Source organism: Terrapene carolina, unplaced genomic scaffold (genome assembly GCF_002925995.2).
Source record: "Terrapene carolina triunguis isolate 2854851 unplaced genomic scaffold, T_m_triunguis-2.0 Scaffold210, whole genome shotgun sequence".
Lineage (NCBI taxonomy): Eukaryota > Metazoa > Chordata > Testudines > Emydidae > Terrapene > Terrapene triunguis.
Window position 1 is genome coordinate 49,702,858 of NW_020664561.1, and position 72,089 is coordinate 49,774,946.

Sequence of the window (72,089 nt, forward strand, 5' to 3'; positions counted from 1 at the left end):
TGTGAATCTCAGGTGAGCTGCATTTAGTGGAAATCAGGTTTCCCCTGCAGCATGGAGTAGCTTAGGTACCTTTGAAGCAGATCTGGAGTATAGAATGCTAAAGTAGGAGAAAGAAGTCTAGTAATTTTAATTTGGTCAAGTTTAGGTAAAAGATGGGTGGGATAGAAAATAAGAAAGTAAGTTTGCAAGCTCACACACTGCTGTACATTTTCAAAGAGCAGTACACACATTTATTAGTGTTCTTATTGAATTAGGATGTGTTTCTATTGAACCATGGGGTGGTTTACATAGAATTTCACCCTAAATTTGGAATAGCAATTTGTAATCTGTTCAAATAGCATGTAGACACTTTCCATTAGTAAAATATGCAGAATGCCAACAGAAGGGACGTCCTTAGCCAAATGAGGACAAATAGGTAGAAGGTAACTCAGGCATTGGACAGTAAAGTTAACTGTGGATGTTAGTTTACATAAGCTTCATGGAACAGATTGGAAGGGAAATCCATTGGGAGGCTGCCCCCACCACCTGAGACAGCATAGAAAGTAGCATGGAAACTGGGAATTATGCAAAGAAGATAAGAGGTGGTTGGTCAAACAGGCTTGAGTGGGAGCATAAGATAACTGGATGAAAATGGAAATGATGTGGGTAAGTGGGGACTGATGTGTTCTCACGTAAATAGGGCTTCTGTTTGTACAGAGCTATATATATCTTGGAGTTTACACTGAACTCATTTACGTTCGATTTATTTTAAATGTTTGTTCTGGAAGCATGATCATACACTTCAACATTATTTTCCTTAATGTTCTTTAAACTATCAAATTAACAAGGGGTAAATAATTTTAATGAGATAGGTTTATAGAAAGCTCTCTGAGATTTTTAAAACTTTAGAATGAGGTATTTGGTAAACTTCTTGTTGGAAATGGAGACTAGGGAGGCAAAACTAAACAAATCCAAACTAATTTGCTGCTAATGTATTATTTTGTTTATTCCTTTGGTTGTAAGTAAAGACCTTTGAATTCAATTTTCTCCTTCTGATTGATCTCATATTGAAGCCACTATGGCCGTATGATATGCCACAACTGATTATTTCAGTGTAGCATGAACTAACAGGAGAGGAATATACTTGAATTGAGAAAATTCTGTCTTGAGCGCTAATAACTTCTAAAGTCCCTCTTTAGGCATAAGAACGGCCGTACCGGGTCAGACCAAAGGTCCATGTAGCCCAGTATATTGTCTACTGACAGTGGCCAAAGCCAGGTGCCCCAGAGGGAGTGAACCTAACAGGCAATGATCAGGTGATCTCTCTTCTGCCATCCATCTCCATCCTCTGACAAACAGAGGCTAGGGACACCATTCCTTACCCATCCTGGCTAATAGCCATTAATGGACTTAACCACCATGAATTTATCCAGTTCTCTTTTAAACGCTGTTATAGTCCTAGCCTTCACAACGTCCTCAGGTAAGGCGTTCCACAAGTTGACTGTGCGCTGCGTGAAGAAGAACTTCCTTGTATTTGTTTTAAACCTGTTTAATACCAGTAGGCACATCATGACCTACTGGTATTTGTTAGAAAAGGCCAGTGCAGTGACTTACTGTAGCTTTTTGTATTGCTAGAGAATTTTCCAGTGCTGGAGGAAGAGACTAGTCTCTTGTTGTGTATTTTATTTATGAGGTGCAAAGCTGTCTGATTCAATGGCAGTATGTATTACATTCAAAAAACCTACACTAAAAGAACATTAAGGTTGCAAAATCAAGCGCTCAAAATTAGAAAATGCCAGAATTAAGGCTGCCTGTGGAACCTTAATTTGGTGCTCTTGTGAGTATGCATTATGAAACAGTCCTTAATTACAAGAGCACACGACCTTTGCTTCATGCACAGGACAGACTGTGCTCTGGGGGATGAATCAGGGGGTTGTAGTTGTCTGTAAGGACCCCTACCTTGTTTGTAGTGGAAGTTGGAAGATGTACAGTGAATGAGGCATGGAACTGCAGGTAGAGAAAGGATGTGGTTAATACAGTTGAAAGCCACCCTGCAAAGATAGGTTCTATCCCTGCCTATGCCAGAGAGGAATTATATGATTCTGGGCAAATCGTGTAAACAAAAATTTTCATAAGCAGTTCTAGGTTTCTCATTTTCTGGTTACCCCATGAGACACCCAGTGTCTGAGTTGCAGCAATTGTGAGCACTTACAACTGCAACTGTTGTAAATGGGGGCTCTCCTTTGAATGTATAAAGTGCTATAAAAAACTAAGTAATATGAAAAAACAGGCCTAAAATGTAAATGAGGTAATACATTAAAATAAAAAATTAAATTAAAATTTGATGCCCAAAATTAGTTTACATTTCTGACAATTTTGGCTTTAATCTCTTTCTCAATGGATATAATGCTTACCTCACTTCACATGAGTGTTGTGAAGATAAAATTATTCATGTTTGTAAAGCAATATATTATCATAAGCACTATAGAAAGGGCCCAGAAGAAATTAATGATACTGTTTTCAGTACCGGGTTTGGATGAAGATAAAAAAGAAATATTGAATAGCTTCCTTATCAGTGAGTGCTGTTCATCCTGTGTTGAATGAGGTTGGGTCATATGGGGGAAAATATGTGATCATGTAATTAAAGACAGTATCATAATGCATATGCACGAGAGGGGCTAATGCTGTACAAGCAAACTTAATTTTGGAATTTCCTAACTTTTGAGTGCTTGACTTTGTGACATTAATGTTCTTTTAACATGATTTCTGGATGCAGTTTCCTAAGTGGTTTTTTTTTTTTTTTTTTTTTTTTTTTAAATTTTAAAGAAAAAAATCATGTGGAACTATATTGATAACCCTGCCTGTGGGTCATCAGCAGGTTGGGATCTTTAAATTCACAGTAGTCCTCTACTGCTTGAGCTAATAGAGTAACTGTGGTAATGGAAGAAGGTTGTGTACCTGCCATTAGAAGGAGATGGGGAGACACTTCGCTAGTTGGTTTCAGAAAGTTCACTCAGGAATAATTAAATCAATTCTAGGTTCTCTAAAGGCACATCTACACTACAAAGTTAAGTCAACCCTACGTTAGGTCGACTTACAGCACTGCAGTAATTACTGCAGTTTTTCATGTCCACGCTGCTGTCCTTCTGTGTGTGGTGTGTGTCCTCATTAGGAGTGCTTGCACTGACTGAAGAGGGGCAGTGTGGGGGGGCTGAGAGCCTGGGCTCTCGGCTCGGTGCCAAGCTCCAAGCTGGAAGCTTGGCTGCTAACCAGGTTCTCAACTCCCCATGGAGCTCCCAGTTGGAGGCCAGCTACTGCCAGGGCTCTCAGCTCCCCACTCCCTGCGGCAGACAGTTACAGATGCTGCATCACCCAAACTACATCAACCTAAGCTGTATGCCTCTTGTCGAGGTGGATTTACTAGGTTGGTGTAGCAGGCAAGTTACGGTGGCAGGAGGAACACTGTGGTGTGTACGCTTACATAGTTAAGTTGATGTAAGCATGCCCTAAGAGAGTGTGCTTTAGTGGTTACAGACCCTTTTGCCCTTGATCCCCCCCAGCGTCTACCTGCCACTTCTGCTCCTGTCCCCTTCCCTGCTACTCCTTGTTGCCTCTAGTCATCTTCCCTATGCTTTTTTCCTATCTGCCCAGCATCACTTCCCTTATCATCCTCTTCTGCATTTGAGCTTCTTCCTTTTCCATCCATGCTGCGTGGGCACCAGGAGGGGGTAGTATTGAGGGTGCAAGGCAGACATTCCTGTTTTTTAGTTCCAGTGCCCCTAGAGGCAGCATGCTTAGTTGCTCTTTGGGGATGGCACATGCAGTCTGGTCTCAGGAGCTGTGTCTTTGCTGAACATGTGCAAACTGAGATATTTTTGGAGGCTTATATCTTTCCACATCGGTGCAAATTTTCAGAGATGGCAAAAGGCATCCTGAAACCTGGGTAATCCTCCTTGCCAAATTTCAGATCCTTCCTCCAAAGCATGGAATAGTAGAGCTTCTTAGCAAAGTAGCTGAAAACAATTTTTTAAACATGGCCAAACATATTTTCCATAACCTTGTTCTTTGAAACAGCTGAACTGTTTCAGCTGAGTACTTAAGTCTGAGTCTTTGTTTAACATTAAAAAAAATACCTTTCCATTATCACACCACAAATTAAGGTTACTAAATAACAAGAAACTTTCTCATTTAGTTGATGCTTTTATAGTATTTTACATATGCCTATGCACACTGTTCTCCCAAGAAGTCCAATGAAATGTAAATACTGAATGTTAGTGGTATCATTTGCCCTATATAAACATACTAGGTGAAATAGGTACAGCATTGTGTTCTCAGTATGGGTAATTAGAGCACAATCTGTTACTGAACACAGTGACCGAGTATTTAAAAGATACAAAATAGGGGTTTTTTTTGGCAGAGATCAGAGACACTTAGTGAGTGAAACTGCAATACTTAGGAATCAGATCTTAAGTTGTTTACAATTATTGTTTCAAGGTAGGTGAGACTATAACTGTGATCTGGTGGAGGTGTAAACCATTTTGTGCATTTTAAGATTAGAAATTGAATGAAGAAACAATTATTAAAATACGTATTTGAAAAATTGCCAAGACTGAGAACAGTATATGATAGTGTGCCTCACTTAATTTGCTTGCCATCCCAGTCTTATTTTCATCATCTGCTAGGGGACATCTGAAAAACTGATTCCATGGCAAAAGGTAAAAATCTCATTTGCTGTGAAAAATAGCATTAATGGGTATAGGAGTACATTGGGCCTTACTAACTTGAAACTGTTTACTGTGCTATACTCCCATTTTGTTGTTCAGAGGCACTTTGCTCTGCTGTTGCTGAGTTTTTATTTGTTGGTTAGGGTGGACATCCCATCTTACTTTTGAAAAGCAACACACCCTTTCTGTAGGGCAGAGTTCTGAAGATTTTCTACTCTGTATCCTAATAACTACTACTAAATCTTTGACACAATGAATTCCCCTATATTCTGATACTGATGCACTGTTTTTGGATTTGCTATGCATAGTTATTTAAAATATTAATGAATAGAAATTAAGTAATCATAATAAAAATGAATTTCATTCAGAGAGAATGAGGTGGAAGAGGTTAAGGAAGAAGGCCCAAAAGAAATGACCCTGGATGAATGGAAAGCTATTCAGAATAAGGATCGTGCAAAAGTTGAATTCAACATCCGTAAACCAAATGAGGGTGCTGATGGGCAATGGAAAAAAGGATTTGTTCTCCATAAGTCAAAGAGTGAGGAGGTAAAGTAAAACTTAATGGTATTCCAAAGTGCCTAGATCTCATGCTGTTAAAATATATTTACTGTTTGACGTGCAGATTTTATTTCTTGACGTGAAGATTATGGCAATAAAATTGCTGTTTAAAAGCAGGAATAGGGTGCTTTGCTACTAAAATTTTTAAGCAGCATAAATAAAACCGTTTAGTGCAGTCAGTTTCGGCTACTGGGCTGTCTCTTTTTAGCTTAGTGGGTATTATTTTTTTATCTACAAAAGTAGTGTGTTAAAACTCTGGAGAGGTACTGCAGTTTTGATAGGTTCATAAGGAAGTTCTTTTTGAGCATTTAAAATAAAACCTTACCTTATCAACATGCAAGTGCATTTAAACAAATTATAGCTTAAACTTTGAAAGGCATTTGATCAAGTATCAAATAATACATTCAGTAATTTTTTATTGTTACTGTCATGCCCAAAGGTCTCAGTCAGGATACGAGCTCATTGTAGTAGGCCCTGTACAAACGTGTCTGAACATATAGGCCCTCTCTGTAACATCTAATTTCATAATGTCAGTATCCTGATGTTTTGCAGTGCTACCTAGAGCGCCTGTAAAGAATATTAAATTAAAGAAACCACGGAGTACTTGCTATTTTTCTGTAATGTTCATTCTAGTAACTGTTTTATGAACCAGAAACAGGGCAATCCAGTGTTGTGAAGAATCACAGTATCCAATCCCCACAATATCTAGCAGATTATCGGACCTCGCACACTGGTGTTAGAAGCTTCACAGATGCAAATTCCTTTGAATTTGCTTCCTCTCCTGAAACTTAAACGGCATCGTTTTGTAATGCGGACTAGCCAGTGGTTTAAAACAGCTTTGCAAACAGTCATTAAGGGGCTTTTTAGTTGTCTTTGTTTTAAATATTAGCTTCAAAAAAGGATGAGTGACGTGGTCTGTGACAAGCCAAGGATCTAGAACTTTGTTCCGTAGTTTGCACTGACTCCCACTAAGCCAGTAAATTGTAATTACTCTCCTTAGTTTTTCTAATTGGATAAATTGATGCTCTCAACTTTTTACATCTGTCACTCTTGTTAAGTATACATACCCAATTTATTTTTCATAGAATTTAAACTACATGTATGGATAGATGAGCACTCTAGCCGCAGTTCGTCGTCTATAAAATGAGGGTACTAATACTAGCCTCTTGTTGAAGAGTACATTCTGAGACTAGGCAGTACTTGGATAATACTGTGATTGTGGCTATATAAGTGCTTAGATCTGTGTGCTGTTACAGACTCAGTACTTGCCATTTTACTTAAACTAAAGAATATTTAAAATTTGTCAATAAAAACACTTGAATGTGCATGGCATCAGTAGAAAAGACAGGTTTTTATTTTTTAGTTTAAATTTTGCCTCGCAGTATAGAAATAAACGGCTTTTCAGAAGAGTGAATTCTTTTGGAATGACATCATTGGGAGTCCGTATTTTATGGGGGAAGTAAGTTGTAAGCTGGGGCAGTGACTGTCTCTTTTTGTTCTGTGTTTATATACTGCCCAGCACAGCGAGGTTCTGATCCATCACTTGGGCTCCTAGATGCTACAGTAACAAAAATAAAAAAAATAATTTCCTGGGTTAATTTGTTTCTATAAGACCCAGCTCTTGCTAGAAAGGCGAAGTGGAGAATGATGAGATTATACTAGGAAAAACTGACTTCCAAGGGATATAGACCATATAATTCTTTGAGAGAGAGAATTTTCTAATTGCCGTTAGATAATTGATTTTTTATTTACCTATATGTTTGTGTGTTAAGACAATCTAATATTTTTTTGGAAGTTTAGCGGCTCTTGAAGTCATGCAGACAGTCTGGAACCTTTTTCTCTAAACCAGATCAGTTTGGTATCTGGCCAAGGAGACTTGAATTTTATTGTCTCCTCTAAAAATAAAATAAGGATAAAATACTGCGGCAATACTGTTGAGCACATGCAAAGGTATATACATACCATATCTTTTATCTTAATTAGTAACTTTCTTATTTTCTGGAGTTGCAATTTTTAATTTTTAAAAATTTATATAAAGACTCTCAGTATTTCAGCTCAACAAACGCCTCTCCCCATCCGTATTGATTTGTCACGGATTCAAAGAAGGGAGGTACATTTTTATTAGCTGAATATGGAAAGGGAGCTTTTCATAACATAGAAGTCCAGAATAGCAGTTGCATGAGCTCTCTACCAACGGATTGAGGAGTACAATAATCCAAAAGTTGTCAAACAGAATCCAGAAATCGATATTTGCGGCTATTTCCATTCCTCCTTCTTTCATACCACCTGATCAACCATGAAAGCATGAAATCTGATGATGTGATATGGAATAATTCACATTTAGGCCACTGGTGCAAACCTTGCTCTGATCGATAGCAATCAAAAGTTGCCATGCAATAGTGGTTTGGCTTGTGTGTATATATATATATATATGTTTGAGGTTTCAGTCCAGGTCCTTCTGGACTGTTGTGGACAATACAGATGATCACAGTGTGCCTCAATTGATAGTCTCAACAGAGTAATCAGGCATTGAATGGGCTTGGTGATGGAACAATTTTCAACCCTTCAAATACGTTTTGAGATAATTGGTGGGCAAGTGCCACCCTGAGTCTCTAAGGATAGAGGACTTAAGTGTCCAGTGCTCGCCATCTGCCTTAAAGTCATGAAAGAATTGCCCCCCATACCAACCTCAATTTTCTTGTTTGCTGTTTCAAGGAGTTACAGCCAAGCATTTATCTAGCTGTTTTATCCTTTTCAGATTTTCCATGAAACAGTAAAAAAAAACGGTGGTTGTCTAGTAAAATTCACTCAAAAGTAACTCTCATTGTTAGATTTAAGATGAGATCTGTTGAATTTTGGGAATCTTGATCCAAATTCAATAAAACCCTTTCCACGTACACATTAAATTGGATTGTGTGACATAAAACAAATCTCAAATGTTGCCCTTCAGATTTGTTTTACTGAGTCATACACAAATTCTGTTGACATAGCTGAAAAATCAAAATGTAAATGGCATTGTAAAAAGGATTTAAAGTTTCAGGTTTAAATAATTTTAGTGGCGAAAGACTTGCTGGCTAATCAGTCCATATCATACATGTTTGCTATACAGATTGTTTGCTATGCTTCCAAGCTTTCTTGCCTGTCCTAATTTTCATAGTGAGAGATATAGTGTGGTGGGAGGTACCTGTAAAAGCTTTAAATTGTTTGTTGGAAAATACCTGAGATCTTTGAAAATTCAGAAAACTGTAAGTCCTCTTTGTAAACTTTTTCTGGTTCTTTTTTTTTTTATGACCCTTTGTGAAAAACACAAGATTTCTTATATCAGCCTTACAGTTGGAACAGTGACCCACAAATCCAGACTATGTGTAGATATTTTTTTACCGGATGAGCAATACTTTAATATACCAGCTTAGGTTCTTATACTGCACAACTCAGTGTGGTGGCTGAGAACCTGAGATGTGAATTTGCATCTTTGTTTCCTCACTGGGTTTGCAGTTGTGGTATTTTAAATTTGACCACTGTTGAATCAAGATACGTCACTCCATGAATCTGCAATTGTACGCAGTCTTTTTCTCTTTGTGGGTACTTGTGTAGCCTTTTGTTGTTTCATGTACTCAGTGGCGTATGTATTCAGCGGGTTCACTTAACCTTAGTGTCTGGTATTTCTGTATGTAATGGAGTCTCATTTCTTCCTTTTGTTTTTATACCTTTGGTGTGGACACACAACTTGCATCAGACAAAGGGGATGACAGAAATGCCGGGGAGTCCGCTGGAGTCTAATGAGGTACCAATCCTTTATAGCTGTAATTAGTGATATTTATCGTATATACTCATTCATTAGCCCGTTCGTTTATAAGCCTACCCCCCAAGATGGTTACGTAAAAATAGCAAAAACTGTATGTCCCTTTCATAAGCCATCCCTATATTTCAGGGGTTGGCACCCTAATGGGCCAGGAGCCAAAGTTTAAGCCGCTAGCGGGCCTGGACGTTTTGTTTACCTGGAGCATTCACAGGCACGGAGCCCTTCAGCTCCCAGTGTCCGCGGTTTGCCGTTCCCAGCCAATGGGAGCTGAGGGGCTCCATCCCTGCAGATGCTTCCAGTAAAAAAAAAAAAAAAAAAAAAAAGACAATGTATTAGATACTCAATTCATGATTTCATAGAGTTTAAAATCATCAAATTTTGGTGTCGACCTGTTTATAAGCCGATCCCCGCTCTTTGATGCGTCACATTTTACCAAAAATATTCGGCTTATGAATGAGTATATACGGTATGTTTTGATGTGACCTCCTTAATCAGCTAATCATTATATGAAAACATATGCAAGGAAATTAATAACAATAGAGCATATAATATATGGTATATAACTCTTCTGTCCATGCCTGGTGCCTTGCTGTGTATCATGAAACGGTCATACATAACTAGAATGTTTGCTCCCCACAAAATTACAACCCTTTGCTTCCTAAGTGTCTGCTTCTTTCATAAGTCCCTCTTACTTTTTTCATACCACGCCTTATACACAGAAGCCACCATCCTGAGAGAGTCCATAAAGTTATTTTTCACAACCCACCTCAAGACCCACTTCTGCCGTGATGCCTACAGGAAATCATCAGCTGATAATGGCGAGATAGTGCCAGAGAGAATTGCTGTTTGTTCGTTCATACTTAGAATAGCTTTCAAAATGAGGTGGAAACATCAAGCCATGCATAAAATGTGCCGGTGTAATCATATGTTCTTATTACTATTGCCCTCATTTCCCTCCTGTTTTTTTACTCTTTTGTTAGTTTGTCTTAAATTAGATCGTAAGTTCTTTTGAGCAGGGACAGTATCTTCATATATGTTTGTATAGAGCCTATCACAGTGAGGCCTTCCATGATCCTCATGGTGGGGCTTTTATGTGCTACCCAGTTTACTAAAAATAGATTCATTTTCTGATGTGTTATGCAGCCTCTGGTTGTTCAAGCCATAATGTGTATTTATTGCAATAGTTGAATCATCTCCTACCCCCCTCCCCCCCCAATCATAGTAGAAAATAATCGGTCTGAAGTCAACAAACATTTATTTTAACTTCAGCGAAAAAGGAGGGGATTATGTTCTCTTTGAAATTAAATTAAATCATTTAATGTTAACTGACAATTGCTATTTATGGCTCTTTATTCTGATAAAATCTGGTTTTGAATAAGCTAACTCTTTTGGTAAAACTAATACTGTAACTGAAAACTTAATAGCCTACCAGAAGTAAGTACATTTTAGGAAGCCAGCTCAAAAAAGATGCATGTAAATGGCTTTGTAATGTTGATATAGTTTTCTAGACTTCCCACTGGTTTTGTTTTTTGTTTTTTAATGATTAATTGTATTATGCATGTGTTTGTTAATAACACCCCCAGCCTTACTGACTTGCCAATATACATTTTGGTACTGGTCCTTAGGATTCCTCAACACAATAAATGCTGAATACCTTGGGGGCCAACTAGCTCCAGAAGATTTTTTTTTTAAGTATGCACTAATATGGCACAAGGTTAGGGCTCTTGTGTAATTTTCACTATAGCTCATGATACCAATTTGTTCTTTTTTAAGCATGGTATGTTCGCTGCCATCATGGTTGCAGTATATCGTGCGTACATCTAATCCATTGGCCATTTGGGGCAATGGTATGGTGGGTGAAGTACTATGAAACTTTTTTTCTTGGGTTTAGATAGTGCAGAGGGATATGCAAATAGAGAAAGTTAAAAAGCAATCATGTTAAATATGCAAAGGTTATCGACACTCAATGAATAACAATTGAAATATAGAACTAGCAGGAGTCCTGGAAGAGGAAAGAGAGAACAATAGAAAATGAGATTCAGTATTGCCTTTTTATTGTTCTTAGTGAGAAAGATATGGATGCTAAGTAAATTCTTTCAGTTCTGTTTTCAGAAAAGCTAAATCAGCTCTTGTTCCTGTAATGGAATACAAGAAAGATCTAGGAATAGCCCAGTGTGTTCCATTTAAAGTTCTTTTGGCAAATGTTTCCTTTGCTGTATGCTAGCTTGTATGTTAGTGGAATTTCTGTATTATTCAAACAAAGTTGATCTATTTCTCATAAGGAGAAGAACCTGCTGGTTTCTTGATCTTAGACTCTGAACCTAGCATACTTATGTACTTGCGTAAAGCTAAGCTCATAGCTAAGTGATTGTAAGAGCAGGGCCTTAAATCGGAATTTTTTTAAGTGGTGTGGTGCATGCTTTCGTTTTAATTTTAGGCTCATGCTGAAGACTCTGTAATGGATCATCACTTCCGTAAACCAGCAAATGATATTACGTCCCAGCTGGAGATCAATTTTGGAGACCTTGGTCGCCCCGGACGTGGTGGCAGAGGCGGTAGAGGTGGCCGGGGGCGTGGTGGAAGGCCCGGGCGTGGAAGCAGAACTGACAAGGTAAGTAATCTGCTTAGATCCACAAATTATTTTCTTTTTAACAGTCTCTTTCCCAGCAAATTGGGTTAATAGATCATAAAGCTTTTCCAGAAATCTCTGCCATTTTTAGATAAGCCATTATTTTTAACATGAGTAGTTAACCACTGCAACAGTTTACCAAGGGGTGTGGTGAATTTTCCATCACTGACAATTTTTAAATCAAGATTGGGTGTTTTTCTAAAAGATATTTTCTAGGAATTATTTTTGGGAAGTTCTGTGGCCTGTGTTGTACGGGAGGCCAGACTAGATGATCAGTGGTCCATTCTGGCCTAGGAATCTGTGATATGTGTATTCTTTTTATAGAGATCATTGTTTTAGTAGTCCATCCTTCCTCCTGTTGGAGCGGAGAAAGAGCCTGTCACAGCTAGGAAACACATAATCAGCACTCTTGAGGTACTTAAACTGCACAATTAGCATGTATCCCTGTAAGTTTCAGGTAAACTAGTTTTTCTACTAGAACTTAAGGATGTAACTTGGCAATGTTTTCATTATTGGCAAAATTGACTCTCAAATGTTAGCTCTGGTCAAGTGTAGGTAGTCTCTTGGTCTGTCCAAGGCCGTGGTCAAGTGTCTTGATGTTTTTGGTCTTTTGGCCTCGAGATGAAAACCTTGTCTTTGCTTCTGGGACCTTGAAGTGAAAAAATTCTTTCAGGTGTCATTATAGGTTACACGGTGCCTAGGAATGCTTTGTCATCTCTAATTGTCTATATTATCCCTGACACACAACTCACAGTTTATGGTTGCATTTTTTCCATTGACTCAGACATGTTCCAGAAGATGTAAATTTTCCTCTAGAAAAGTATGCAAAGGTAGCAGACTGTAGAAACCAGGTCTTCATGTTTTCACTTAAAATACTTCTTAATTCCCTCTACCTTTTCTTGTCCTCGGTAGACTTCCGTCATTACTGCTTTAGTAGTTTCTATTTTCCTGGTTTCTGCAACAATTCTCTCTCTCACTAGAAAGCGAAAGCACCTAGGGCTTGTCTGTATTAGAAGAACTGTACCAGTGTAACCCTAAAGCAAATCATCCCTGCTATAGATACAGTATGAGCAAGTTTAGTTGGTCATTTAACCAATTTAAGTGCATCTATGCTAGAGGTTTGCACCTTTTAAATTTATTTAGTTGCAGCACTGGTGTAATTTTTCAAATGTAGGCCAGCTTGTAATCACTCCTTATTCAAAATACCTTGCTCACTTGCAACACTCACAGAAATCTGGTTTTCTTTTCTCTTCTGCATTAGCTCACTTGGATGTTTAGATTTAGTAGTTGGGAAATGATGCTACAAATGCTGTTGAATTGGGTTTTCTTTCCTTAGAATCATGCCCAAAATCCAGGTATTTCTTGTTCTAACTTGGTACTCCAGTATGACACCTAATTTCTTTGACTGTTTTTGTGATGGCATTCTTGAAGGCTTTCAGATCTTGCAGCTATTTTGTGTTGACTTTGTGTGTTTCCTTCCAGTTGGTGAAGGAGTTTGACGTGATCCACACACCCAATCAGGTTGGTGATTTACAATGATAGCGTTTTGTTTATTTTACCTTTGAGTTAGGCTAGTCTATTGTGGAGACAATTGGTTTCTGCATGGATTGGCTTTTATGGCTTATCTTTTTAGTTTTGATGGAATGGAAAAACGGGAGGGCTAGAGACCTGGCATAGCAGATCCTTGCCCCACTGATGTCCATACTCCCAGCGATGGAGGGGTGTGTGTGTGTGGGGGGGGGGGTGTATATTTGGATTTTGGCATTTCTGCCCTTTCTGTTTGTTTGAAATTCCTTCTTTCTTGCAATTGCAGTTTGGATTTTTGGAACATTGGGTTGAGGTTGAAGCCTCTTCATTCCTAATTTAATCATTGCATCCTTATTCAGATGCAGCATAGCAACCTTCATAAAAGATGGTTGAAGATATGCTTAAGGGACTCTTTAGTTCAGCTTTAGCTTGCCAATTGTTGCTTGGTGTATTTCAACTCTAGTATATGTTAGCACAGGTTTCCACTTGAACTCAGACTTGGGTTTAACAGAACTCTATTCCTGAAAAACTAGTCTTATTTAAATTCTGTGAATTCCCAAGAAACTTATTTTTCCCCAGTTCTATTGTATATCTCTGTGTTGGCATAAACAGTTACAGATTTTAAAGTGACAAAATATTTACATTTTCATCTATGAATAAAAACTATACAGTCAACAACACTGTTGTGACCCATCCCTTCATGCCATGACAAGACTTAGAATTTGTGTCAATATATGGCCACATCACAGGTTGTCACTTGGTTCATGTCTAAGGCTGTACTTCTAATAGAATGGGATCAGCCATATGTGCGCATACATATATATATATAATATATATATATATATATATATACACACACACACACACACACACACACTTGTTTTATACCTTTTGAAAAACACATGGCACTATGAGATAGATGTACTATAACTATAGTGATGCCCAAAATGGATAACTGAATAGTGGAGTAGCAGCAGTAAAATGTTAGTGTGAGAGATCTGACAGTGTGATTTACTGTGGAAAAAATCATAGGAAATTTCAGTAAATTTATTTTGACTGTTTTATATACTACTTTGAAAACCCGTTGTTTGGCATTTTAGCCATTTTCTTAACTTTAAGCTTCCAACTTGCTAGACACAAGTGTATCATTATGCATAACATTAAAAAAGACGAAAAGTGTAAAGATTAAAAACTTTGTGGTTCTCCAGTTAATTTCTATAATATGTTTTTCTTTCAGTCAAGTGCTTCTGCTCCTGATGTAGATGACCCAGAGGCTTTCCCAGCTCTGTCCTAAACTGGATGTCATAAGCCACCTCTGCCCCCTCGGTGGGCCCTCCTCTACGAGGCTTGCATGCTTAAGGATCCTAAACAACTAAGAAATTTAAAAATGAGACTGTCATTCATACCATTCACACCTAAAGACTGAATTTTATCTGTTTTGAAAATGAACTTCTCTCGCTACACAGAAGCAACAATATGGTAGTCAGTTTTGTATTTAGAAATGTAATGGTAGCAGGGATGTTTTCATAATTTTTTCAGAGATTATGCATTCTTCATGGATACTTTTTTGTATTGCTGCTTGAAAATATGCGTTTCCAAACTTGAAATATAGGTGTGAACAGTGTGTACCAGTTAAAGCTTTCACTTCATTTGTGTTTTTTAATTCGGGATTTTAGACGTTTTCTCCAAACTACAAACTGGTTTTTAAATATTGCACACTATTTCTGTTTCCTTTAATACCTACTTAGCAGATTTTTATCAACCCATGGTCAGTTGGGATACGTAGAATTTAATTTGGCAAATTGTTAGTACCATGTTAGTACCATGTGGAATACTATTCTGGAATACTTTAATTTAGTTTTTAATACTTAATTTCAGACTTGGAAAAACAGTCATTTTTCATCTATCTTTGGTAGTTTGTTGTGTATGCAGAATCTTTATACAAAGTTGATATCAAATACTTGAAAAATAGTCAAAGCACATTGGTTTTTGGTCAAGTACCTGCATATTGATCCAGCAGTGATGTGCAGATGATTGGTCTAAAAAGTTTTTTAAAATTATATTACACCTTTCACTCACTCTTTTTACCTTTATTCCTTTCTCCTTTCAACAAAACTAGATACTTTATTGGTAAACATTGTTTATCCTACTTAATATTATTCTTTGGGAAAGTATCCTCTAGACTGGGGCAATTCTAATTCTTTCTGTTCTACAGGACTGGGAGGTGGCAAAGGGAGCATCATCTATTTCTAATACAGTCTATTTAAATTTCATTTGGACTATGGAATTTTGGCAGTGCAGTATGTTTATATAAATACATCACCATCTGATGTATTTACACACTGTTCCATTAGCTGCAATTCTTGTTCTGAAGAGGAAAACAAAGGACACCATCTAGGTCTGGGAGGAGAATATTTGACTCATTTAAGTCAGAGAACAAATCTCTTCAATAGGAGACATCTGTGGTCTGCATGGGATACAAACCAAAAAAACCTTACCTTTTGCTCTAAATTTTGTTCTGAATTTTTGCTCCATTTCTTCACCCTTTGGTCTCTGATTACTCGCTGACAAATAAATGTTTTTCAGAGGGTGATTGTAAGAAGACCCGCTACGCCCTGTAGAAATTCCTTCTAGGTTAATTTAATCCCTGTGAACAGGAACATTACCACTTTCCAAATATGAAAGGACTTGAGAGAATGACTAATAAAAAAAGATTTCTTAGGTTTTTTCTTTTGTCTGCAGCATTTGTTAGGAGACTAGAAACAGGTTGCTCATTTTATTTAATGTTTTATTCTTAGAGCAGCTTTAAAATATTTGTAGTTTCTTAACCAGGTAGATAGAAAACAAATGGTAATGCCCTATTTTTTTAAAAGCTGTATAGGACAGGCAAAAAATATTGGAAACCTTTGGATATGAAACTTTTGCTGTTTAGCTGGCTTGCTTTATCTAAACTATTTTCTACCCAAAAAACCCCAATACACACTTGTGCTGATTTAAACAAATGTTAATACCATTGGATTAGACTCTTGTAGTGCACTCACTTATCAATTTAAAATAGTTGGCTCTGTGAAGGAGTACATTTTTCCAAACAGTGGATAGTAACATTTTTTGTTCCTGGATCAGACACTAAACATGTTTTACACAGGTGCTTAGCATTGGGGTATTCCAGTTCCTGGCACCAAGAGGTAAATCTTCATTAATTACTTGTGTTCCCTTTGTAATTGCACATTCCACACCATGGAATGTGTTGAAGGTTATAATGGCATCTGTCAATTAGGAATACAACTGTGCAAATAGCTTGATTTCCAGAATCACCTTAATTGAAAAGCTTTTGCTGTAATAGAACCCCTTCCACCCAAACTATATATTTGTGCTCTCCACCATGAATCTTAACTCTTTATCCAGACTACTCCTGTGCCAGTCGAGCATTTTGAGCCTTGCTACCCCGACATTGTCACAGAAGTTGTCTGCCTCTTTGCATATCAGAGTATAGAGCAATACCTTGAATAACATGTCAGGTATAATACACCTTTTAAAGACAGCCTGTACATAAAGTTGGTCCATCTGCTGTTCTGATAGATGTAAATTTGCCTCTTTTAGTCCATTTATGTCAAGAACTAAAACTGTGAAGTTATCTCTCTCTAATATTAGTGGGTGTTAACTGACATAAAGGTTTATTTTCATGCTCTTTTTAAAAATGTCCTGAAAACAGACATAAGAATCCATTTAGGTTCAGGCGTCTCTTCTAGTTTCTGTCCCAAGTGTTCTAAATCTTATGGTGGTAGTGCCCTGGCATATCCATTGCCAGCAATGGACTTTGCTTTGGGTAAATTTCTCCCTCCATTGAGTAGTTCCAATATTTGCTGTTGATGAGCTTCTCTTCAGTAACTTGTCTTGTCCTCTTGCTTGCTCATCATGCTGCCATGCTATGACCAGAGCTTGTTCATATTTAAAAAAGCTGGGTCAGAACAGAAAAGTTCACTCAATGTTTATGGAGGGAAATGGACAGAATCACAATACAGATTGGCTTATGATTGTACTAATTCAAAGGATTGAGCATGAAAGTTCATCTTATAACCTGAATACCATTGATCCTGATAGAAAATATTAAGATTGATAGATAAATACAAGTGTTGGCCTCATGGAAAAGGGCATAAACTATTTTAAGGAAAATTAAACAAGGATGATAAGCCTTTTTTTGTGGATATGGTGTCTGCACCTGTTACTTTCAAAGAGAAGAGATTACTGTCATTTGACCCAATACCTTTTGCCCAATGACATTGATTTGTATATCCATGTCCCTTAATAAATGCAGTACATATGCTTAGGACTGACCCTTCCAAGCATTTTCTAACCTATTTTATTATTGATTATAGGGATAGCTTCAACCTCATTTAGCCTCAGTATCCCTCCCACATCTACATTTATTTACGCTTGGAAAAATTGCTAGTTGTAAAGTTAAAAGCTACCACTTTTGTGTGATATGATAACACACAATGCAGCCTGCATAATGCTCTACAAGAGCACTAATGGATGCACAGATTCCTGCTGATGTCTTATGATCCTGGTACACTGATCCGTACGCCAAGGCAGCTATGTTGGCTTCTGCAATAAAAACAGCAAAGTAACAGTCTTGATAGTGAAATAAAGAAAAGTTGGGGAAAGAAATGTTTTATTCTCACGAGCATTTATACAGACTATGGAGTTTAAGTACTTTACCTCTGGGTCTGAATCTGGATTTTATGATTGATGCCAATCAATTTTTCAAGCTTGAAACGAGGCTTTTAAGCAAGTTTCACATTGAAACTGATTACTGGGTCAACAGACTTCATAGAGCTTAAATTCTATAATAGCAAAGAATATATTAACTGCTTAATTACAGTTATTGATGCTGGACTTCTAGAATCAGCTAACTGTACATGAAGTGGTGTGCAGCATTATGTGGATGAGTGCTGGGAGAATGTCAAATAAAATAGCTGTTTTTAGACTCCCATTCTCAAATGATTTATAATACAGGCATCTAATTTGGTTGTGAGAAGATGCCATAAGGTACTTACCCGTGGGTACTACTTTTTCTCTGACATGCCCTACCAGAATCTTCTACCAAAGTTATTAACAGATGAAATATGCAGCTCTTGAAAAGGGAGAGATCTTCTTGGATGCCATAGCCAAATATGTTGTTTTCCCTGACTGTTAAGTCTAATGATAAACCATTGGACCCACAGGACTGAAGACCTTTGCATGTACTCCTGGCTGTGTTGCTGATAGTAGTTGTCGAGCAATAAGCTTCTGGGACCTGAAAATGAAGCAGATAGGGTAAAAAGCCGGTAGTATTTCCTTAGGGAGAAAAAATGTTGTTTCTGTTTTGCAGACCACTTTCATTAGAATGACTAATAAGAAAGTGGCCCTGTATAAAGCTAGGACAAAATTCAAATGTTGTATTGGCCATCTGCAAGGCTGCCTGAAGCCCATATGGCATGATGATTTAATTCTACTTTGTTCACAGGTGAACTTTCAGTTCCATTGTAAAGATTGCTGTTCCTTCAGAACAAATCTTTGTCATGGCTTAAAGCTATTTTCATTTTGCCTTCAGCAAGCTTTAAATTTTATATAGAATAAGAATAAAAGAGCAGTGATTTCTGTTCTTGTCACTAGTGAAGTAGTTGCAGTGCACACTGCTCTTATAAACAACTGGCCATCTGCTCAGAGTCCTGGGGACTATTAGAGCGCTTCCAGGGTAAGATGCATTGGCACTCAGAAGAGGCTTGCAGAATACCACACATCTGCACTACTTGGTTTAGCCTAAGGACACAAAAAAGCAGCGGTCGCACTTTGACTTGCTGTAGCCTCATAGGCCACGCTTCCACATGAGAAGTCAGTGCTCTCTATCAACATTCCCACTTGCTGCTGGCTGGAAATTCAGTGGAACCTGCAGGTGTTCAGCATCTATGACATGCATTTTAGACACTGAAGAATGAGAATTCTAGCTAAATTTGAGGTTTATAGTCTACCAGGGTTTCAGGCAGCAAGGTCATTATATGACAGCTTCTATTCAAAGATCAAAGTATTGTTTGCTGGCCGCTGTGCTTTTGAGCTGAAAAGAAACTAATGTGCTATGTGGCCCCACATGTACTTGTCTTTTAAATGTATTTAGCAGTGACTATAAATACTAAAGGTTTTTCATTTTTTTCAGCTCTGCTGCAAAACAGTGCTGGACATATACCTGTTACGCATGTGTGAACAGTTTAAAATGAAATAAGGCCATTCTTTATTGGATATAATGACATAAAACTACTTCTGTTTCTGAGAAAATTTGTCTGTGCACCAAATTGTGTAAACATTTGAAATAAGTTTGGCTGTTAGTGTTAGACAGGGCCACCATGCTGCTTAATAGTGCCAAGTGTGGGTGGCTTTACTCTTGCCAATGTTGGCACTCTCACTTTCATAAACACTGAATTTTCCCAGTGTTTAATGGTGGAGAGAGAATACAAGTGACATGGGATTGGTCATAGTCTATTGCAGTTGAGCTAAATTAACATGTGATCAGTATATTAAGCAGCCTTTAAGATGTGCACTTCAGAGAGTTCACATTGCCTGTTGTAATTTACTCTTTATACAGAACACAGAATAAAAATAAAGACTTGTCTGTTCTCGCTCTGATCACAAGGCAACAGTTGCCCGGTTTTTAAAGTCAAATTGATTAAATCCAAAATGAAATACTGGAATTACAAGATAAAATGGCAATGAGAAACTTGCATTGCTACATAGAAGATTAACTTTCTAACCATAGATATTTAAGACCGTTAAGGAGAAAAGAGGCTGAATTGTCCATTGCTGGTGGTGATATAAGAGAAACATGCAGTTTTTTTCTTTTTTTTTAATTTCCCCTTCAAGGTCCTTCCTCGTAATATCACCACAAGTCACCATCTTTTTGTTCTGTGTTTGTATATTAGAATGGGGTCCTGGTCCATGACCTGGTTTCCTAGGTGATAATACAAATCTGTTCCAGAGTTCAAATAGCTTTATGTTGTACTCAAGAAAAAATATGCTTCATCAGTAGCAGCACAAATGTGATGGTGATCTTCTCCCTTGTTGCAAATTTGTGTGAAACTTCACTGAGCAAGCAAGTTCTTTGGGAATGAAGCGACCAATTTATTGCTGCATTCGTTTTCAATTGCTATGACTGTCTCCATCTTTAGCTATGGTTTGGCCATCCTAACTGCAACAATAAAATGAATATTGAAAGTGATCCTAGTGATCTTAAAACACTTGCTTATCATGACTCCCAGGATCAAATGGGGGGGGAGAGAGGGGGAGATCCAGGTTCCTTCCACTGATATCTGTGGGGATTAGAGGGAATATTCTGATCAGTGCTAATGGGTTTTGGGCATAAATACCTTGCATGTCAGTGGGAGTATACACCCCCAAACACAAGTGGTGGGCTAGTAGTAATTATGTAGATACATTGGCATAGGTGGGGTGGGGAAGCTTGCTTTCTGCCTTTCCTTCGTCTGTATATTGTGGATAATTTCTGCACCATGTTTTATGACAATTAGAGTGAAGTGTTTTGACAATAAGGGTAAGTAGCATCTGTCATCAAGGGAGCACAATACACTTTACAGTATCATAAATAGCCTTAGAAGAGTAGAAATAACATTCCAATTGTACCATGCAGACATGCTAAGGGGCTTGGCCGGAGTGACACAGTGAGTTGGGGTTAGAACTTGTCTCCTAACTCCCGGTACTGGGCTTTATATTAAGTTATAGTCATAACAAAGAGAAACTTTGTGAAGCCCTTGACACAGAGAATTAATGTCAAGCTGTGTAGTTCCTCTGCTAAGGCTTGTGATTGCCTGATCTTTTGTATTGGAGTGCTGGTGATGGAGCCATTACAAAGCTTTGTGAAGATTTCCCCAGCAATAAAGCACATCACTTTAATTTCCAAATTAAAAAGCAGACTGGAAGAGTTGTTTAGAACTGCCCTGTCCCCATTTTTTTCATTGCAAAGAAGCCTAAAATATGCATAGGAAAGACTTTTAACCCTTGTATGATCTGAGTGGCTTTGAACTTTTTGCTGATGGCCATTATCTGTTAAGTGATATAAAATGAGGCTCCTTTTTGTGTGTGTACTCTATGCTATTCCAATGTGCCTTTTTGTGGTACAGTTATTTTGCTGAAACGTTTCTGGAGCTTCTAATTGTGTGTAATCCATTTTCCTGTTCCCAGATTTCCTTCCAGCTCTGAAAAATTGCCTCTCCAAATGACGTAGAACCCTACCTCTTAAAGGCCAGCAGACTCCAGATCTCCCTAACGTTAGTTCAAGCCCGAATTAGGTGCGGAAAGGAGACAATGAGGACAAGGTTACTTATTTTTGCTTCAGTGGCAATTGGCAGATGTTCAAAAATAGACTTTAGAGCTGCCAGACAAGCTTTGTGGTATATTGGATTGAGTTGTCATTCATTGATCAGATATTAAAACCTTAGGTCAAATGTCTTTAAAAGTGGTTGTACACTTTTCTACCTTATAAAGGACCTTTCATCATTGGGGGAAGAATAAATTACCAATTCTAATTTTGAAGTTCAGTGATTTACTGCAGAGTAGCAGAAACGTGTAGCACTGAAATAGTAATGTTTGAGAAGAGACTGGTTACTTGTGATCAGACTATTGTACAATTTAGAGATGGGAAAACATCAGCTGGAATTTTTCAGGCCACCCACTGTAAAGGTAGGTTATAGATAGGATAAAATATTAAATGGATACTATGCCTGATGTTAACCAAAAGACCAAGGAGGAGCAATTGTTGAGGTAGTCGGTTTGGTCACATTAAGTCTTGTCTACACAAGAGAATTACTGATTTAGTTAAATTGGAGCAACTCCCTTGTGTAGACACTCTTCCTTCAGTTAGAGTACAGACCTTAGGCCTAACGCTGCAGCTTCTATTATTATTATGCCATTCATCTGGAACAATATGTACTATAGCAGTTTGTGTACATTTTTGTCAGTTTTATTCCTCCCTCAGGCTTACTTGTTATAGACTTGTTGATTTATACCAAAGCACTTTTTTTAATATATCAGTTTTGCTACCCAAATTTAGAACTAGGTGTTCTAAAAAAAGACTAATAAATATGATGGAAATAGACTTTATTCAATAATGTAGTTGTATCTATGACAACTGGCTAGATTTACTTTATTTGTATGTAACCTATTTTCATGAGCCTAAGTTATATTCATGTTCATTAAGATGCCATGATTGGTTGTATGACGGTAACATATGCACATTTCTAATCGTATGACAGAGAAGGAATTTGATGCAAGACTCTTAACTGAGTCTTCTTCTCAGCCCAGGAATAAAGAGGAACAAGATGACAGTTTTTCAGAAAGGATTGTAGTTTAAAGCCAAATTTATTTGAAACCCTGCAGGAACCATTTCAGAGGTGATCATCATTTGGCTATTTTAATTCTAAGACTAAAATTTGCTTTAAAATGGTTTAGAATAAATATTTGTACAAAACTTAGCTCAGCCTTTTTGATAATTTGGACATGGAAAACAAAATAGTGTCTGAAACTAGGCCCTATATATATTATATTTTAATATATAAAAATAAAAAATCATGTATGCATGCACACACACCTCACAATATAATAAGTATATAGGTATAGACAGACAATGTCCTGCTTGAATACAATAAATGACTTAAATCTTGCAGGCATTGGAGCCTAATTCTGCTGCTAATCTGTACAGCAACCGGAAGGGTGCTCCACCTAAGAAGTGGCTGCAGGCTCAGTACCATGGACCTTAGTTTGAACTTCACTTCTCTCTTTTCCAATTTAAAAAAAAAGCTAAATAACTTACATATTGAAAATTAGCTATTTCACATGCACAGCCACTAATTTCATAAAATGAATTCCTAGTTACAAGCAATATCAAAATATTAGACTGATGTATAAGACCATAAGATAGTATTTTGTTGCTAATTATTTTCTATTGTTTTGATGCTTGACTACAGACCAAGTGTAATGACTATAGGGAAATGTGTGTGATTGTGTTTCATGCAAAATCCACAGGAATGTCATGACAGATCTTTTGATGTTGAAAACAGATGTGATAGAAACTTGCCATTATGGACCCTATGTTGACAAAGAGGCAATAGTTGGAATAAAAAGTCTTTTGAAAATCTGCAGACAAATAAAGGGCTTCCTCCCTGACCTGCAAGAGTTACTTGAGTTTAGGTCCTTCACTTCTGAGTACGGATGCTATGTTGGTCTCAGTGGAAAAAGCTATGGTCCAAATGCAGCAGTCTTTTGCAATAATGGTGCATTTCTACTACGGGGTGGGGGGGGGGGGTGAATTCTCCTTTATCATTGCTTTGGGCGATGTTGGTCTCAGTGGAAAAAGCTATGAGGATTGTTTCATCAGTAAATTAGAAAATAGCATTTCAACAGAGACAGTTTGGGATAGTATTGAAATAGTTGCAATGCAACAAGCTATAATCTTAATCCATTTGTTGAAGCACTTGCTTTACCTGCCTTGAAAGGGGAACTGCTGTTATAAATGGTGAGTAAAGAAGGTCAAAGGAATGCATTAAAGGTAAGTCAAAAATCTGAACTACTTAGATCTGTTTGAAATGTCTACATTTAAAAAAAACAAAAAACAAAAAAACCTCGTATTAAAAACTCAATCTGTGGCTGTAGCCCAGAACGTGTGATCAGTCATACGGTAGCTAACAAGTCAGTATCGAATGGAAAAGAAGATTATGTGAACAAAGCAACGTAGTTTTCAAATTTCCAAGATTTTTAAGTGAATAAAATCATAGAATGTATAGAAAATATTTTAAAATCTGTATCTAGACTATTTTAATAAACAGTCAAACATTTTGCTGTTGGCAGATTCTTGTTGCCTGTTTCTTCATTCCTGGAAACTATTCCTCCTACCTGCCATTGGTTCACCCAAAAAGTCAATCTGACTTTTGCTTAGTGATTCATATAACCTGCTGCAAAAATGTAGTAGGAAGCCCTTTCTCCAGTTACCCATGTACACATCTGTAACACAGTGGGCAATAGCACCACTATAGTTAAAGTTGAGACTAGTGTACTGCTTAACTGGGGCAAAAGAAAAAATCAGCGAAGTGCTAAAATCGTGCCTAATTCGATTGCCTTGAAGTGAACTGTGCTTCAGCAAGGCTCAGGGTGTGGTGTAAAGCTGGAGTTTGAGCGTGGCATTTTAGTGTCCCTTAAAAATATAAAGACCATGTGACCTTAATTTTACAGTGGTTTTTTTGCTCATACTTGGGACTCAAAATGGTGATTCTGATTCACCCGTGGCCCTGAGGATGTCACATTGGCCACAGCTGTGTGCTGATTGGGCTGTGGGTAGAGAACCACTGGTTTAGAGACCAAGAGGGCAGTTGAGAAATGGATTTCTTTGTATCTCTGTCCATGTACAGGTGCAAGTAGACAAGTGCCCAGAGCCATCTAGAAGCCAGGGCTGGTAGTTTCTGAGCAGATCAGTGTTTTCCCATGGGCTGGAGAGTAAGTTTCCATGGTAGATGGAGTCATAATTGGAGAACTGAGCCAATCAGCACTCAGGGAGAGAAGCTATAAAATAGGAGTATGAGACCACCCAGTGGGCTCCCTGTATGATCCTGATGAGATGATACATAATGGTGTCTCCTGGAGTCAGAAGCCAGGTCCCAATGCCTGTGATGACTTTGCCAGGGTCTTGCACCCAGTAGCACAGCACCTGGGGTCCTCCATAGGATCAAGCCCTTAATACCGTACATGATCTATTTGTGCCATATTTATGAAGCTTGACCTCAAAAGTTAGAATCGGGGGAAAATATCCTCCTTGATATAGCAAAACAGCCTTTAACTCAAAGTTTTAGGTAGAGGGTCCACCATGGATTCAGCATAGTTATTTAAAATGTTTTAAGAGATTATCATAAATTTAGGCTTTAACATAATTAGCATTCAATTCAGATTTCATTTTAAATAGGTTTATTTTTTAATCTAAAATTTAAATAAAAAATCCAATTGAAAAAATTTTTTTTCAAAAATCTTTTTTTTTTTTTTTTAACATCACCCTGGTCAGGGTGGTTCCTCCTTCTCTCCTTATGGTTCTGCTCCATCAGAGAAGTAGCCCCTTCGGTGGTGATCCCTTATGCAAATAAGGGACAGTCCTCAAAACGGAGAAGAGTGCTAAGGGGCAGGGAGGGAGCCCCTTCCCCTGACACTCCCTCCGTCACATTCTGGGGTGCAATCCAGGCCAGTGAGGGGTTGTCACCACCTCCCTGTAGGCCTGGCTGCCTCAAAATGTCTTGCCGCTGCCACACCCAACCTGGGCCACTAGCAGCATGTAGGTCACACCTTGAGTATCTGGGCATGGCTGTAGCTGGTCCAACAGCTCTGACCCCAGCAACCTGTCAGCAACACTCCAGTCGCACTCTGGCTTCCACCAGACTTAGTTACAACCTGCAGGTGACCCCAATGCACTCCCAGTCTTGGATTTCCCCAAAAATGTGTTCTGCAATGTCCAGCCCTCTCCTGGACAGCAGACATTATGGTTTATTGCTCCTGTAAAGAGTCAGTATTCAACAATTTGTTAATTTAACTGAAGTTACCAAACAGCACTGGATTGGTTTAGATTAAAAATAAAACAATTTTATTAGCAAAAGATAAGATTGTAAGTGAATTCCAGTATGAAATAAAATGAGAAATTGTTACAAGCAAATAAAAATGAAACCACATGTCTAAAACTTAAGCTAGCAAATTTTGGTTGAAGGCTTTGTTTTAAGGTGGCCTTTCTCACCCCCAGTCTTCCAGCAATAGGGGACTGACACTTTCCTTGGTTAGGATCTCGCAAAGGTGCTTGTGCCTTTGTTGTCTTAGGTGAAATATATAGCTTGGGTGTCTCTACCCCATTCTTTTACCTTTGAAGCGGATTTACCTTGAACCTTTGAAGTGGATTCTTCTGAGGGTCACTCTTCAAAGTAAAGTTCATTCCATCAGTAAAGAAGGAGACATGGAGTCTGGTGGTGAAGGAGGCTCCATGCTTTCTTCCCCTACTTGTGTTTGCTGAAATCCAAATTGTTGTTTCCTGCCATCATCTTCCACTACTGTCTTGAAGACCCTGTTTACATCTTATACGTAAACTGAGGTAAACTCACACTTCTTTACTTAGAACAGGCTTGTTTAACAACTTTTGCCTTGGCAGAGCTGGTTGGTTTTGGAACATGTGCTAATATCAGACGGGGAATTCACAACTTTACATATAATGTTGCTACATACATTTCATCATGATAATTTGACCAGCGAGTTACTAATTTTCAAACGATACCTCACAAGGCATAGTTTGTACAAAGATTATTACAGTGATGTGTAGGGTGTGAATACAGGGATGTTTTTGATCAGTCTCCCTCCCCTAAAATAATTTGAGCCCTCAAAGATGGGGGGGCACCGTCTAAAGTTGATGAGAGGGGGTTGTGTGGATCTGCCCTCTGTATTTCTTCGTTTTCAAAGGTTTCAGTTTAGCCACGTTCTGCACAGGTACGAGGCAGGGATGGGCAGCCTTTACCCCACATCAATGGTGATCGCACCCCTCTTCTCCCACCCTGCTTTGTGTCTGTAGTAGTCCCCCACACAAGTACATATACCAATTTAAAAAAACACCCACTAAATATTAAAAACAGTAAGGCACTGATTCAAACAGAGCCATTTAAATATAAGGGACTTCCACCTTCAGCTCTGAAGGCAGTGGCGCCACCAGCAGCAGTGCGAAAGAAAGGCGTATTGAACAGCTGCCAAGGTGTAAGATGGATGCCCTGTCTCCCTCAAACCTCGAGTTATTCATAGCTGTGGGTACACTGTGGGCTGCAATGGAGGTCCGTGACCCCCCCCCCCCCCCCCCAAAAAAAAAACTACTCATACACACCCAGAATACATTCAGTGCCATTTCCTCCCTCACCCAGTTAGAGAACCTCTGCTCTACCTTAAAATGGAACTTTTGGCAGTTAATATATAAATATGCTCTGCTGTAAGAACTCTCAACTTCTATCTTATGAACATGTCGCCTACCTCAAGAGCAGGTTCTCATAAGATCCACACAAGAAAGAGGTGCAAAACATGTACTATCTTACAAAGTAAGACACAAAACACAACTCTAACCATGTGTATGTTGTTTAGATTTTACACCTTTCCTTTAAATTACATGAAGTGGATGAGTTGGTACTATCAAACTAAAAACAATTTTGTGATTTGTTCATTTGACTAAAGTGCACAGAACCTGGCCAGAATACAAAAAACAAACAAAAAAAAAACAGACATACAAGCTGGACTGCTTAGTCTGTGAAAGAATTGCAGTCAATTTTTACTGCATCCAAAGTAAGTTTCCCTCCACAAGAAAACATTGGCATCAGAAGAGGAGTTGTTGGGAAAATGGAGAAGGATTTGCATTCAAATTCATTGCTTTCTTCATTCGTGTCCATAATGGGAGACAATATGTTTGAAGGCAAATAGTTCACAGTCATGTCTGTAAGTGGATTAGTAAGGTACTCAGAAACAGTTTGAATTTGCTCTGTTCCCTCCAGTACTACTTTTTTGTACAAGTAAGGCAGGTGACACTTATAATTGTCTCCATCATCTGGTGTGCTGGGGGCCAAAGGTTTGTACTCAGAGTTCTTTTCAGTGGATTCCCGTTTCTCAAAGCTGTTTTCTATTGTTTGCCAATCATGACCTTCACTGTTTTTAATGTTGTTGAAGATGGGTATGTCCTTGAAAGCCACTGGTTCCCTTTGTATGAAGACTTCCTCTACTTCTATAGTTTCAGGCTCTTCAAAACTGCTGAAGTAGCTTGGGAACTGATTGGAATCTAAGTTCAGCTCATTCTGATGGGTGAGGAAAAATATTCATTATTCAGACAGTATCTTCTACCCTGTCAAAATGCAAATAGCTTTCACACAACATCCTTTCTAATACTGCTAATCCTAAAAGTAAGTTTCTGCATTGTCCTTGTATCAGGCTGATACGTGATAATTTTAACAGGCCATAAGATAATCTTAACAGGCCAAAGTAGTTCCCTGCAATCATCCCACTGACCATAAATTCACCCTTTTTTTGTACCAAGAGATTACAGACATGTATGGCCAAAATCATTTTTAAAGTGAGCATGACAAACTTAGTATAAAAATAATTTTGAAAGGTGACTTACCTCTACAGAGGAGTACTTTTTAGCCCATGTCGAGTTAGCTGGGTCTGGAATGGTTTTTCTGTACCATTGAGGTACAAGGACAGAAAGGAGTGAGCATAATCTACAAACAAATGGAACATGTTGGCATTAAAATCACGATTGCTAATTCCTGCAAATGTAATGGCTTCAAACTATAATCTATACATCCTCACATTTAAATCTGACATATTAAATTGGGACACCACACAATGCCAAGATACCAAATAATCAGTCTTTTGCTCAGTGTAGACTGCTTTAGTCTGGGCCAGTAGAAATTCCAGCCTGCCAGTATTTGGTAATTTGCAATTTACCTTGTTGGAACTTGTATTAAAGCAATTTAGTTTAAACTCAATCTGGATAAAACTGTTGTGATGTTGACTGGTAGGTTCTCAAACTCTTCCCTTTGTTAACATCTATGGCTGCTCTCTCAGCTGCGGGAACCTGCCAACCTACACTCAGATGGTTTGCAGACTTAGGGTCTTGCTATATTTATTGCTGCTCCTGGATTCCCCAGATGGCAACAGTGACAAGAAATCTCGTATTCAGATTTCAACTGGCCGAGACATGCACTTTTTCCTCTCTGAGGTGGACTGCACATCTGTTTACCTCAAAACTTGACTATTGCAGAAACCTCTGCCTTGAGTTAACCTTGAAGAAGCTAGTCTGGAATGCAGCTGCTTGACTTGTCAGGAGGGAAGATAAACAGGAGCACTCTTATATCTGTACTCTGCCCCAACTGCCAGTGACTTTCTAAACCCACGTATGACCACATTTAACCCTAATGGAAGATGCATCTAGGCTTTCCATTAGATGGACTTTCAATCTAAACCATGTAAAGTGTACACTAACATTGCATGATGTACACCTCTACAAGCCAATAAACTCTCTTCCCCTCCCTGCTCCTAGTGCTGGGATCTAAAAAAGGGTCCTCGAGCATGTTTTTCTTAGCCCCAGTGACTCTGTGCAGAACACCTGAGAAGGCCGAACTTTCACCTTATAGTGTACCAATAGCTTCTAGAGGCTCCAGTCAGGGATTGGGGGGAGGGGGGAGGCGTGTGTGTGTGTGCGCCCACCCAACAAATAGTCAATTCCTGCCCCCAAAAGCTTAGAATCTAAATTTCTGGCCAGTTCTAGTAGGGATTGTAGTTCAACTCTACATTCTGGGCTGCTGTTTTTATATCCTATCCTAATTTTTCACAGCTGCAAACACTACTCTCGCTCTTGTGGCCAAGAGGGCAAGGGACTGTTTCTGAGACACTGATTCTGCATCATAATTTACCACTAAGTGGACAAAACACTGCAAGTAGCTCCCACCTGTAATGCATCACCTCTGTGATGCTGCTCCCTTAGAAGTATAGGAATTGCCATACTACATCAGACCAGTGGTCTGTCTTGTCTCAATGGCCAACAACAGATGCTTCACAGAAACTCCTGCAGTAAGCAGTAATGGAATGGTCTGTCTTCAGGAAGTTTCATCCTAACTCTGATAGTTACAGGTTGGCTTATGCTCAGATGCATGAGGGTTACATCCCTTCCATAGGTCTTGTTTTCTTAAGAAATCCTTACTAACGTAACACTGGATATTTTTGTTAATCATATAGAGTGAAATTTGCTAAGCTGGAGGCCCAGATAGTGACACTTCTGATATAGCTCCCAAACTTTGTTGTCTCTGCTGTTAGCATTTTGTGGTGGTCACTGAGTCAACAAGCTAGTATATAATCTACTTTGCCTTTTACCTTTAAGTATATCTTAAAAAAAAAAAGTGGCCCCTTCAAGTTTTTAAATGAATTAAATTTGGAAGGTAGCTGATATAGGGAAATCCCTGTGGCATCAAAACTGTTCTGTAGCAGCAGATAATTAGAGAGCTCTTCTGTTCTATGAACTATATTTTGTTCTGGTCTCTAGACATCTATTACTTCCTTGGTGTGTGTTGCTTTATGAAGACAAATCCCTGCTCTTAAGAGTTTTCAGTCTAAGGGTTGGATTCTGTTCTCAGTGAAGTTACCAGGTGTCTCATTTCAATGGGAGAAGGATTAGGTCCTAAGGGTTAAACTTGAAGAAAAAAAAAAAAGTATCCAAGGGGGGGGAGGGGTGCACATTCTCGATTGGTGCATTTCTGAACCTGCATCTATTTACATGTACAAATATCTAACTTTGTGCTGTGTTTTTATTTAATATCATTTATGCAATTTGGCATCTTGTAAATTTCAGGTAAAATTTCAAAGGAGTTTAGAACAAGTTGTAAAAAGACATTATTATACATTCTAAAGAGGAAACTACTTTATTTTTGGAGTTTAGATATGATAAAAATAATTCACTTACGCTTTTTGAACAGATTGCACAAAGCAAATGCAGGCTGAAATACCGAAGAAGATGCAAGCAGCCGAAACAATAATCCATTCAGAAGCACCTGTAAATCCAGCAAACCCATGTTGATAAACAGCAAAAATCAGATTTTAAATATGCTAACTCAACTGTATGGATGGTTGACCTATGAAAGTCCTGGGGTGTGCTCTCTTGCTCATAAACGAAAAAGAACTGAGTACATTTAAGAACTGGAATTTGGCACTGCTGAAATGCTAAGAAAAAAGAGAACTTTGTAAGATGGGGCTCTCCATTGGGCAATTTCACCCAAGACTGATTGTCTAATATATGCAGCCCTTTAACCTTTGTCTTGGGCCACTGCACTTAACATCGACATATGCAGCAAATAAACCTAGAGTCAGTAAGATGGACTATGCTAGTGATCGCTAGGCTAGGCAGAAAAGCTTTTAAACAGTAAATATACTATGTTGTGTCTGTGGAACAATCAAAATTAGAGCTGGTCAGGAATTTTTTTGACAGAAAATTCAACTTCTGCAAAATCAAAATTCATTGGGGGAACATGTTGATTTTGCTGAAGTTTTTAAAATTTTTGTTAGGGAAACTGAAACACACTATTTTGGTTTAGATCGACCCAAATCTGAATACTTCAGTTTGTTGAACTGAATCAAAATATTTCATTCGGGGTCAGTTCAACATGAATCTGTGTCTACGCAGCTGCCACAGTGCCTCATGGGAACTGTACTTGGAGTGCCTCATGCCCCCATTCTCTACAGGCCAGGCTCCCTACCTGGACATCTCCCATGATGCACCATGGCCTCTCCTCTGAACTGCTGTGGTGCATGATGGGAGTCACATAACCACTGTACATTGTAGGAGAGCTGACAAACCAAAATGAAACTTTTTGATATTTACTAATCAAAATTTTTCTGAACTTTCTAGTATATGTGTAAAATTTTGTTCTTTGACTTTCTGTCCCAATTTGGGATGAAAACAAATTTCAAACTAAGGGAATTTCCCATGGGTTTGAAAGTCTGATTCTACCAGCTCTAGTCAAAAAATGTAGAAAGAGGTCTGACTTTGTAACTGGTATTACAGGCATAATTGTGTGGAATACACACACAGGGGGAAACTTCTGAATATAGGAAACCTCTGAAATAGCTGAGAATTACAGGAATTCAGAAATAATACTATTTTATTTATTTACTAGAGTCAGTGGGAATTTTGCCATTCATAGATTCATAGACTCTAGGACTGGAAGGGACCTCGAGAGATCATCGAGTCCAGTCCCTTGCCCTCATGGCAGGACCAAATACTGTCTAGACCATCCCTGATAGACATTTATCTAACCTACTCTTACATATCTCCAGAGATGGAGAATCCACAACCTCCCTAGGCAGTTTATTCCAATGTTTAACCACCCTGACAGCTAGGAACTTTTTCCTAATGTCCAACCTAAACCTCCCTTGCTGCAGTTTAAGCCCATTGCTTCTTGTTCTATCCTTAGAGGATAAGTTGAAAAAGTTTCCTCCCATCTCCTTATGACACCCTTTTAGATACCTGAAAACTGCTATCATGTCCCCTCTCAGTCTTCTGAAATAGCTGAGAATTACAGGAATTCAGAAATAATACTATTTTATTTCTTTACTAGAGTCAGTGGGAATTTTGCCATTCACTTCAATGTGAGCATAATCAGGCCCTACTTTATCCCTAGCTTAAATATGTAAGTAGTAATTTGAGGCCAATGGGACTGTTCACATTGAAGTCTGTGCCAAAACTCCTATTACCTTCAGTGAGGTCTAACACTGCTTGCCTTACTTATGTGACCAGTCCCACTGGACTCAAATTACTACTTGCATATCCTAGTTGTCTCTACAGATGTCTTGTGGGAAGGTGGGCAATTGGAAGGAAAAAAAAACATGCACAATTTTATAACCAGCTGAAAATATCCAATTATTTTCTCTGAAAGGATTAACAGGAGTAGGTACAATCCAGATCTGTGTGAAAGGGCTGGGGCCAGGGATAGCTAAGGTGTCTTTCTGCTGGCTCATCACACAAAGGTCTTAAGATGAAGCTATTTGTTACTTTCTAGGTAAACCAGTTCCTCGTTCCCTATAGGGCTTTCTCCAGCCATGGTTGAAGCTGTCATCCACAAAACGTAGTTCACACCATGCTGCAGGTTTTTGATTAAAAATGAATTTCTGGAAGTCTCTTTATGGATGACTGAAAAGAGAAAAAAAGAGAAATCAACAAAGAATCCAGTGTTTTTATTTCTCTTGTTTAATTCTAAAGAACTGAACCCTCAATTCTCCATCTCACCTTTTCTCCCTCCCTTTCCTTGTTCTCCGAGTCTTGTCTTCACTGCTTTCTCCTACTCTTAGCTACCCATCTTTATTTTTCTTCATAACCTATGCTTTGAACAGGATCCTCCTTCACCAAGTGCCCTGCTTTCTCCTCTAAATCTCTGTGCAGCTTCTTTCATGAAGCTTTTCCAACCCAGATCTCTGTCCCCTTTGCCCTTTTGAATCTGAGTCATTGTCTTGTTATCCTATTTGTCTGAATTAGATCATATGCTGCTCAGGGTAGGGACTATGATTGCCATGTTTGCTAAGCACTATGTATGCGTAAAGGACTTTGTAAATAACCATGTCCTGTACATAAAGAATTTAACAGTACCATTTTCTGCCCTATTCTAACTGGTGTGATTCCTAAATTGTAAAGGAACACTAAGCACAGATTAGTAGTGTTCATATTTGAGCAGCTACTTTTACTTTCTATGGGCTGCTCCTGGAATGAGCTCCAAGAAGGATGGACTCAAAATTCCCATGCAGAGCCCTACTTCAAGTCAGTGCAGCTCCATGTGGTCACAGAAGTCTGCCTATGCAGCATTTGTAATAGGACGGGGGGGGGGGGGAAGGGGAGACAGGTTTACAAATTATATACACCTGTTTTCATTTTCTACCCCAATGATTAAGGCTATGATTCTGCCACAGATGTCATGAATTCCGTGACTTTCCGTAACTTTGTCTGGGGCAGGGCTGGAGCAGCTGTCAGCCCCAGGGCTGCCAGAACAGCTGACTGGAAGCCAGCCCCAGGGCCACTGGACCAACTGACCAGGGGCTCAGCCCCAGGGCCACCAGAGCAGCAGTCCCCCAGTCCACTGGAGCAGCGGCTGGGGTTCGGTCAGCCCCCATGGGGCTGGAGCAGCAGTGGTCAGCCCCTGCCGCAGAAATAGCAGTGGGGCTAGAGCAGCTGCAAGTCCCGGCGGCACTCTGTTTGTCCCTCCTCCCCCCAGCGTATTTTTAGTAAAAGGCCAGGACAGGTTGTGGGCTTCCATGAATTTTTGTTTATTGCCTGTGACCGGTCTGTGACTTTTACTAAAAATCACCTTGATCGATCGGTCCTTCAGCCCTCGTATAGATTGCGCCGATCACAACACATCTTCCTCCCTTCTCCATGTACGGTCATATCTTTTCACAATAAAGTTTTCCCATCTCTTTGGAGGTCGGCCGAGTGGTTGTTTCAGTTCCCATGGGTACCACTCGGCGACAGCTGAAGTCCATCAATTGTCAGTGAGCCTCGCTATATGCCCGGCCCTTCGCATTTTACTATGCCTGCTCTCAACAACGTCTTGCACTCCACTCTGTTGTCTGATCACTTCTTTGGGGATTCAGTTGCAGACTGAAATTCCCAGAATTCTTCTTTCCATTGCCCTCTCTGTGACAGACAGTTGCTGCTCCTCTGACTTCATCAGCACCCATGTTTCGCTGCCGTACAATATTGCTGGCAGTACTGTGGAGTTGAAGAGGCTGGCATGTGTTCCCTTGTTGATTTTTCTTTGGAGGACATCCTTGATAGAATTGAATGCGCACCAACCTGCTTTCTTTCTTCGCAAGAGTTCACCTTCCTGATCGTGGCGCATGTTAATTTCTTGGCCCAAATAGACATATTGCTCAACTTCTATTTGTTCTCCCTTGATCTGTTATTTGGGCTTTTGGCATGGTATCAGACCACATAAATTTCGTTTTAGAGCAGTTAATTTTCAGTCCGACTTGGCTGCTTTTTGTGTTGAGTTCTCGCAGCATTTTCTGTAGTTTGATAGTATTTTTGGCCATCAACACTTACTAAAAATACTGTGACAAAATCTTAGCCTTACCAATGATTCATTACTGGTTTTTCTGAATGTAAAAAATCCCTGCCAGTAGCTCCAAATGGATCAGAAGCCCCCAGATCACAAACTGGTCTGTTCACAGAATTAGGAGCTAGCTAATAGATGCTCATTGAACAGATCCCTAGTGAGTGTCATTTTTAAGCTTTTATTATTTTATTAAACCTCATTAAAATCCCTTTATGGTAGCAAAACTATTCCTCAGATTGTGAACTTGGATGTAAATCAGTGCAGACGTTGGCATGTTTTCTTCTAGACAATAGCTATCTTGTACTGCCCCGTTACAGTAGTACATGAACACCTCACAATCTTTTAATGTATTTATTCTTACAACACCTGGTGAGGGAGGGGAGTACTACTGGCTTTTTTTTTTTAAACTGAGAGGGTGTTGAGGCACAGAGAGGCTAAATGACTTGCTCAAGGTCATACAGGAATTCTGTCAGAGCAGGCAACTGAACCTACATGTCTCAAGTCCTAAGCTAGTGCCCTAACCACTGTCCACCTTCTCTGTGTTAGCTATTTGTGTAGAAATAAACTGCATTTACATAAGGAAGAAAAACAACTTGATAAAGCACAGAGGACAAAATTAAAAACTAAACTTGCTCCTATAAAATTACTTTAAAGGTGAATGAGAGTGTGCTTTCTTTTTTTTGCTTCTTTCCTATATATATATATATATATATATATATATATTTATATTTTTTTTAAAGTTCTGAATGCATTTTGGCAGGAGGCTGTTGGGAGTGAGGGGGAGGGGGTTGGCCTTTGTTTGTTTTTAAGTGTGGAAGTGGTTTTTGCCTTTTTTCCCCCTCTTTCTTAGAAACAACAACTCTTCCCTCTGTCTGTTGGCAGAATTCTTGGATGCCTCAGAAATGTGGACTGGGAGGGTTCTCATTCCATAATGGAGGAGCCAGCAGGCCAAATCCTTATCCAAGAAGTTTTCTCCAATTCTTTAGTTAAAAGGGGTGTTGTTAAAAAAGAAAAAAACCCATAGTTTTAAGCAGTGACTATAAACTGCTTCCACTCTCAGGCTCCAATTCTACAACCACTTACATTCTTAACTTTACTATGTGCTGTCCTATTGATTTCAGTGGAACTACTCACAATAATAAAGTTAAACACATGCATAAGCAACATCAAGGTCTCAATTAGGTTTCGGTTCCGTGATATCTCTGATGCCATAAACTTACTACTTCTCTGGTCACACAAAATACCTGGGTAGATAAGACCTGAATTTCATTTAAAGGAAATCCAAAAAAAACATGCCTTGTAGGCCATCTTCATACATACTTAATGAGCAGAAGACCCATCCCAGCATCATGGAGATACTACAGCCTGAGATTTGTAGCCTTCCCACAGTGATTACTTGACCTAATCATACCCACAGGTGCTGTCAATAAGGAACTTGAGAGCAGAGAAAAAAGTGGAATTTAGGGTTTGTTTTGTTTGGTTACAGTGTAAAAGGTGAGTCTATATATGGGCTGTAGCAGAAAATAGCTGCTTTTTATTACTGATTCTATGTAAAGACAAAGATGTTTAATTGGGCAGGAGACACTTGAGAGATATAGTGTTATAAAACAGTAAAGGACCTTTCAGTTGAAGTGATGAAAGTAGGAGTAAGAAGAACAGAGCATGTGTGGCTGCAACAGAGGTAAGTTTTTTGTTTTTTTATTAGTCTTGAGAACCTAGAAAGAATACAGAAGAATTAATACTATTGTGGGTGTAGTAAGACTTATATTATCCTGCATACAATGATTACTAGATATTGCCTGAAGATTGGATTTTTTTATCCTCGGGATATCACTGGTTAGTGGTGAAAGATCACTCTCACCTCAAGAGATGTTTGTGAGGTGACATTTTGAAAGGCATGTTTGTGTTTTAAGAACTCTGTTGTTGCAGTGCTTGGATACAATTGAGAAAGGAATGTATATGGGTTTGTTTCTTCTGGGAGGGCGTGGTGGATATAGGAATTACAGTGTTCATGGGATAATAGATGACTTGCACAATAAGAAAGTGGTGTGTGTGTATACGTATGTACTGATTAAAAACTTCATTGGTATGTGTTTATCCTGAGTGACTTCTGAGTAAATCTGTTACCTTATCCACTCTATAACTAAAAGGGACTACATCAATTACTGTTAAGTAGCTTTAAGTAGATAATTCAAGGGTAGCAGTGTGCACAGATATCAAATTGCATTAGTTTATTCTATTTTTGTCTTGCTAGTAGAAGTGACACACTTTTAAAAACTGACTCTCCAGTCCCTTCTGCAGATATTTTTAGTAGAGAGAGGCCCAAACCAAAACCTGGAATCAGTTGGCTCCAAACTCTGGGGAAGTTCAGCTCTGGAGCCAAGCCTTGTGGCTTTTGGGCGCATGTGTATCTTTCTAAATGCATTTTTTCCTCTTACCTAGAACAGTGGGGTTCATATTTTCAATGTCCTGTACAAGAACAGGGTTTATGTTCTGCTTATTTTTTGCCAGATACCTACCATAAACTTTAGGGCCTTCCTCTGAGTTTTTCTTCTGCAAATATATATTGTAGCTAGTGATACAGCCCATTTGCTGGTGGCCTGGGATTTCTTCCCATGAAACCCAAACACCATCTCCTTTTACTGCTGCATAAACCTGGGGGCCAGCTGATGGTGCTGCAAAACACAAGATTTTATTTTTAAGGACAAATGTTTAGGCTAGTTTAAACAAAATGTCTCAGACTGAATAGCCAGAGCTTGCCTTCCTGTTTCGAGTATCCTCTAGCTGAAGCCACTTGTCCAGCTCTGTTCCTATAAAGTGCAAATACGTTGATGTCATAGCATACATCATGCTTTATGTTCTCTGAAACGAGAGAGATCAGATATGTGGTCAATTGAAATATTAACACAATTACCTAACCATCTAAAGTGGAGACTAGGCTTCAATTTTATTACATATATTCTTCAAATTGAGCAAGAGGCTCTTTATGTTCTCCTCTCTGGCAACTTTGCATCATCTCTCTGTTTGTGTAAATAGCTTTCACAAACATTAAAGCTAACAGTCCTGAAGACTGAAGTCCTTTATATAGCCATGGAGTGGGTATAGCATGAGTCACCACAGTGGAAGAAAAATCAAAAGTCTGAGCAAATCTCTTCAGCCATTTTTGAGTAATGGGAAAGCAGAGGAGGAAACAAGCTGTTACGCAGGTCACAGTTTTAATATATATGATTGATGGCTGCTATAGCAAAGCCAGATTGGAAGCAGTGCCAGCGATGGCCTCCTATCCCACATTCAGAACCATGGAATATGAGCACCTCCCCACTAGAAGGGTCTCTGGGGGTTGTGAGATGCTGCTAGTAACTCACTCTCCTTCTGGAGAGTACAAGATAGTAGCATGAGCTTGCTGGTTGTTTTCTGGTCTACTCCAGAGACAGCAGGGTCCTTACTCCTGACAGGCCTAATAAACCAACAAGGTACAGTACCAGTACAGTATATTGGAAAGACTATTTATAATAGTAATGAGCAAAGTACTACTGCCTAGATAGTCCTTCAGCATACTTTGTACTGATTCTAAGTTCCCTTGTTAATCTGTTTCAGTGTTCAAACTTTGTGTAGCACTGTTCTTAAATCATCTGGAAGGGACTACTACTTATGGAATGTGAGAGAACTGACACAGAACAGTCCATTTACCAGTTACAAACATATAAGGAGTCACTGACAGTCTAACCTAGCGCAACTAAGATTATTACCTAGTAGCCACTAACTATTTTTAAATGCTTTCAATACTGTAACTGTTCAGCTTGGTCTAGTAGAAATTAACATTGAATCAGATGGTTCCTAACACAAAGCTTCCTAATTGGAAGGAGAATCCACTTCTAAACTGTACAATTACCTGATATTATTGTGGACAAATTGGATGCTGGAAATTTTATCCAGTTCAGATGGGGTTCAGGGCTACATGTCTCTGCCCATTCCACTATATATCCATTGAAGGCTGCAGATTCAATGGGAGGCGCCCAAATGACAAAGATGCTGTTATTCCCCATTGGTGTAACAGAGATGCTCTGCGGAGGAGGTAAATCTTAAAAAGGAGAAAAAAAAAACACACAAGTTGCCTGTAACACTCCCTTAAACAATATCACTTATTTGAATCTGTTACTCATGGTCTGTTGTATTTTGACTTGGTAGATTGGATATGTGCAGTTGCTGCCTTTCTTCATCTTAGTGCTACACAGTGTACAGAATCCTTCATCAGAGAGAAAAGCTCTTTGTGCTAGTCTGATTACAACTAAGCTGCTAAAACGGTGGGGTTTGTTTGTTGTTTGGCTGGGTTTTTTTATTGCCATCTTGCATCATGGTACAGCAACAGGAGCACTGCTACCTTTACTCCTTAATGCCCATGGTCTTCACATGGTTTCTACCTACCAACCATTCTAATAACACCCGTGCTTCCACCAAGAGTCTGGAACATGTCTGATCCACATAAGTGTAAAATTTTGCTTTCAGACACAGGGCCACATTACTCTCTTCTGCAGGAAAAAGCTGTGGGAGGGAAGTTGGTGACAAAGGTGGGTTAGTAAGTTGCTATCTACCACTGAAGTATGACCATGCCACATATCTGACCTTGGTATAACAAACATGGTTGAGTTGTGTCCACTCAGCAGCTTTTTTCACAATACAGCCATGTATCGACTGTCTCTCTCCATCTTAGGCAGCCTAAGTAAAGAGGGCCTATATCAACCCATTCTCAGCAGCTGATATGCCATACTGTCTCAGTTGGGGAGAGAGTGTCTAGAAATAGTAATGCAGAGCAGAATAAGCAACACGTGGAGCAATGCACCCTGTGAATATCCTACTACAAAGTTAGGACAGGGCCCACTAGTGGATCCTATTGATAGTTTAAAAATAAGCATTACTCCTGGGCTACAAGAAGGCAACTATGTGCCAGCCTAGGCTGTAGAGAAGGATGAAACCTGGCTAGTTGAGTCCAGCTGCTGAATATTAACCATGATACGTGGACACAATGTGCTTAGAGCCAATCATATTGCTCATTAATTACAAACTCTGACAAATTATTAGCAGAGACAGCAAGCTTCATAAGCACTAATCGTAACTGTATAAAGAGGTAACAGGGCTTTGAATGACCTCTAACTTAAAAGCTGAATACTTCAGAACACAGAGTTCTGCTCTGTTCAAAAGCAAGAGCCAATATTTCTCGTAACTCAAGCAGTAAAGGTGTTTACCTAAAATACTCAGATCAGTAATGATGGACGTTGGAGATGAGTTTCCTTTTGAATTATGAGCATAGATCATTATGTTATAATCCACCTTGGGGAGGACTCTAGTGAAGTGGGTTTGTGTGGTAATGTTCACATCTGTCGTTCTAGGACTCTTCTGGTTTAGTGCTTGAAAGGTGAGTGTGTAATGCAGGATCTTTCCTCTTGCTTCTGACTTGCTCATAACCTACAAAGAAATATACTTTATTACTTTTCCCCATTATTTTCCTGGCAAGATCACAAATATTCAAAAAAAGGAATTTGCCAAAACTGTTAAGAGCACCTTGCACTAGCACCGTTCAATTGAAATTAATTAACTGAAGTGCTTCAAGAGACTTTGGAAAGTTTTCACGTCTGCTCTTTGATAAAGATGTTGTTAACTGTCTGAGAACTATACAACTTACCAAAAGCTATGGCTAGTAGTTCACAGGAGCGTCTGGTGCCTTTACAATAGCCTGTGCATAATGCATGTACAGTATAAAGGTTCAATATAGTAATAATTAAACTCAACAGAAAAGGTACGATACCTAAAAAAATTAGCATAAAAGTATATGTCAGCAGAAGAGGCTGTAATAACTGATGAGAAATCCTGTCTAGAAAAAGTCATGAATTCAGATCAAATATTTAGAATATAATGGGGGAGTTATTTGTTTTTATATACATAAAGGCTTTTCATACTCAAGATGTACCAGAGCCTTCTCTATAGTAACACTTTGTTTCTGATAATTCTGTAATTATGAAACATGCAGCAGCTCCTAAAGAATCACCATTGGATGTTAGAAAATATATTATGAAGACTGGAGAAAGTTTGAGGATCCTGCCATTTCCACTCCGTATCAAAAACAGCAATGAGCTCTGCCAGCAGAGACAAACAGAATGAGATGCCACAACCCCTACTGTTGAAGGGAAGTGTGCTGGTGCAAGCCCCATCTACTGATGGAGAGTGCTGCAGCTACACTGACCTAGAATCCTCCCAAAGTAGCATCAGGCTTGCAAAGGCAAAAAAAACTGTAACAAAAACTGAGACTTCAATAGTACTTTTGTTATGTACCTGCTATCTTCTGTTTTTTAAAGGATCTATTTAGATGGCATAGGCATATCTTGTTTTTTTTTTTTTTAATTCATATGCAGACACTATAGCGATCAAAGGGACACTACTCTGTAGCTAAGATACCAAATACGACTTACCTTAAATTTACAATCTGACAACATTCTCTAGTTCACTCATTTTTATTATTGTTCATAAGCCCATTGCAATTTATACAACAAAATATATAGCAAAGAGATGTTGGCTGAAGTTCTATGGCCTGTGTTCTACAGGAGGCCAGGCTAAATGATCATCTAATGGTTCCTTCTGGCCTTAAAATCTATGCCAAGATACATACTAATTCTATGGCAGAGAACCTTAATTAATTGCAAAACTTTTAGCTCATAAATGAACTATTTGAGGTGCAATTATACCTTTAAGGAAAAGTCCTAGGGAACTCAATAAGGCTGTACAGACTGTTATAGGTCTTATATCCCTGCTCCAGGATTTTATAGGTTGGTTTCAAATGATACAGAAAGGTTATCATTCTGTTAAATAACTTTTCCTTAAGGGAAATAAATATATAAAACTTTAATCCAGCTTTCCCTCTCTGTAGAGGAGAGGGATGGAAAGCTGGTATTTGTGGGACCTGTGGTAAAACAATGGCTTATGTCCTGTGTGGTGGTTCCGTGGAGGCTAACGCACTTTGTTTCCCAGAGCTGTCTCTGTAAACTAACAAACCTGAGATCAGCAATGTTGGTTGACTCCATTCAAAAACCATGAAAAACAATGCACTTATTTGCTAGATAGCTTTGTGTGCATTTAAAAAAACCCACTGTGTTTTTGCTTCTGCTCAAATGCATCTTCTACCAAGTAGCTACACGTAATTAAAGTAATGCTTATGGCTAGGGTTTTCAAAAGAGTTTAAGGTCGTTAGGCACCTAAATCCCATTCAATCAAATCAGTTCACTGGGAATTGGTTACCTAACTCCTCCTTTGAGAACCCCCATTGCAAAGTTGTGCCATTCGCTATTACCTTAGCTACACTTCAGTGCTGAAAGGATCTTTTTTTGTGAGAAAATGATTCATTAGATCAGGGGTTGGCAACGTTTGGCATGCGGCTTGCCAGGGTAAGCACCCTGGCGGGCCGGGCCAGTTTATTTACCCGCTGACACGGCAGGTTCGGCCGATCGCGGCCCCCGCTGGCCGCGGTTCGCTGTCCCGGGCCAATGGGGGCGGCAGGAAGCCGCGGCCAGCACATCGCTCGCCCGCGCCGCTTCTCGCCACCCCCATTGGCCCAGGACGGCGAACCGTGGCCAGTGGGGGCCGCGATCGGCCGAACCTGCCGCGTCAGCAGGTAAATAAACTGGCTCGGCCCGCCACAGTGCTTACCCTGGCAAGCCGCATGCCAAACGTTGCCGACCCCTGCATTAGATGCTGCTATCCGGGGCAAGGGGAGAGGGAGGTGGAAATCCTGTCACTGAGAAATATAAAGAAGAAAAATCATTGCTCATGTAAGACCTGCAAAAAGATATTCTACCTGTGCTCCCTCTGCTGTGGAAAATTACTAATGAACACCATCTTGGGACGTGTGACGGTTCTGGAAGCACTGATTAGAACAATAGAAATAGTAATTCCTAGATCTGTCTGTCTGCCTAATACAATGAAAGAAAATAGATTCTTGTGTCACCTCGTATACAATCTCTATGTTGTAAGTTTTTATAATATGAACACACTACACATGGGCTATAGCTTGTCCATTAAAGGCTCGATTTCAAGCCCACTGTCCTCCATGTAGTCTTTCCATACAAGCCAATGAGCTTTGAATCAGGGCCTAATTCAGACTCTCCTCTGACGACAGCTGGGAGAGCTGTCATTTCCTGGAAAAAATATACCAGCACATCTTTCCTCCTTTCCAGGAAGGGGTATAGTCTGATCTAACACTTCTCTCGTGTGCGTATATTCCTTATGAGAATAAAGAATTGGAAAAGAAACTCAGGAAATCAGAACGACTTCAAGAACAACTGCTGTGGCTACTCATCGTCACTACTGTGGTCTGTCACTAATCTGAATGACAAACTATCTGTTTGTTCAGTGCTTTTCACATCTTCCACATCTTGCTTCAGACCCTCAAGATACCTATATTAACTAACTCAGCCACTGTTCCTTCCAATACCCATTTCACGATGAGGTAACATTTTTCTGAATCAGACAGCTATTTATAGTAATAGTCCTCTTTGCTAGAAAATGATACTCATATCAACAACTGTCCTTTAGTAACCCATTTTCACTTCCTTTCTACCTCTGTTCTAGAAACTGGAGGAAGTACAGTAACACCCTAGGCATTATTTGAAAGCTTATTTAGACTGGTTAACTGTGACTCCTTATCAGAAATTAGCAAGTCAGCAGTGGCACTTCATGTTGGAGAAGGTCTGAATATATTGCTTTTAATTAGCAGAAGCATATTTGTTGTGACTAGAAGTAGCAGCTGCTGTGTCAATAACTTACCAGATACAAAGAAAGTGTTACTTCTTCATATAACACAAGAACCTGGGAGTACCCAATGAAATTAATAGGCAGCAGGTTTAAAACAAACAGAAGGAAGTACGTCTTCACACAACCTGTGGAACTCGTTGCTAGGGTAAGCTGTGAAGGCCAAAACTATAACAGTATTAAAAAAAGAACTAGATACACTCATGGAGGACAGGTCCAACAATGGCTATTAGCCAAGATGGTCAGGGCTGCAACCTCACGCTCTGAGTGTCCCTAGTCTCTGATTGCCAGAAGCTGGGAGTGGATGACAGAATGGATCATTTGACGATTGCCTGTTCTGTTCATTCCCTCTGAAGCACCTGGCATTGGCCACTGTCGGAAGACAGCATACTGGGCTAGACTGGACCATTAATCTGACGCAATGTGGCCATTCTGATGTTCTTAAATTTTGAAATGCCCCATGAAACTTTCCGCATTTTAGAAGATCCTCAGACTAAGATATTATAAATAACACCACAAAAGGTATTTCAAAATGTCTTCCCCACAGCAGGGTTGAAAGTTGAAATGTTGGGGAGGGAGATGAGAACATGGGTATTGTGTCTCCTATCTCCCTGGAAGAAAGGGGGAAGTAGTGATGGAGAGCATCCTTTTTTAAAGGAAAGGGGTGGGAAACCATAGCTGGAACACTTTTACTCCCCTGTATCAGGTACTGCTACTCCTACTCCATCCACTGGCAGGAAATGTTGGGACCCCAAAAACTCTTCAGCCAGGAACTGGCTCCCTCTTCACATTCCCCTGCCTGGTGAGTCTTTGCTGCACTGATCAAAGAGGAGAAGAAAACTCACAGGTAGCTGAATTTCCTCTACTCCTTGGTCTGCTCTCTTAAGAAAGGGAGGCAAGGAGGTAGCTCTCTTTCTGCTGTTAGCAGGGGAAGCGGAGCTGTGTTTTTCCTTGCTATAAGCCCTTTCTCTTCAAACACATAGTAAAACACAGTCCCTGCTTCAAACTTGACTATATACTTTTAAATTCCCTAGATTAGTAAAATCTTACCTTCCAAAAAAGAGTGATATTCTGTGTTTGGGAGTCCATATCTTGCATTATGTACCAGACATCTAACAACCCACTTGGCACTGGTTGGGGGAGAAAAAATGTGTAGAGTTTATGACTGCACTTTGATACAAATCTGCAAAATGTTGAAAGGTATGAGGGAAAACAAAACTAAATTGAAATAGAAATGTTTTTTAAATGGCACAAAACCATGCAGCCTGGAATCCTTGAAGGGACCCTTCTGAATTTTTCATTCATGTATAGTACTTAGAGGCTACAGTGAGAGGCACTTTAGAAATGTTTATAGATGAAGGACAATATAAGTACTAAGACAGGTAGGTTATGTTAGTGGTGTGATTAAGTACAAAGAGAACAAGATTCTAGAGCATCCATCCAAACCATAAAACTCAGATACATTCTTAAGGCTACATCCTGCCATCATTCAATTTATAACAGCATGCTAACAAGATCAGCTGCTAATAGTTGCATAAAACTTGGAGAGAGTTAAACCATTTCAGCACTAAAACAATTAACCTTGTGGTTATGGCACAGCACTCAGGCACTGGACAGTTTTTTATTCTTACCGGCTCAACGTCTGCAAACTTTTCTGTGGCTACTCAAGACAGATCAACAGCTCCATAGATAACATTCTGGTAGGGTTTTTCTTGTATGATTTATATCTATTTGTGACTTATTTCTTGGTAGAAAGAGCACTAGATCTAAGCTCAATGGAAATATACTGTTTCTTATTATGTTACTGAAAATAATAAATGTTCATAATGAATAAGTAGGGATAGGATAGAGGGACCTAGACAAATTAGAGGATTGGGCCAAAAGAAATCTAATGAAGTTCAACAAGGACAAGTGCAGAGTCCTGCACTTAGGATGGAAGAATCCCATGCACTGCTACAGACTAGGGACCGAATGGCTAGGCAGCAGTTCTGCAGAAAAGGCCCTAGGGGTTACAGTGGACGAGTAGGTGGATATGAGTCAACAGTGTGCCCTTGTTGCCAGCAGACTGAGGGATGTGATGGGTGAGGTCTCATCTGGAGTACTGTGTCCAGTTTTGGGCCACACACTACAAGAAGGATGTGGAAAAATTGGAAAGAGTCCAGCAGAGGGCAACAAAAATGCTTAGGGGGCTGGAGCACATGATTTATGAGGAGAGGCTGAGGGAACTGGGATTGTTTAGTCTGCAGAAGAGAAGAATGAGAGGGGATTTGATAGCTGCTTTCAACTACCTGAAAGGGGGTTCCAAAGAGGATGGATCTAGACTGTTCGCAGTGGTAGCAGATGACAGAACAAGGAGTAATGGTCTTAAGTTGCAGTGGGGGAGGTTTAGGTTGGATATTAGGAAAAACTTTTTCACTAGGAGGGTGGTGAAGCACTGGAATGGGTTACCTAGGGAGGTGGTGGAATCTTCTTCCTTAGAGGTTTTTAAGGTCAGGCTTGACAAAGCCCTGGCTGGGATAATGTAGTTGGGGATTGGTCCTGCTTTGAGCAGGGGGTTGGACTAGATGATCTCCTGAGGTCCCTTCCAACCCTGATATTCTATGATTCTATCATTAGTGGTGTCAAAAGTTGTAGTTAGCCCAAAGAAGAAAAATGTTCATGAAAGACCTTTTAAGATTTAGCAGAAATATCTGATAAGCTTTGCCTAAAGTTTTTAATAAACCCACAGTAGCAAAAATCAAGCAAACTGAGTGTGAAGAAAGGCCAAAAGTTGGTGGGCAATGTGCTCAAGTACTTCAAAATCAGAAAGAAGTAGCAAGATAAGAATAAAACTAGTAAAACAAAAGATACTACAGACTGGTTCTTCAAAACTGATTTCACTAGTGTATGCTGAAAGAAAAACACCACAACTCAAATAAGCACAAATTGTTACTAATAACCCTAAAACAAAAGCAAGGAGCTCATGGACAAATCTGACTGGAATGTGATTGGGATTGCATGCAAGGAGGAGATAAATCCTTAATATAAGCAATGCTAAGAACTCTTGCCCTATATCACCTGTAAATCTCCCACAACTTTATTAATCTTAGCTAAAGGAGGGGGAAAAAGTAGGATTTAGTTCTCCCAATACTAAGCACTATTAGACGGTGAGATGGGGGGGGGGGGGCGGTTCAAAGAATCAAAAATGAATTTATCAAACTCAAATATTCCTCCTTCAAGGCTATTTTCACATATATCCTATACAAGGTGCTTGAATGAACAGAAATTCCAGAATGGTGCTTAAATGTAACATGTCCCATGGCAGGACCAGACCCTATAGAGACTTGAAAATAAGTAGCTTTTTAAAAAATTCATTCTGATATTAAAAGCAGAGCTTTGAATTCTGCACATTAGTTATTTTAGGTAGTAATGGAGCCATTTTGTACCTATGACTTCTCACTCACGACTCCCATTGAGATCAGTTGGAATGAGGCTAGAGCATACTTGCTGATTAGTTTGAGATTCTTATTTCACGTTTAGCTGGGAAAAAGACTAAATGCTCCTCCCCACCCTAACTGAAATCCTAACATTTAACTGAAATACTATAGCAACCCAACGTGCGTACAAAGGGTTACAAGAAGGAAATTGTTAGGGGGGAGAAAAGTTCACACTTCTCTCTTGCATCAGTCAATGTTTCATACAGAAACTGATGCTGTCAATGGTGGTAAATTGCATGAGTCATAGTAAAATCCTGTAGGTTTTATAATAACTTACAAATATATCAAAGATATGTGTAAGATCAAAGGAGTTGGTGCCAAACTAACACAACTTTGAGAGACAAACTTCTGAGAAGTTTTCTTCTTTAAGAAGAACTGAAAAGCCTGTACTATGTGATTTCATGGGGGTAGTTTGAAGTCAAGCAAGCAAACACATGACCCGATAGTGAGCATCACACATCTTATATTAGAGCTGGCACAAACTGATTAATACCAATTCTCTTTATGGTCTTACTATGTGTTCCTGGAAACTGTCACCTATTCCTACAATATGGAATAGTGGCAACATCTCCTGTTCACCTCATACTTTACTGTGTGTTTGATTGTCAGAACACATGGCCAGATTCTGCTCTGTTACAACAGTGTAAGTCAGAAGTGACTCCACTGACTTCTGGATAGAGCTGTTGGAAAAACGTTCTGTTGGAAAATTTCTCATCAGAAAATGCCAATTTGTTTCAATCAAAATGTTCCACAGAAACATGTCAAGTTAGTTGAAACTGACAACAGAAACCAGGCAGGTTTCTAATGGAAGCCTGCCTGGATTTCCTGCCACCATGCTGAGCCTCCCAGCAGCCCACCTGGTAGGCTGAAGGTAGTGGAGAGCCTGAAAGTCCTGGCTTTCAGGGGTGCAGCTCCTTGGCAACCTCTGCTCCCAGGCTTGTGGCTCATTGGCAGTCCGGGCTCTCATGGTCCCCAGCTCCAGGGCAGTATGTCAGGCAGATGGCCCCAGAACCAGGGCTTCCAGCATTCTTAGGAGCCCTGGCTCCTGGGCTCCCTGCCTGTGGGCTCCAAGAGCCTTGGAAACATTTCAAAAAGATCAAAATGAAATAATATTTCAGCTTTTAATAAACAACATTTTTGGAATTCCTGTTTTGCAGGAAACTTCAGAAATTTAATTTTTGTTCCATTTCCAACTGAATTATTTTTTCCTGACATTTTGGAATTTCCCAATGAACAGGAATTCCAGTTCCCGACTACCTCTACTTTTGGATTTACACAGCTGTAACTGATGGTAGAATCTGCCCCACACTTTGCATTTATTAATATTAAACTCTTCTCAAACAATTTCTAAATAAGTTAGACAACGGATTAACGTGGCAAACTGCATATTTTATTACCTGCTTCTGGAGTCTGTATTCGAAATGTGCTCCAGTCACTCCACATTCCTCTGTTGGGGTGAAATTTGCAGCAAACCTGAAATTCATACTCTGTATGTGGCTTCAGATCATGTAGATTATATCTTGTAGAATTTAAAGTTTCAACCTTTAATGGCATTAAAGCATATGTAATGTTAAACTTAAGAGGAAATACTTCATTCAGTCTTTAATACTCTGAATTATGGATAATTTATATTCTGCCTGAAGCCTGTACTGCTACCCAGGGTTTTCAGAACCCAAAGCAGTGGTAACTTAACGGTCTTTTTTTTATGTGGTGTCAGGAATAAATCAATGGGGACAGCTCCTCTGTTTGATAAATAACTGGTAAAAACAGAAATATCAATTTGGGAGTTACAGTACCAGCTATCCTCATGTAGCAAAAAAAATTAATACAATGCTTAAAACCAATGGCAAACTAATTCAGTGCAACCCTGAATAACCTTTTCAAAAAGAAAAGTGTAATGAATATTTTGGTTTGCAGTTTTCCAACAAAATTCTATAGTTAATAACCTGGAGATAACAAACTCTTCCATTGTTCACAAATTCTGTCCTCAATACTTTATATGATTTCTACTTTTTAAAAACCCTATTATGTTTATTTGAGGTCCGACTTGGATCCTGTTAAAATAAAAGGAAAAACTTCTATTGACTTCAATAGGAGTTGGATGAGGCCCTTCTTCAGCTTAACAAGCGTGGTAGTTTATATCTTGTAACTCTGAAAGTGTAATAATTTTCTGGCTTTTGCTGAGATGCAGCAAGTTACTTAATACATGTCTGAACACAGGGCTATATCAGACATGAGGGCCGTGATCCTGAAAAGACTCAAATGAATATTTGACTTCACTGAGGTTATTCATATTCATAATATTAAGTACATGAATACGTTCTTGCAGGATTAGGGCCTCACATGCAGAAAACTTCAGACCAAAGATGGTGTTTATGATGGACATTTAATTTAAAGTTAATTTCCGATATGAATTATTGCATTATCCTAAATTTGGTGCCAACAAGAAGAGATGCAAATTTGAAGAAATAAAACCTGGTAAAAATAATTAAACAAAACCAAACATCAGTGACCAGCAACTTCCTTTTTTTCTTGAAAGAATTATTACCATATTCCAGGAGTGACTGTTAACCGGTCGGTATCTTAGTCTAAAGCTTTGTGTCTGTTGTTGATCCTGCCACAAGACAGTGCAATTTGTTGCAGAAACGTTGTCAAATTTCACTAAAATATCTGTTGGAGAATGAGGTTTCACTAATAGTAAAGACCAAAAAAAAAAATAAAAATACCAGTTAGATATGCAATGTGATTAGAAATTGTTGTGTAAGATATGATGGAATATAAATTTCAGGTAAATTTACACTGGGTCGCTTCTTTATTTATATTGCTGTTACTTAACAATAAGAACCCCCATCCAAAGCTCTAGGTGTCTTTGGCAACCTTTTGAAATTTATTCACTAAGGCATATATTGGTATATTCGACCTCTTCTAACCAGCTCCCTAGATCTGCTCATTTCAGAGACAAGTAACACTTACCTATGTCTATCAACATGAATGTAAAGGGTAGGGAAGAAGCATTTCCTAGTCTATTTGAGGCAGCAACTACAGCTGTATAATTGGATTCAAAATTCAGCTTGGTCAGATTCAGTGAGCCGTATTTAGGATTCATACTTTCTTCTGCAAAACGTAAGCATTCTGTCTCATTTGTTAGCCTAGAACAAAAGAGAAACCTGTGATTAAAATCTTCAACACACACTCTGTGGGCCAAATCCTCAGATGGCGTAACCGAGCAGAGAAAAACCTGCCCTGGACCTATATTAGGACGCTGGACAGTTTGAGAATGTTCCCTAGGAAGGGGCAAGCTTAAGCAGCTGTTTAATACCAGTTCCAGTATTAAACATCCAGATTCAAGGGGGAAGCATGTCTAGAAATGGGGTGTAGTCCCTGCACACTGCCTAGCGCAGAAGGTGCTGAGGTAATGTGGTGCAGTATCTGCGGGGAAAAATGTGAGCTGAATAGTCTACTTATGCAACTAGACTCACTTTCATGAACTTGAGTCATATACTGTCTCCATTGTGCTTTTTCCCCAAATAGTTTAAACGTAAGCCAACTGACTTTTTTGGATCCTTAATAAAAAGAAATAGGCCTACCAGAAATAGTAAGTTTTCAAGCTATTATTCAACTGTAGGCTAAAAAGAACCTTGTCCATCAGTTACTTACTGTACCACATAGGTAGTGTCTATGTGAGTAAGTCTTCCTTTATCCCAAGTGCAAGTAAGGTTCCCATCTCTTCCATACTGAATACAGGATACATTTCCTGGCTGGTCTGGAGGATCTGAACAGACACTCTTGTCAATATTTGAGGTAAACACTGGTAACAGAGGTATTAAGAAACCCTCTTCTAAACAGTCTTGAGTTTTGTTTTGTTGCCTTTGTTTTTAAAAACAAAGAGTTCAGGGTTCAGGCTGTCTTTTAACCTAGCTCTTTTATGGGAGACTGGCTTTTTACTTACTTAGGCTACGTCTTCACTACGGGGGGGGTCGATTTAAGATACGCAAATTCAGCTACGCGAATAGCGTAGCTGAATTCGACGTATCGCAGCTGACTTACCCCGCTGTGAGGACGGCGGCAAAATCAACCTCCACGGCTTCCCCTCGACGGCTCTTACTCCCACCTTCGCTGGTGGAGTAAGAGTGTCGATTCGGGGATCGATTGTCGCGTCCTGATGGGACGCGATAAATCGATCCCCGAGAGGTCGATTTCTACCCGCCGATTCAGGCGGGTAGTGTAGACCTAGCCTTAGAAGAACAAATTAAAGCCTCAATTTCGGCAAGCTGTTTTCATGGGCTGACCACTGTGCGGAGCCCCAGTGAAGACAATAGGATTCCACATAGACGCAGGGGCCTCAATGTGCACATCCTGGATAGGACTGGGGCCCAAAAGGCTGCCTACAGCAACCGATGACTGTTCTTAAAAAGCTTTCTTTCCCCATGAGACATAAGAGAGTATTAGCTCCCATAGGCTACTGGAAACTCTGTGGGATTCCCATTGCACAATTTCTTATTCACACTAGGATTCATAGGGGAACTACTTGGAGTTTGTGCTCTGAATCACAAATCTTGGGGATCCACTGGAAGCTAGATCCATCTATGCCGAGACCCTATGTCTGCATTTTGGGGAACCCTGCACCCTCCACTGGAGCAATCTGTTGGGGATTTTTCCATCTACCACTGCCTTGGAATCTTCTGTCCCCTTCACACTAAAAGCGGCCTTCCACTGAGGAGGGTGGGAGAGGCACAAACATTAATAAAGCCTCATGTAGTATTTTACAAAGGGGGAAGGGCCACTGTGTTTACAGTGGGCTGGTGATGCATGTGTCCAACCCCTTCCCAAAGTAAAGCATATGATACTACAGTGGTGAATGCCCACACATGCATGGGGGGAGATCAGTGTATGGAGGACCCCTGAGGCACAATCTGGCCCAGAGTAAATAATTAACTAACTCTGACTATAATAACCTATCCATCACCCAATGGACTCACTAAAGTAGTTATCCCACTACCACTTTGTGATGTGCTTCTCAGAGGTACATCACATCTGATACCCTAGGAAGAAAGTGTTAGAATAGGAAATGGCTTCTCCTTACTTCCAACATAGATGTCAATTCCACAGATGATTTTTCCATTCGATTTACATTTGCAACTAAATGTGTGTCTTCCATATGCAAGGACCATTTCAGAATTATTGAAAATTAGCTCCTTGCATTGTTCACCCTGTTTTAGCCGGCACGAGAGGGTAATGTTTGATCCAGGAAGGACTACCGAATCTGTGCTAGCAATCATGTCTCCTCTTTTGCAATTTTCTACAATACAATGGGAAAAACAAACTGTATATATAGCAACAAAGAGTCCTATGGCACCTTACAGACTAACAAATGTATTGGAGCATAAGCTTTCGTGGGTGAATACCCACTTCATCAGACGCCTGGGTATTTATACTCACATGATCCCTTCTTAGAATGTGCAAAGCCTTTTGTTTGAAATTTCCTAGAAATGTATCAGTATTTATTGCAAAAATTTATAAAAGGGGTGAAAAACGGTGCAAAAAATTAACTTCAGTTTTTTTGGGTAAATATCAGGGTTAATATTGGGGGATAGGAGGACAGAAAAAAAGCAACAGATTACTGAGCTGCCATCTCTCTTTCCGCAGTGGGGAGCTGGGTCCAGGGAATTCTGTCACTTTTCTTTTTAAGGACTTGAGCACTGGAGTGCATTTGTATGCGCGCACATCATTCACTACATTGCCTTACTTTAACAGACAGCATCACATTTATACTTAGATTAATTTATTATTAACACAAACACATTTACCTAATGTAATGGATTGGATTTTCTTAACATAATCAGTATTTTCATGTTGAGTGGTCCAAAATTTGTGTAAAAGTGTTTGTTTAAAAAAAAAAAACAACAAAAACAAGTAATAGCTTTACTAAAACTTGGGAATTTTTGGGAAAAAAATCAGTTATAAACTGAAAACCAAGGGCCTTAAGTATAGAGTATTTTACAAAGCAAAGGAGAATCCTCCACCAGTATAATCCTCTACCATAATACAGTTCAGAACTCTGGATTATGATTTGTGCCTGGCACTAAATTTTCATCGATTTAAGGGACATCATGAATGAAAGCCAACCTACTTTCTTACTGAAAAAGTACAATCCAAGGAGCCACCTGAAAGCAGAACTTTATCTTCTCTTTTAACAAAAAACACTATGCATATTGGTGAAATAGCAGCAATCATGCCCCTATTGAGGTGAATGGTAAAACTCCCTCTGAATTCCATGGGAGATATCCCTTATTTTCCTTTTCATAGTTCGTGTAGATGCAGGGATAGGCAGGTGTAACACCCAATTCAAACAGAGATGTGCATATACATTTGATGTTGCTCAGTGGCCCTGGAAAATGATGGAGCAGCATTTCTATTTATTTGTTAACCTAGTCAGCTCTGTCTATTTGGAAATGGATTGTATGCAAGATGTGCCTCTCAGGTAACCAACAGCAAACCTCTAACTTTAAATAAATAAATAAATAACTTACTAGCAGTTATTTCCTGTAGTAGCCTTGAATTCACACATCAAACAGAAGTGAAACTTTAGTTATATGCAGTATAAACAAATGAAAGTGAGTTGCCAATGGTTGCATGTATTGGCTCTTATCTTGTGCACCATTTGGTTCTGAAAAGTGCATTCAATGAACACCAGCCTGATTCTCCAATGCCTTGAACTCTGTAGGGTTGTTTACAGTTGTGCGCCATGGGTGTAAAATGCTGCCAAATCAGAATAGTAGTGTCATACATCTGCTATGACCAGGTGTAAGTGACAAGGCGCAAGGCAGCAGAGAATCACATCCATTATTCTTAACAGCGTTATCCAATTAACTGAAAATGATTTTTTTTTTTTAATAATAAGAAAACAATCCAGGCAGGCATCGAAGTTACAGTAGCGCGACCCTCTGGAACTTTAAAAAAAAAGGAAGGCATTTTCCAACAAAGCACTCAAAGACTGAAGGAGAAACAAATTAAAGTGTTCAAGATTTTCTAAGCAAAGTTTCTGTAACTTACCTGTTACTGCTTGTACCAAACACCAAATTGCCATGTGCACAAGCCATGTGGAGAACATTTTGCTCTCTAAAGTGAAATGAATGCCCTGTTTTTAAAAATAAAAAACCATATATTAAAATACTCCTGATGTTACAACATCTGCAACTCAGAACATCCAAAGATGCTTGTTGCAATATTTAATAAAACAAATAATCCTTTCACACACACGGATAAATTGTGGCTTACTGGAGGCATTGGCTAGAGAGCTTATTGACTGCTTCTGGCAGGCACTGTATCCATGGGAACATATGGACTAAGTGTGTCTCCTTCCACAGCACTTTAAAAGGATATAGCATATGCTTTTCCCACTCCACCAATAGTCCTCCTTTACCAGCCCAACAGTCTGAAAAGGCTATGTGGAGGTTAGCACCACTAGCAAGTGCTAGCCATAGTAGTGTTTATGGTTAGGAACCACAAGGACAGACTGTGACTAGCCCCTGTGCAAAGCAGGCGTAAGGGTCCCTGTTCACATCTTACTCTCTTCCCCTTTCTTCCACTACTTTGTATATCTGAGCAGGATTAGTCATCCAGTACTTCTTAAGGGTGACATTACCCAGCTCCCTGGAGTTCTGCCATATTTTAGTCCTTGCACAGCTACAAGGAAGAAGACCTGCCAAGTAGGGGCACTCTGCAACCCTTGTGTGCTACAGAATTAAACTCCGCAATTTTCCTGTGTAGGAGCCCAGGGGAGAAGGAGTTAACGGACAGGACAGGTGAATGGTGAGAAGAGAACAGTAAGTGGTCTTTCGAACTGGATGATCCACTGGTTAGAAAGCCCATGGGGAAGGGTGGGAGGGACACGGTGTCTGCCGCCACTCTTCAAAGTCTGTGTTCTGACTTTTCTTGGGTGACCCAAGATATTGCCCTAAAGTGAGTGATGCTTGTGGAAAGGACCAGAATGCTGTCCTCTATACACAGAACAGGTAGCAGAGGCAGTGAAAGCTTCCCTGTTAATTAACTCCAAACTCCTCTAGGGATTAGGGCATAGTCCAGCCTCGCTACTGAGAAGGCCACTATGGGAAGTGCTATTCCAGCATGAGGAAATTAGTTCAACCATGCCAAATTCAAAAGAGAGGTTATAAGTCAAAGGCTCTATATTCTCCTAGGAATCAGTCTTGCTGACTCCAAGAAAATCATGGATCAGGTCCTACACAATCATGATTTTTTTTAAACATAAAAGTGGGGTGGTTCTTATTTGCCTTCTGGCTTTTGAGCCTTTAGGGTTGCCAATTGGTTGGATGTATTCCTGGAGATTTCGTCACATGACATAATCTTTAATTAAAGATTAATCTTGAATTCCTGGAGACAACAGGCCAATCCTGGAGGGTTGGCAACCCTACATGAGGGCCATAAACAATTTTTTTTTTTTTAATGAAACCTGAGACTCTCACAAAATCCTGAGATTCAAGGATCTAGAACTTTACGAAAAACACCAAATAATGCAAGACTCGTAATAAAATTGTGGAAGTTGGCAATACCACAATTCTTTGATCCATCCACTTCCACAAAATGAAAGGCAGCACAGATGATAAAAACACTGCTGACTTGCAAACTGTTAGTTAAAGTCTACCCTACAATAAACAAATGCCCGGGCAGATGTAATGGAGGCAAACACTTTTTTTTTTTTAAACTGAAAGAGATTTAAGTTTCAAGCTTCCAAAGGATTGATACATTTTTAAAAATTATAAATATCTGTCTCTTCAACTGCAAACCTATACTAGTTCTGGTCATAATAAACAACTTTAAAATATAGATGATGTTGAAGTGTTTGAACTTTGGCCAGAAAATTCCCAGAAGGGGCCTTAAATATTTCAAGTTCAGGTAGGGCTATTTTCCACCCTATTTTAACATCTAAAAGTGCCATTAGTAATTGATCATTGATCTTTATCCTGTAATGCTGCACATATATATTGGAGGAGTGAAGGCATATCAGGCATGTTACAGCAGAGTGAATCTATTATGACTCTTATTGTTTGACCTTTTGTAATGAAAATACTTCTATTGCAATGTTTTCATGATTTAATTCTTTATTTCCAACAAAGTATTTGTGCTGTTAGAAGCTCTGTAAATCCTGACCCCTTTGCATGACATTTTGGGGGACAAGCCGGAGACATTGTTCTGGAAAATCCAGTCTTTGCTAATTTATTTTTACATTAATATGAAGTTTACTTTCCAGGCTTTTGGGGGGAGGAGGGCGGGGGGAGGCAAGGAAATGTGAACTCTTCCTTTTTTGAGAGGTATCTGAGGATGAAAGACAGGGGAGTTGATATGTGGTGGTTTGTAATTTTTGAAAATCTTATATATTTCATAAAGACTGTATCTTTCATAAAGACTCTAATTATAAGTCCTTCAAACTGAAATCTTAAGTCTCACTGTAAAATTCCTCAGCCTCTGCATAAACTTTACTTACAGCAGTCACTGAAATCCTCAGCTACCATACTGATGAGCAATCATAGCACTAATGTGATTCAAGTAAATGGCGTGTTTTCCAATAAACTGAAATTGCCCAGTAACTGTAAACATCCTTCAGACAGCTTGCTTTATGACAGCAAAACCATAGCCATAGTACTGCCTGAGTCAATGTGCCAACAACACATCTATTCATATCCTTTTTTGGATAGTTGCTTATTGCTTAAGTTCTAGACAATGAAAGCACTATAAAATGAACTGACCAAGTTACATACGCAAAATTCATACAGCATAAAATGTAAGAGAAAATATCAAAGGAGATCAGAGATAGATGTCAAACTTTCTTTAAAAAAAAAAAAAAAACCTTTAAGATTCTATATCAGGAAGGGGAAATTTTGCTACCTGTACACAGACTGAATAAAAGATAACTGAGGTTCTCTTTAAGCTTGTGAGGTAGCAGACCTATGAAGAAAAAGTGAAAGGTCCCCCTTGCTTATGCATGTTTACAACTATGAAGTCTACATGATATGTAGAAATGCTGATGAGAGTGAATTCTGTGTGTCCATGAAAGTATTACAATTGTCTTAAAGTAACTGATGTGATCAACTAATTTTTACTTCTTAAATAGTTTGTGAAGCTTATCCTTCACAAAGGCTTTGCAGTTCACCTTTAAGTCTGATGTTCTCATTCCAAGAGCAAAGAAATTCAGAGTTCAGGCAGAAACTTCATTCTAAGCAGGATATACTGCCATTGATAGGAACATTGAGATGTCTTTCTAATGATAGCATGATTTCTGACAGTGCATTACATTACATGCATTACTGCATACGCAGTATGACAGATCACATACTACACCTCTACCCCGATATAACGCGACCCGATATAACATGAATTCGGATATAACGCGGTAAAGCAGTGCTCCGGGGGGGCAGGGCTGCGCACTCTGGCGGATCAAAGCAAGTTCGATATAACACGGTTTCACCTATAACGCGGTAAGATTTTTTTTGGCTCCCGAGGACAGCGTTATAGCGGGGTAGAGGTGTATTTAGGGATCATGAATACTATACTAATAAACCTAATATCTGTTTTTTCAGCACCACTACACCACTAACACTGGTACTGATAGTATAAAATCTAGTGGACACCAAGAATAGGAGTGTTTACTATTGTATCATCTAACCTCATAGGTAGTCTGAAAAAATGGCCTGCTCCTTGTCTGTGGTAGTGCTTACACTGCTGGTAGCACCACTGCAGCTGCACTTTTGCTGAAGATATTTTCTAGACAAGACCACGAGGAGTTACGGATAGAGTTGCAGCACTTATGGAATGTCCTTGCTTTTGTGGGTTGACAGACGTTGATGTTGAGCAAAGAAAGGTGTGAATATAGCCGTATGCAGATGTCAGAATGATTGGAACTATAGCGTTTATATGGCAGCCTAACCATTCTGCTGTTGGGTAAACATATCTTAAATAATTTGTTTTAAAATACCTGTAACTTACTTAATACAATCATATGGTCTTGGAAAAACAACAACCTCCAACTTTTTTTTGAAGGTGGTGCTTTCATTCAAAATCTTACATTTTATAGTTTTCATTTGGATTATTGACAACAGAACCCATTACAGGGTATAGTGTGAATCCAATAATAAGAAACGATTCCATGGTAATATGGATTTTTTTATATTTAGCAATAGTTATGCAAAAGCTCTTTGGGGCAGGGATGGTCTCGTTGTTTTCTGTACAGTACCTAGCACATTGGGGTCTTGGTCTATGCCTACAGTTCTTAGGTGCAATGGTAATACAAATAATAAATGTGTAAAATGTTTTTTAACCATTAATATGGTTACTTTGGGTTTGATCATCCTGCTGAAGTCAACAGCACAGCTCCTATTGGCTTCAATGGGAGCTGGACTGGACCCATTAGATAATAGAAGTATCTTAAAAAGCAACAGAGTCCAGTGGCACCTTTAAGACTAACAGATGTATTGGAGCATAAGCTTTCGTGGGTGAATACCCACTTCATCAGATGCATAAGAAATATCTTAATTTCCTATGCATAAATGGCTTGCAAAAATTTATTTTAAAAAATGCATATTTGAATTGCGGAAGCATCCAATATGCACTGGTATAACAATAAACATAATTGTAACATAAAAAGGCAGGGTGTCCTGCCTTAGTAACAGAAATAAGTATTGAATCGCTAATAATAGCGTTTAGCAATGGTGTAGTGTCAGTACTTATTAATACTCCTGCACTGTCTCGCAAAAGGCGTAAGGAGATCAGACATTCTCAGCCTGGAGTACAATGTCTCAAAAAGGTTTGTGAGCACTTTCTATGGGATAAATATATTTGAACCCATGGTCTGCAGTTTATCATTAAGGATAGTCTTTCCTCCCTCCTGAAACCTTGTCTCAGCTAAATTGAAAACAAGGTGCTGATCCAGCAGGGCCTTTTCCATTTCTAACTTCTGTGGGCAAGACACTCCTCTCTCTCTCTGTCCTTTTATTCTGATCACAGAATCGACTTGCCTGGTTTCACTGATGTGGCTCCAGTCACCAGGGGAGAGCTCCTGAGGTACCAAGAAAGGCCAGCTCCATCTCCACCATTGACCCAACATGACACGTCCCTTCCAGGGTGTCTCTTCACCGCGCAGCTTTCCTGTTCAGAGGGAATGTGGAAAGGAGAGAGGGGGCAAAGTCTGACCCTGCATGAGAATCCCTCAAAGCCCAGCCTCTGGGACCTGGTGCTGAGCTGCTCCCCTCCCCGCCACCAACCCCACTAGGCGCCCAGGACAAGGACCCCCCTGCGCCCTGGTTGCAGCGAGCTGAGCTCAGGTGAGGGGCACAGGACCACGCCGTCCAGGAGGGGACCCTGGCCCAGGGAAGAGGCTGGAAACTCCCCCCCACCCTTCGCAGACCGCGCGGCCCCCCTCCCCAACTCTCTCCCCACACCCCGGGGGCCACCCACCCCCCAGCATCGCCAGCCGGGCTCCTCGCTTGCGCCGCCCCGCTGCGCTCCTCCAGCTCTGCGCGCAGGGAGCCGCGCACACGCGTGCGCCGCGCAGCACCAGCCGACCTAGGACAGCGCTCCTTGCCCTCCCCCGGCGCCCGCCCCGCCCCGCCGGCCTTTCCGGCGCCCGGCCTGGCCCCTAGGGGCCGAGCTCCGCTGCTGGCGGCGGCTCCGCGGGCGCGCAGCCCTCGAGCGCTGGGGGGAAGTGCCGGGCTCCTCCGCTGCCTGCCCGGGTCCTGGGCAAACCGCGCCGCAGGGGCAGCGGGGGAGCTGGGTGCTGCGGAAACCCCCACCTGACCTGGCGCCTGTCTGCCCCTGTAGGCACCGGCTGTGGGCAGGGCTGGCCGCAGGGCGGGGGAGGGGACAGCCTTAAAACTACTCGGAGCGGCTGAAGCTGGTACGAGGCGTTGGGTACCCGGCTGAGCCCCCTGTTAACTAACGGAGCGACTGTGCCGAGCTCAGGGGTGCAGGTGCTGGAACTAGGGGTGCGGCTGCACCCCCAGGTTTGAAGCGATTTGCCTCATATTCATGGTTTAGGGGTTGCTTCAGTGGCTCTCAGCACCCCCCCCCCCCACATACACACTATACAAATTGTTCCAGCACCCCTGGGTGCTTGTATTTATTAATGCAATCTTTAACCACCCTTACCCGCAATCTGCCCATGCAGGGCCAGCTATATGGCTCGGGAGTGTCCTGCCAGCCCTTTGACTCATACCTTCCGTCCGTCCCCCCATGATTGGGGGTGGGGGGATTGTTGTTTAAAATCTACAGGTTCTGCTCCAATGGGAGACTTTCCCTTGACTTCAGTGGGTGTTGGATCATGCCCCTCGTAATGATTATATGATTTGTAATGTGGTAGTGCCTTGGAGCCTCAGCCAGGGACAAGGACCCTATTGTGGTAGGTGCTGTACATATACAGACAGTCACTGCCCTAAAGAGCTTACAGTCTAAAAGCTTGAAATCAACTGAAGCTGCTTAAATCACTTGAAGGACACATTCTATTTTTAATCTTCAAAAATATTCCCAAAAAACCCAGAATGCTTCTGGGGACAGCAAGGAGGCTGGAGCATTGGCAGCAAGATGGAAAAGGACAGGTTAAGAAACAACAATTCTGCTTCTTAACCAACTTTTGAAAACTGTGTATTCCCCAACTTCAGGCTGACCATGACATGCCCACTTAAACAGCTGTAATGCAACTTCTAACCCAACACAAAATGTACTGTGTAGGCCCACTCTTCAAACATTAATTGCTTTTAAAAATCTGTTTAAAAAACACAACGCGCTCTCAAGGAGATGGTGGGCTGAGGGAGGCAGTCTTTTGCCCCTTTTTTTTTTATTTTAATATATTTATGGGCTAGGTGACCAGAGCATCGGATGGATGCCTATTGTAACAATCTAGAAATTTGGAGAGAGAGAAAAAGAATTGCTGAAAGGATTTTGCTCAAACATTCACTCCCACCTAATTTTTTCCTTTCTCTGATCAGTGACACAAAGACAAAGCTATCGTCATTATATTTTCCTATAACAGGAAAACTTGAAGAGTAGTTTTTGTTCTGTGCTTAATCCCATGTGACTTTTTCTTTCCATGTGCTGGAAACTCTTTGCCTTATAGTTTCTCCTCCCTCAAACTATGTGTTCCAAAGAGCTTTTTAAGAGTTAATTTTCTATAATCACATGCTCAGTAATATCTGATAGGACAGACTACAGAACATTAAGGAAAATATAGTCAATTTCTACCTAATTTTAGCTTTTAAAAAAATTTACTTGTATATTTGTCCTTGCCGCTTCTCTTTTACGGATTTGACAACAAGAGGGCACTGTTGATAATGACGTCCCCTTGACTAGCTTGAATTTCAGAACACAGGTATTCTCAGGACAGCCATCCAAATGAATGCCCAGAGAAAGATGCATATAAAGTCTGCAGACTCCAAAAGTTTAATCTGTGAACTTTAGCTTCCTCAGCACCTCCGTTTACCAAACCCCAAAGTAGCGTTGGTTTAAAAAAAAACTGCTGACAATTCACAGCACTGGCTTCTGTGAACGGTGCAGTTTTGGACCACATACATTATGAAAACACAAATTTCCCCAGTTTCATTTTAGGTGTGAATTTCCCCCCCCCCACTTCTACATGTTCTTATACTGAACACTTAATTTTTCTCTCTTATTTGCAGAGTTCTTTACATTATAGTTGGTTCCAACATAGTCTTTCTACCATTTGTAAAACAAAGATTCCTACTATTCCTAAAAGACCAGATTCTGACTCCCTTGCTCATGTTGGGGCTCAGTTCATCAACAGGGCACTGTGTGTAGTCCTTTGTATCAGTGGAAAGTGGGTGCAAAATGCTTCCAAATCAGAACAGCGCCCACTTCTCAGAATAATCATTTAAGCAAATACGTAGCACATTACTATACAAGTGGTGCCATTGAAGTAAGGAGCACCTCATTGTGAGCAAGGGTATCCGAAGCCAGCTTAGTGTTATGGAGTCTGACAAGAAAGGAAACAAAACAAAAAGTCAAACTAGAAATTAAGATGCAAACTCTTTAGCCTTAAAAAAAAACCAAAACACTTGCTCAAGTAATTAGATCTCTTATTCTTATTTGTGTATTGTGGTAGTGCTGTGGACTAGTACCCCATTGTGCTGGTCACTGTACAAACCCCACTGCCCTTTTCAAGGCTTTATTATAATTGAAATTATTTTTATTATATCCTATATGCATATATAGGAGACAATATACTGAGCTTGTCAAAAAGGGGAGGCACTAGACAGTCATGAAAGATTAAAGCAAAACTCTTCCCAGTGTATTAAATCAGTAAATAGTTGTTTGTTTATAAGCATTTCTGCTGTGTTCATCACCGTAGTCTCTGAGCATCATTTTGTTTCTCTACAAAGGATTATGCAGGCCAGTTTTACAAAGATCAGTACATCATTTAGCAATTTAAAACAGTCTGGTGCAGAACTGGGAGATACTATTCACAGGGCAGTTCAAAGCTGGAGAACAACTTGAGTAGCCACTCCTTCCAATAGGGTTAAGGGCTTAATCCTGCAATATGAGGAGTATTCTGGCCCCCAATCCAGCTAATCATTTAAGCATCTGGGATTACTTGTGTTCAAAATTAAGCACATTCTTAAACACTTCTCTGGCCTCAGTCTAGAATGTTCTGCACCTTGCAGAACTGAACCCTGAAAGAAAGAACATTTCTTGCTATGTCTCCCACAAATCTGAGAAAAAACACAATACATCATCAACTCTATTCCCCTGCCATGCAAACCATTGTTCTTTGTATTACCACATTGTCCAATCCAATGTAGAAAAGTCCCAAGTGACCATGCTTCCATCTCCACTCCCCACACTCTGCTTGCAAGTTTGACCTCAGTCAACCTACATTTTCTTTTTAATTTTGTATAATATTGCCACACTGTCCCTAGCTATATTTTCTTGTATCACCATAAATAATTCCTCTCCCTCCATGAAACATTCAAATATTTCTAGACTTACCATATTGCCATCACTTACCTAAGCTATTTATACTTCTCTTTGAAGTCACTCCTTCCAATCATTTTTCTTCTCTGAATATTCCCCTATTAGTCAATATTATTCTGGTACCTCATTACCAGAACTGAATGTTCTATTCTAGGAGTGATAACACACTGGACCATATAGAGAAAGACATACTTCACTATTGCATTACTGTGGCAACGCACCTCCTCCTCCTCGGCTGGCTCAGCACTTCCCCCTCTGGCGGTGGGGGCCTAGAGTAAATCATTCTGGACAGTCTTTACTCTCCCACTTGCGGGTTTATTTCCCAATATTTTCCAGGCAGGCCTCAGGGCAAGCCCAAAGAGTGCCCCTCCACCAAACAAAACCAAAAAGAAACCAATTTCAACACAAAACTGAGGGGAATACCTTTCCCTACCCTCACTCCTGAGAGTGGGTGGACTTGTTATTGGCCCTGGGGGTGCCCCTCCTTCCTCTAAACTAAACAGGCAATCTGTTTTGTAGCTTCCTCTGTAGAGAGGAGAGCAGCCATCCACCCAGGAGCACCCTTTCTTCCTGCTGCCACTAGCCCTGGCTGCAGAAGCTTGTCTCTCCCCCTCTCTCTCACTGGAGGAGGAGTTTTTAAAGGTCTCAGGCAGCCTTTATATGGATGTAGGGATCCCTAATTGACCTGAGGTAATCCCTTTACAATTTATACAGAAAATAATCTTTTATCATTCTAGGGCTAATATACCTGCCTTCCAATGCCAAGCAGAGAACAGAAGTATCCTGTAAAAAATACAGGAGTCTATTATCTAATGAGAAGTGGAACATAAAACAATAAGGAAGTGAAGGATCAGGGCTCCTGTGGAATTATAGACTTGGGCTGCCAACAAAGTAGAGTGTCTGACTGATCTTCCCATGGATTATTTGAACCTGAAGTTCATTTTATGAAATGTATAACTGGACTGACTGTGTTCCATTGTGGAACATGAAACCGTCACAAAAACATACAAGCAATTCTGTATATTGAGAAGACCACCCTCTTGCAGCTCTCCAGCCTGACTTTGTCACAATTACATAGTGTCTCCACTCAAGCAACCCAAAAATGCATTGGCCATATTGCCAAATGCCATCATGTTGCATTACAAATTCAAGTTTAATTTCGCGTTCACTGTTATGCCAAGGATACTCTTGTCATCACTACTTTCCAGTATTCTCCCTCCTATTGGCTATGTAGTTTAGATTATTTTTCTCCAGATAACTTGCAGAGATTCATTCTAACATATTAGCATACCTTTTCCCCCCCAAGCTTTCATTTTGCTATCTTTGTCCATACCTTTAATTTCTCTTGCCCCTTTTGTGTTATTTTTCTGTTCTGTCTGATGTTTGCAACCCCTTACAATTTAGAAGCTGTGCAAATTTCACTAACATGCTGCTGTCTTCCTCCTTCAGATAGCTCCTGCCATATTTAACATCCTCATGAACTGACCGTGATTCCTGTGCTACCCCCATAGACACCCATTCCCCAGTTCAATGCATTCCCATTTACTATTACCCTTTGCCTTCAGTAATTCAGTCGTTCTTCTTGTCCCTCCAAATTCTGCTCCTGTTCTTACTCTATGGGCCTTTCCCATACTTTGGTTTGATGGCAGCCAGAATACCCATAACTCCTTAAGGCCAAGACCATTGGTTGATCAAGAACACAAGTTGAGCGAAGGTCATTAAAACAGCTTGCAGCAGTAACACTCAGTAGCTTACATAATACAAAGTTTATTTAATGTTGAAAATATAGAATAAAGGCAAATAAATTGCTCCCCTCCATATTGCTGTTGAGAGTTATCACAGGCCTCATGGAGTAGCTGGAAAGGCTCTTTATGTTACAGCTTAAATGAAGTGGAAATCAAAGAATCTTGAATCCTCAGGCCACCCGTGTCCCCATTTGACCATATGAGCTAGTATCACTCAGCTGCCAGCCCTCATGCTTCTACTCTCACTCCCCTTTCCTTTTCCCCCCTAGTAACCTGACTAACCATGGTATCCATAGAGACAGGCCTCCAGAGCCCCATGCTAGTGATTCAGTTGTCCAGGCCCTTTGTAGGCCAGTTTTGAGGTGGTTAAACTTTCTTCCTGCTGCTTCCTGCACACACAACCAGCTTCCAAGACTCAAGCTACATCTCCTCACTTCATCTCCCTTCTTTGCAACCATTCTATTTAACTCTGAGTTGAATGATTTGGGGCTACTATATTGCTCACTTGGTTTGCTTCACAATGCCATACAAATGAACTCTACTCTGGCTGTTAGCTCTTTGCCGGTGTGTCTATTGTTTATCTCAACAATTTTGTTCAGTGCAAGTTAGTTATCCAGCAGTATAAAAAAATTATTTATCTGTATCAAATATAGTTTCACCTCAACTGCTCTCGCATCCACATCAGTACTGAAGCCAAGTTGAATTAACTTTGAGAGTATGGTTTTGTGAGACATTGTAACAATAATCTACTAAAATCCAAATAGCTAACAGCTGTTGAATCTGCTACTCCCCTCCCCCCACCCCCTTTGTGGTAAGATTGATTCTTTATTACTTCGTAGGTATGTGGATTATGTTGGGGAGGGAGCAGTCCAGAAAATCCGCACGATATATGATGCTAATTGTTCATGGTTCTTTTAATCCCTTATGTTTAGTGTTTGCTTGGTTATTTTCTCCTAATATTTGTTCCATTATTTTACTAGACATTACAAGTGATGTTTTCATAAGAATACATTTGTAAAGCTAACATTCAATGAAGCAGGTAAATGTATAAAACCACAGCCATGACTTCTCACATCCTCTTCTGGAAACTACATATTTAGTTTCATTCTCTGCTGTTGCATTCAGTCCTCCTAGCCCTGTAAGTACTTAATCCTCAATAGTGCTAACAAAAAATACTAGAGACCATACTGAATCATATCATTCTAATAAACATTCATGCTCTGCTTGTGTAAGCACTTGAAACTCTGACGTTTTCTGTTGCTTTGTTGTCAGGGTGATTTTGATATACCAACTGCAGTTTATTTACTGTTTTGCTTTTATGTGTCTGCCTGAACTTTAACCTTTTATCCTTGCACTCTGAAAGCCAAAAATGCTATGGGTTAGTGCTTCAGCATAGCTACTTAACATTGTAAAACTTTAGTTTAGTCTTTTAATCCAATTTTTAGTCACTTCAACATACTTACCTGCCGAAAGCTTTATTCTCTGTGATTAGTGAGTTACAGAATAATATTTTGACACCTTTTTAGTGTGATGTATGTCAAAAATACGTGCACAGTAAAACTAAGCAATACCAGATTATTAGAAGAATTATTCTATTCTGTTTAGTGTTTTATAACACTACTACTTGGTTCCTACATAGCACTTGTCATCTGTAGAGCCTAAAGTGTTTTACAAAGGAAGGTAATTATCATTATCCTAATTTTATAGATGTGAAACTGAGGCACAGTGATTGGCTGAAGGCCACACTGCAGGTTAGTTGCAGATCTGGAAACAGAACCTAAATCTCCTGACACTGGTCTAGTGCCCTATAAACTAGTTCACGCTTGCACTGCCTCCTCTACATAGCATCCACAGTGTAATAACAATGCATGTTTAATTTCATGGAAAAATATTTAATTTTAAAATGCACTTAAAATAAGAGACCAACACAACAACTGAAGGAAAATAACAGACTCCATAATCATTACTGTTCTATCGATAACTCATCCCTCTGAGCCTAACGTTTGTATTTGTCTCAGGAGAATTTCTGATATGCCATATAAAGGTCTGTCGGGGCTGAGTTAAGGATGATATCAAAGCCTTGAGCTTGAATGTTTTTGTTCTTCTGGGTAAAATCCAAAATCCAGGCTCTTAATGGATTACTGTACAGTTTCTTGTATTTTCTTTTTTTTTTTAATTTTCCTCTCTTTATCCACTGATAGGTCCCTCCCATTGAGATTGCATTAGAGCTGTGAGAAACAATAATAATGGGACTATCTAAGTTCTTTATTGTGTAGAGTATGATGCTAAGTTAAGCCATTATATTATATTTAGATTGAAGGTCATAACAATGTCATGTACTGGCATGATATTTTCATGCACCAGTAGGTCTGTTATTCAGGAGTTCCTCCACAGGGTGATAAGTATGAATTTTGAGTGGGCCTGTTACCTCGCTTGTGTCTGCACTGACACCAACAGCGGAGGATGTGAGGCCACAGCTTTTGTGCATCATAAAAGCCAACATCAGCATGAGAAGCTCTCCCACACCATATTCTGACACCAGCCAGTTCCTCTGCACTATGCACAGAAAGACGATGCCTGGCTGTCATGAGATAGCAGGTAAAGATTTTGCTCAGTGGTAGGATGCATGCAGCAACACACAGACATTTCTACTAGGGCTGTCAATTAATCGCAGTTAACTCACGCGATTAAAAAAAAATTAACTGCGATTAAAAAAATTAATTGTGATTAATCGCATTGTTAAACAAAAGAATACCAATTGAAATTTATTAAATATTTTTGGATGTTTTTCTACATTTTCAAATATATTAATTTCTATTGCAACACAGAATACAAAGTGTACAGTGCTCACTTCATATTATTTTTGATTACAAATATAGTCATCCCCATAAAGTCACAGGTTGAATTCTAACATACGTTGGTTTTAGATTGTAATGACTTCCATCTAACAGCAATGTGGTGGCCTGCATGAAGTTAGCAAATGTTCTTCATCCATTAACAAATGTTCATACATTAAAATCACCCTCACAATGGGCAATGATCAGAAGACTTAATGAGCGTCTCAGCAGGGAAGTCCAGGACTGGAGGAGTATGGACACTGAACTATCCTCTTGCCCCTACAGGTCACTTCATGTCAGAGTTGAGATTCATTGCTGGGGAATTAAGACCATAACAATAGCCATGTTTTACCTGTTTTTTGACTAAATCTAGAACTTTAGTCCCCTGGGCTGTTGATCTGGGATCTCTCATGAGTAGTAACTTCAAGATTTAAACAATTTTTTTAATGATCAAACTATCTACAAGATCACTAACTTCTGCGCTTTTGGGTTTGTTGTAGTTTCTGTTAGGGAAGTCAGTATCAGTACTATTTAGTAAGGAATCAGGTTTGGCAGTTCACTTCAATTATAACTACATGAGTTCTCAGTTCAATCAAAGTGTGCACAAGTTGATGGAAATAGCTCTGTCACATTGGGAACACTCAGAGACTTAACACACGCCGTGGCATATTTGGTCTCATTCTAACAATACACCCGTGTATATATAGTTGCTGTCATTCTAACACAATATCTAGCCCTGCAACATCCTATGAATGCATGGAAGGGATAGAAAGCAATTAATTTTGCCCTGTACTGTGATACAAAAATGAGTAGAGGACACAATGAAACTGAAAGGCAATGCGTTTAGAAAAAATAAAAGGAAATTTTCCAACATCCAAGTTATAAGTAACCCATGGAACAGGCTGCTGCAAGATAAATTTGAGACAAATGGCTTATATATAATTTAAGAAGATTAGACATTTCTCTGACTCAGAATCCAAGCTAGTTTTCAGGGTCCTCTAAAACCTAAAATATAATGCACATTTGAAATGTAATTCTGATCATTCCATCACAAAAAGATCCAGCAGACTTTGAAAGGACTCAGGCTACGTCCTCACTATGGGGGGGGGCGGGGTCGATTTAAGATACGCAAATTCAGCTATGCGAATAGCGTAACTGAATTCGACGTATCGGAGCCGACTTACCCCGCTGTGAGGACGGCGGCATATCGACCTCCGCTGCTCCCCCGTCGACGGCGCTTACTCCTACCTCTGCTGGTGGAGTAGAAGCATCGATTCGGGGATCGATTGTCGCATCCTGACGAGACACGATAATTCGATCCCCGAGAGATCTATTTCTACCCGCCGATTCAGGCGGGTAGTGTAGACCTGCCCTGAGACAGGATGAAAAGAAGAGGCACGGGAAGACTTCTACATGAGGAAAGACTGAAAAGATTAAGCTGGTTTAATTTAGAGAGAAGATCAGTGAAAGGGGACATGACAGAGGAATGTAAACTAATGACTGATATACAGAAGATGAATCAAGCCTTCCTATTTGTCCTTTCTCCCAATAAGAAGAATAAGGAAACACTCAATGAAATTGAAAAGCAACCAGTTTAGAACTGCTAAATGGAAATAGTTTTAGACCATTCATAATAATCTGTAGAACTCTTGCCACACTCATAAGTAACATGTTACCACAAGATATCCGAGCATAGCAGAATTCCAAAAGGATTAGACAGACAGATGGGAAATGAGAACATTCATTGTCACACTAGATAGCATAAAATATTTTTAGAAGGGATATAAACTCTCATCCTTCAGGGCATGAGCCATCCACTAACTGGTGTGGGAGTTAAAAAGAAACTGCATCATAAGCTTGTTATTCCACATTGTATCAGGGTATTGATATTTCTCACTTATTCCATAATTGTTTGAATTAGTGATGTGGAAGTGGATAAGCTAAGCTAACCTAACCAAAACTCCATATTCCCCAAATGAGAAGTGGGTAAACTCAGTTTACACATGTTTAACCTAGACCACACTACTGCCCTGACGCATCTGGTATGGTTACTGTCAGTCAGCATACTGGATTAGATGGCTAGGTGCTGTGCATAATCAAAAGAAGGCACAATTCCTGGGCCAAAGAGCTCAGAAAGGGCAAAACAGAGAGATAAGGAAAAAGACATGCATACGGAATATATTTCCCAGATCTGAAGAAGAACTCTGTGTAAGCTGGAAAGTTTCTCTCTTTCACCAATAGAAGTTGCTCTAATAAAGATACTACCCCATCCATCTTGTCTTTCTACATACAACAAAGTTGTATGGAGTTGTGCTTAAGTTATCCTGTTGCTGGTGATTTCCACTATGAATGAATGAGGTTTGTGACATGTTGTATTTGAAATATTTGTTTTCTTCATATACCTGTCAAAACACAGACCATCCATTGCAGCCCTGGAGATGGAGCAATTTCTTAGAGTCAAACGCAGGACGAAACTGCGCCCAGTGCCTGTTTGTAACCAACATCATATTTGAGTTGCACCCATTCAACTATGAGGAAAGAAGATCTGGGTTCAATTGTAGGGACCCTGGTCTGCATGACTGGGAGTGAAATCCTGAACCCACTGAAGTCAGTGGGAGTTTTGTCATTGACTTCAGTGGGGCCAGAATTTCATCCCAGGAATTTGGAGTACAAAAGGAATGCAGGATCAGACCCTTCTGGTTTGTCAAAGAGACATTTCCAGGTTGTGATGACTTCTGTGCATTTCTTGCTCATGTAGTGTCTTGAACTGAAATGTCAGGATGTGGACAAGAAAAAGGTTTATTAACTTCCACATCTCACATTTTGGGTGGTGTGGCTGCTCTTACAATTTCCTTCCTGCACAAGTAACGATCACTACTTTTAGACCAACTTGCATGCTAGAAAAACACTTGCGCTTAGAGACAGTTTGCAGCTTCTAAAAACCACCACAACCTCCGGGTTAAAAAACTTACCTGGTAATAGAGTACTCTGTAAATTAAGTAGAAAGGTGACAGATTTCATAGATCTGACTAGCACACCGCATATTACTAGGAAGCAGCCACAAATAGTCCACAACTATCTCAGCTCAAAAGCCAAGGACAAGCAATTAGAAAGATCAGTCATTCCATCATCAGTTATTTGAGAAGAGCGTACAGAGCCTCACCATTTGAGAAAAGCCTGTAGAGTACTAGCACAATTGGGTTCGTTGTCCATGACTGGCGCTCTTAGGTGTCACCACAATAAAAAATAAATAGTAGTAGTAATAATTAATATTTAAGTGCCATGTTCCTAGATAGCTTGGTATGGGTATTATAATGTATCTGAGCTTTAAGATTATTAATACACTCCTACAAAATCAGTATTTGTTTCCTTTTAATATTTTACATTTCAGCTTGGTTGTAGGCATTCAGAGGTAACACTTCCTTTTAATATTATTATTAGCTTCATCATTACACAGCGAGAGAGGGATAGCCCTACAATTTGTGTATCCAATTAAGCCATTTATATACAGTATCCTCTATGATTCCAAGCACGTCAGAGACACTTGTATAAGCTTCTTTGTCACATCGTAAAAAGAATGTGCCTAAGGTTACTATTTAAGTAGAACTAGCCTAACAGGCTTGTACTTCCTATGAATAAAATAAGCATGTCCAAAATACAACCAAAAGGAACAAATGCATTTGATGGTTACCCCCACCTTCTCCCTCTTATGCAGGTTGAGGACAATGCTTGGTCTTCTGCAGAATTTTATTTCTAGTCAACTAAAGCAACCAACAAATTGTATGAATGTACTCATAAAAATTGGTGTACAACCAAAGATTTTGGCTCTGACCATTAATTTTTATTAAAAATTAAGTCCATATGCAAATAAGATTGGGCCCTGGGCTCCTGACAAGCTGCTAATGTGACTCTCCGTGTCTTTTGGGTATCACATGGAAGTAATCTAAGTACCTCAGAACCCAAGCCAGCTCCATTGAAGTCAATGGGTGTCTTGCCATGCTCTTCAAATGGAGCAGGATTGAGCATGTATTTGCAAACAATGTAAACTAGATACTAAAATATCAACAGAGCTGAAAATATCTTAGAATTTGAGAAAGCTTAAAGATCTCCCCCCCCAGATTGTGTAATGGCAGCAAGCCAAAGCCTATAGCCCTTATTCAGACCTTAATTGTAAAGCTTGCACTGAAGGCAATGGGCCTGATTCTCATCACACTCACTTTATAACTCCACTGACTTCTCCATTAGGCTTAATTATGTTTTCATTTCAACTGGGGTAAATTGGGATTAACCCCACTGAGGTTGCACTGGTGTAAACAAGAGAAGAATCCAGCTCTGTAAGTCTT

The 72,089-nt window shown here is 39.7% G+C and overlaps 2 protein-coding genes across 3 annotated transcripts in view; one reads left to right on the forward strand and one right to left on the reverse strand.

The window, feature by feature from the left end:
* Window positions 1-15,297, forward strand: part of LOC113407209 (plasminogen activator inhibitor 1 RNA-binding protein-like) — a 25,271-nt gene extending 9,974 nt beyond the window's left edge. For both annotated transcript variants that reach the window (XM_026655386.1, XM_026655387.1), the window contains exons 6-10: window positions 5,072-5,249; window positions 8,998-9,045; window positions 11,501-11,674; window positions 13,175-13,213; window positions 14,457-15,297. In XM_026655386.1, the coding sequence (XP_026511171.1) occupies window positions 5,072-5,249; window positions 8,998-9,045; window positions 11,501-11,674; window positions 13,175-13,213; window positions 14,457-14,513 (496 nt within the window). In that variant the 3' untranslated portion in view covers window positions 14,514-15,297. The remainder of the gene's footprint in view (window positions 1-5,071; window positions 5,250-8,997; window positions 9,046-11,500; window positions 11,675-13,174; window positions 13,214-14,456) is intronic.
* Window positions 15,298-27,179: 11,882 nt separating this feature from the next.
* Window positions 27,180-54,282, reverse strand: LOC112115980 (interleukin-12 receptor subunit beta-2). The gene is made up of 15 exons (XM_026655388.2): window positions 54,225-54,282; window positions 52,255-52,470; window positions 50,829-50,943; window positions 50,145-50,320; window positions 49,720-49,862; window positions 48,569-48,713; window positions 44,746-44,825; window positions 40,143-40,362; window positions 38,792-38,980; window positions 37,660-37,761; window positions 37,419-37,574; window positions 32,847-32,984; window positions 30,762-30,849; window positions 28,422-28,521; window positions 27,180-28,098 (listed from the first exon to the last, which is right to left on the reverse strand). The coding sequence occupies exons 1-15, from the start codon at window positions 54,280-54,282 to the stop codon at window positions 27,553-27,555; spliced, it is 2,472 nt and encodes an 823-aa protein (XP_026511173.1). The 3' UTR covers window positions 27,180-27,552.
* Window positions 54,283-72,089: the final 17,807 nt, after the last annotated feature.

Coding starts and splice junctions, on each gene's coding strand:
- LOC112115980 (XM_026655388.2), bottom strand. CDS start 54,282: ATGTTCTCCACATGGCTTGTGCACATGGCAATTTGGTGTTTGGTACAA. Junction 52,471..54,224: donor TTTGGTACAAGCAGTAACAG/GTAAGTTACAGA, acceptor ATTGTATTGTAG/AAAATTGCAAAAGAGGAGAC. Junction 28,099..28,421: donor AAAAGTACTCCTCTGTAGAG/GTAAGTCACCTT, acceptor CTCACCCATCAG/AATGAGCTGAACTTAGATTC.